This window comes from Amphiura filiformis, chromosome 4 (genome assembly GCF_039555335.1).
Source record: "Amphiura filiformis chromosome 4, Afil_fr2py, whole genome shotgun sequence".
NCBI classification, from domain to species: domain Eukaryota; kingdom Metazoa; phylum Echinodermata; class Ophiuroidea; order Amphilepidida; family Amphiuridae; genus Amphiura; species Amphiura filiformis.
In genome coordinates, this window is record NC_092631.1 from 54,718,284 (window position 1) to 54,790,372 (window position 72,089).

A 72,089-nucleotide genomic window follows, 5' to 3' on the forward strand; every position below is an offset into this window, starting at 1 on the left:
TGATCTATATTTTACATTTTTTTTCAAAAAGTTTCAGCCCCCCAATGTTGAAAATCTACCTAAGCCAATGACGTTCATATTTTACAACCGAAAAGTAAGAATCTGACTAGAAAGTTTTGACAGAACTTATGACAGAAAGGTAATGACATTTGAAACTTGACCATAAACAGTCCAGTCAAAGTACCGCTTTTGGAGCTGGTCCGGAACTGATACTCATGTACCTGATCTAACTATGTACCTAATTCCTTAATGCATTCTGATTATACTTTAAAATTCAAATTTCAAAACCTAATATAGACTAAATAGGAAAAATATCAAGATTTCCAAATTTTAAATAAAGTTACCAGGTGGTAAAATTCAAACAATTGACTTGAAAATGCTGTTCCAGATTCGGTACAGTTGGCGACGGTAGTAAAATCAAGGACATGTAAGCGCTGGTTCGACTTTGAAAGGTTCGGATTTTTTCTCTTCTTTATTATAGTGCCAGTTTGCCTGCGCTTCATTTCTTTCTTTAGCAAACAAAATATATATATAAATATCATTTTATTTCACTTATAGTTGCTGTTATTGTGCACCCTCAAAAACTTACAGATGGTCTCTTCTTGCTGCATCTCAGCATTCGTCCCAAGTCGCCTGATGACGACTGTAGAAGAGTCTACGTTGTCACCATCCGGGTCTTCTACCAAATTGTACACATCATTGGAGAAACTGAAGGTAGCTACATGAATAATATAAAGAGATGCTAGGTTGAATGTTCATGGGTGTGAGTTAAACCAGAGAAGATGTAAAGAAAGGAGATAGATCCAGCTATCCTCAAACAAAATATGTGTGTTGCCGCTCATTCAAAAGCAATCACGCTATTTAGGTTAATAACAATAAAATACGGCTTATTATATTCAGCGAAACGAAACGAAACGAAACGAAACGAAACGAAACGAAACGAAACGAAACGAAACGAAATGAAGTTCTCACGGCTATTGGACATTATGTAGATTGTCAAAGCTCATCTTGTGATACCAGTTGTTCCTCACGGGTGCAATGAGTCCGCATTGTTGATTAAGAAACACATTTCTCACGGCTATTTCTGAATGAATTATGAATTGATTTTGATTGCAAATTATGCAGATAGTCACAGCGGATGTTTTGATACTCATTTCAAAGTTGTCATTCATTCCTAGCAGGTGCAGTGAGCCCGTTTCGTTGATTATCACTTTTTGCCAAAAGTGATAATCAACGAAACGAAGTTCTCACGGCTACTTCTGAATGAATTATGAATTGATTTTGATTGCAAATTATGCAGATAGTCACAGCGGATGTTTTGATACCCAGTTCAAAGTTGTCATTCATTCCTAGCAGGTGCAGTGAGCCCGTTTCGTTGATTATCACTTTTTGCCAAAAGTGATAATCAACGAAACGAAGTTCTCATGGCTTTTTTAAGCCAATTATGGAATCTATTTAGAGTGGAAATTATGCAGATTGCCACAGCGCATCTTTTGATACCAATTTCAAGGTTGTCACTCACTCCCATCAGGTGCAATGAGCCCGGAATGTTGATTTAGAAAAACAGTTCTCACGGCTATTTATGAATGAATTATGAATTTTTTTTCGATTGCAAATTATGCAGATAGTCACAGCGGATGTTTTGATACTCATTTCAAAGTTGTCATTCATTCCTAGCAGGTGCAGTGAGCCCGTTTCGTTGATTATCACTTTTTGCCAAAAGTGATAATCAACGAAACGAAGTTCTCACGGCTACTTCTGAATGAATTATGAATTGATTTTGATTGCAAATTATGCAGATAGTCACAGCGGATGTTTTGATACTCATTTCAAAGTTGTCATTCATTCCTAGCAGGTGCAGTGAGCCCGTTTCGTTGATTATCACTTTTTGCCAAAAGTGATAATCAACGAAACGAAGTTCTCACGGCTACTTCTGAATGAATTATGAATTGATTTTGATTGCAAATTATGCAGATAGTCACAGCGGATGTTTTGATACCCATTTCAAAGTTGTCATTCATTCCTAGCAGGTGCAGTGAGCCCGTTTCGTTGATTATCACTTTTTTCCAAAAGTGATAATCAACGAAACGAAGTTCTCACGGCTACTTCTGAATGAATTATGAATTGATTTTGATTGCAAATTATGCAGATAGTCACAGCGGATGTTTTGATACCCATTTCAAAGTTGTCATTCATTCCTAGCAGGTGCAGTGAGCCCGTTTCGTTGATTATCACTTTTTGCCAAAAGTGATAATCAACGAAACGAAGTTCTCATGGCTTTTTTAAGCCAATTATGGAATCTATTTAGAGTGGAAATTATGCAGATTGCCACAGCGCATCTTTTGATACCAATTTCAAGGTTGTCACTCACTCCCATCAGGTGCAATGAGCCCGGAATGTTGATTTAGAAAAACAGTTCTCACGGCTATTTATGAATGAATTATGAATTTATTTCGATTGCAAATTATGCAGATAGTCACAGCGGATGTTTTGATACTCATTTCAAAGTTGTCATTCATTCCTAGCGGGTGCAGTGAGCCCGTTTCGTTGATTATCACTTTTTGCCAAAAGTGATAATCAACGAAACGAAGTTCTCACGGCTACTTCTGAATGAATTATGAATTGATTTTGATTGCAAATTATGCAGATAGTCACAGCGGATGTTTTGATACTCATTTCAAAGTTGTCATTCATTCCTAGCAGGTGCAGTGAGCCCGTTTCGTTGATTATCACTTTTTGCCAAAAGTGATAATCAACGAAACGAAGTTCTCACGGCTACTTCTGAATGAATTATGAATTGATTTTGATTGCAAATTATGCAGATAGTCACAGCGGATGTTTTGATACCCATTTCAAAGTTGTCATTCATTCCTAGCAGGTGCAGTGAGCCCGTTTCGTTGATTATCACTTTTTGCCAAAAGTGATAATCAACGAAACAAGTTCTCATGGCTTTTTAAAGCCAATTATGGAATCTATTTAGAGTGGAAATTATGCAGATTGCCACAGCGCATCTTTTGATACCAATTTCAAGGTTGTCACTCACTCCCATCAGGTGCAATGAGCCCGGAATGTTGATTTAGAAAAACAGTTCTCACGGCTATTTATGAATGAATTATGAATTTATTTCGATTGCAAATTATGCAGATAGTCACAGCGGATGTTTTGATACTCATTTCAAAGTTGTCATTCATTCCTAGCGGGTGCAGTGAGCCCGTTTCGTTGATTATCACTTTTTGCCAAAAGTGATAATCAACGAAACGAAGTTCTCACGGCTACTTCTGAATGAATTATGAATTGATTTTGATTGCAAATTATGCAGATAGTCACAGCGGATGTTTTGATACTCATTTCAAAGTTGTCATTCATTCCTAGCAGGTGCAGTGAGCCCGTTTCGTTGATTATCACTTTTTGCCAAAAGTGATAATCAACGAAACGAAGTTCTCACTGGCTACTTCTGAATGAATTATGAATTGATTTTGATTGCAAATTTTGCAGATAGTCACAGCGGATGTTTTGATACCCATTTCAAAGTTGTCATTCATTCCTAGCAGGTGCAGTGAGCCCGTTTCGTTGATTATCACTTTTTGCCAAAAGTGATAATCAACGGAACAAGTTCTCATGGCTTTTTAAAGCCAATTATGGAATCTATTTAGAGTGGAAATTATGCAGATTGCCACAGCGCATCTTTTGATACCAATTTCAAGGTTATCACTCACTCCCATCAGGTGCAATGAGCCCGGAATGTTGATTTAGAAACACAGTTCTCACGGCTATTTATGAATGAATTATGAATTTATTTCGATTGCAAATTATGCAGATAATCACAGCGGATGTTTTGATACCCATTTCAAAGTTGTCACTCACTCCTAGTAGTTGCAGTGAGCCCATTCCGTTGATTATCACTTTTTACCAAAAGTGATAATCAACGGAACGAAGTTCTCATGGCTTTTTAAGCAAATTATGGAATCTATTTAGAGTGGAAATTATGCAGATTGCCATAGCGCATCTTTTTGATACCCATTTCAAAGTTGTCATTCATTCCTAGCAGGTGCAGTGAGCCCGTTCCGTTGATTATCACTTTTTACCAAAAGTGATAATCAACGGAACGAAGTTCTCACGGCTATTTCTGAATGAATTATGAATTTATTTTGATTGCAAACTATGCATATTGTCACAGCGGATATTTTTATACCAATTTAAAAGTTGTCACTCACTCCTAGCAGGTGCAGTGAGCCCGTTCCGTTGATTATCACTTTTGCCAAAAGTGATAATCAACGGAACAATCTCACGGCAATTTCTGAATGAATTATGAATTTATATCGATTGCAAATTATGCAGATAATCACAGCGGATGTTTTGATACCCATTTCAAAGTTGTCACTCACTCCTAGCAGGTGCAGTGAGCCCGTTCCGTTGATTATCACTTTTTGCCAAAAGTGATAATCAACGGAACGAAGTTCTCAACTACTTCTGAATGAATTTTGAATTTATTTTGATTGCAAATTATGCATTTCAAAGTTGTCACTCACTCCTAGCAGGTGCAGTGAGCCCGTTCCGTTGATTATCACTTTTTGCCAAAAAAGTGATAAATTCTAGTTCAAAACAACTGCTTGTATCACAAGGGATTGATTTATACCCAAATCACGGATGGTTCTTCCATCTTAAGGTAGAAATGACCCCGTTTCGTCGAATATCAATTAGGGGGGTCCAATTGATATTCGACGAAACGAGTCAATTACACCTACTTGTGACTTCATTTCAAATTCAATGATACTTCAAAACAACAGCTTGTATCACCTATTCATTTCAAATTGAATAGGTTCAAAACAACTGCTTGATTTATACCAAAATCACGGATGGTTCTTTTATCTTAAGGTGTTAGGCACAATTACCTCAGGCCTTTCCTTTCAATAATGTCCACAATATCACGCTGTGCGCATTTTAATGATAACTTAAATATTATGGTCGTTTGTTTTTAATACTGAAATAAAATTGAATTGAATTGAAGGTGGAAATGACCTCGTTTCGTCGAAATCAAGGGGGTCCAAACTGATTTGTTTGAAGGATGATGGTAACTGCACATTCTTTGAGAGTTGTTCTTTTCAGGTTTTATCCTAACTGAAGCAGGTCCTTAAATATTGTACCAGAGAAAATCTTTTCTTATCTTCCCAGGGCATACTTTAAAGATGCTAATTAGACACTTCTGTTTGGTAATTAAATTCACTTCATTTCGGTATTAAAAAAAAAAAAAAAACCATTCAAACAAACAAACAAAAACACGCAAAACATACAAGCGAGTTATACTTTAAATCAGAATGAGTTTCATGCAAACTTTTATTCATAAAGTAACTAATAAAACAAGGACGTCTATAACAAAGTCACGTTTTTGCAATACCATACAAATATATATACATTGAAAACAACTGTTTCACAGCTTCAAATCTCAACCACTTTTTAGGTGTAGCGTCTTTTCATTTCATCAATGTGGGGGTATGCCCCAATCGAATCACCAATTTTTTACATTCGGTATTTTCCATAGAAAAAAATGGGGTATTGACATACTGCGGTTTATGGTCACTGAATATATTAACAAATTCGGTAATTGGGTTGTTTGATTTCTCGAGTACCTATTGTGTTTTATTTTGAACTCATATCAGCAGTGTCAACAAAATATACCTAAATTTTCAAGAATGTTAGGTTTTATTGACAATATTAAATGATAAATCACATCTCGGCATCCACCCATCCAAATCCCTGAAAGGAATTGTCCAAATCCCTGCAAATATTAATAACATACTCCTACTCCAGATGACAAGATCTGAGCAAGGCAAGATCCAGCAACTTGCAAGGTTTTAGTTGCCTGATTAGAAAGTTATTACCTCAACATGATTTTTGCTTCACATATCAATGCAATGACAACGATACAATCTAAAATCAATCAAGCTAGTTTCCAGTCACCCAGTCCCTGCGAGGGTCTAGTTGTCCAGACACCAATCAAGCAAAGCTCCAATTGTCCAGATCCCACCATGCCAATTCTATTCATCCAGATCCCTGCTACCAAGATTTTAGTCACCCAGATCCATGCAAGATCCTCTTATCCAGATGTAAGCAGGAAGGGTTTCAGACATCCAGATTCCGCTATGCGTGGTTTTAGCCATCCAAATCCCTAAAAAGAGATCTAGTTGTCCAAATTCCAGCAAACGAGATTCCAGATGACCAAATCCCTGCAAGCCATGTTCCAGTCAATCAGACCCATGCATGGGAGGTTCCACGTGTCCAAATTCAATCGAACAAGGTTCTAGTTGTCCAGATTCAGCAAGTAAGGTTCCAGTCATCCAGTTCTCTGCAAGATATGGATTAGTCATCTAGATTACCCAAATAAGGACTCTAGTGGTCTAGATCCCCAGCAAGAAACCAAGTTCCACACATAAGATCCCTGAAAGAAAAGCTCTTATCATGTTCACCTCAGCAAATAGTAGTTTAAATATAAAAGCAATATAAATTTCAAGCAATGCAAGGAATAGCTAGGTTCCAGTCCGCCCAGTCCCTGTGAGGGTCTAGTTGTCCAGACACCAATCAAACAAAGCTCCAATTGTCCAGATCCCACCATGCCAATTCTAATCATCCGGATTCCTGCTGCCAAGATTTTAGTGACCCAGATCCATGCAAGATCCTCTTGTCCAGATGTAAGCAGGAAGGATTCCAGACATCCAGATTCCGCTATGCGTGGTTTTAGCCATCCAAATCCCCTAAAAAGAGATCTAGTTGTCCAAATTCCAGCAAACGAGATTCCAGATGACCAGATCCCTGCAAGCCATGTTCCAGTCAATCGGACCCCTGCATGGGAGGTTCCAGGTATCCAAATTCAATCGAACAAGGTTCCAGTTGTCCAGATTTAGCAAGTAAGTTCCAGTCATCCAGTTCCCTGCAAGAAAGGGTCTAGTCATCCATATTCCTCAAGTAAGGACTCTAGTAGTCTAGATACCAGCATGAAACCGATTCCACACATAAAGATCCCTGAACGAAAAGCTCTAATCATGTACACCTCGGCAACTAGTAGTTTAAGTATCAAACCAAAAATGTGGACGGTTGTATTATCTGGATTAAAATAAGGATCTAATTTCCTTAATCCCAACAACTTAAGATCTAAGCTTTAAATATAACAGCACACTGAATTCCTTTTGTCCAGATCCCTAGTGTGATCAAACATGCAGGAAGAAAGAATCCTGTCAATTCAGTGCAATGGGTATCACAACCAGTATTTTCTATTTCATTCACATGTGGTGAAGTTATCCCTTATAAAAATGTTATAAGGCTAAGACAAAAAATATATTGTGTTGCCCTCCCAAGTGTAAAGTGCAGAGGGTCGGACGGTCGGCAAAAGGTTTTTTGTTTTTTTTTACAAATGCCAATTACATCTGTGTATGATATTATGTCAGTGTACACACACTGTGAAAGTACCAAGCTTATAGGCTTCTGATCTTTTCAGGCTTTTGCTTGAAATTCAGACACAAATTATTCATAAAAAAGCCGGTCCTTTTGGACCGGCACTTCTATCACTTCAAAATCATTCCACTGTACCAGCTTAACATTTTCATTAAATTGTCTTCCTTTCTTCATGGTCTTAGGTGTCAATCTGAATGCCATGTTGTAATCCTGGAAAAAAAAGGAAAAAAAGAAAGAAATCGTAGTATGAACTTTTAAAAATATATTTGCATATCACTCAGATTAACAGATTAAATCAGATTCAGATTACATCAGATTGAGATTAAATTTATTTCAAATTCGTGGCCCGTAGGCCAAATTACATGAAATATTACATTTGCATTGTTAACATTAAAAGACATAAAAACATATAAAACATACATGAAAACACCATAAAATTACACAAAAAAATTAATTGCACTTTGAGGCAAAATCTCACACTCACACATCTCACACACCCTACATCTCCACACACACCCCTTACATACACCCCACCCAAACTATCAGCCCTCCATATACACACCCCCACACACCACAGATGCACTAAAGAATTTAATTTAATAAAACAGTAAGTAATAAATAACATAACAAAGTATTGCACATAAATTGGACAAGCCAAATTATAAGGAACAAATTGAATACATCAAGATAAAAATGCTGTCATAAAATCACAGTTAAACACAATGTTGCTGTCATAAAATCACAGTTAAACACAATGTACAAAAACCATGGCAACCAGATTTCACTTTATAAATTCTAAGATATAAAAAAGTTCTAGGTAGAGTATGTCATATTTCAACAGATAGAGGACGCCAAATATGCTTTAAAAACCGCTCTTTTGTCGCTTAATTTGGGTCGATGCATTTTGTTTTTATTGGGTGCTTCCCCAACCTTCCAACTTCTTAGATTCACCTTAGGGGCTGTGCAATAATTATGAGCCCGGGGGGGGGGGGTAAAATTTCCCCTCTCGGCCCACCAAAATCGCTTGCCCCCCCCCTCTCTCGGCCTGCCAAAAGTCTTTGCCCCCCCCTTGCACATGCCAAATTCTTGGGATCCCAATTTCCAAATCTTAAATGGTCTATATACATGTTGCGAGCGCAGCGAGCAGGAAAATTTGCATATTTAAGCGTTTCCTAAGCGTTTCCTAAGCCTTTTTAGCGCGTTTTATTTAAAAGGCGCCCCATGAATGTGTGCCAAAAATCGCTTCCCCCCCCCTTCTCGGCTTGCCAAAAATTGCTCGCCCTCCCCCCCGCATTTTACCCTCCCCCAGGGCTCATAATTATTGCACAGCCCCTGTTATGTTGTCACAATCACACCACATGTTGTTGTGGTGTGCTGCCTTATAACATGTGATTGATCATTGTGAAGTAAAGTTAAGATCATCATCATTCATGATCATCCTCCACATTCCCTATATATTTAACTTGTAAACCTGAACTTGCAGTATTAATTCTTACCTGGATATATTCACAGCCATGCATGAGGCACTGACAATGTCACAAGCTACTCGGCTTTGAACGGCTGCACTCCCAAGCAACGGCGCAAAATAAATGATACAGCTCGTCGTACAACCAAGAGAGGGCGCACAGTACTAAATCATTTATTTATCTAGTATTAAACAAACACACGGCGCATGTGCGAGCCGGGAAGTTCAAGCGTGTGAAAACGAAGCTGAGAGATGTAAACATGACCGAGAGCAGAAACGACTCGGTGCAGAAAATCACGTCTTTTTATGAATCTAAACAAAATCACAGCAATCCTTTCACGGAATATAACGCCAAAGTCATATCTATCACATGTCAAAAAGAAGCTGAATTTATCAGATAAGCGAGAAAGGGTCGAAATTTCGGGTCAAAAATGTTTTAAAAAAAAAAATCATATTTTTGTACCCAATAAATGGCTATAAAAAATCCCATACACCAACAATCTGCATAATTCCCACTCTAAATTGATTTCATTATTTGCTTTAAAAAGCCATGAGAACTTCGTTTCGTTGATTATCACTTTCTGTAAAAAGTGATAATCAACGGCACCGGTTCACTGCACCTGCTAGGAGTGAGTGACAACTTTGAAATTGGTATCAAAACATCCGCTGTGTCTATTGGCATAATTTGCAATTAAATAAATTCATAATTCATTCAGAAATAGCCGTAAGAACTTTGTTTCTTAATCAACATTCCGGGCTCATTGCACCTGATGGGAGTGAGTGACAAACTTGACATTCGTATCAAAAGATGCTGCTGTAGCAATCTTGTTCCGTTGATTATCACTTTCGGCAAAAAGTGATAATCAACGGAACAAACTCACTCATGTACCACTGTACCTGCTAGGAGTGAGTGACAACATTGAAATTGGTATCAAAACATCCGCAGTGACTATCTGCATAATTTACAATCAAAATAAATTTATAATTCATTCAGAAACAGCCGTGAGAATTGTGTTTCTTACTCAACAATCCGGGCTCATTGCACCTGATGGGAGTAAGTGACAACCTTGAAATTGGTATCAAAAGATGCGCTGTGGCAATCTGCATAATTTCCACTCTAAATAGATTCCATAATTGGCTTTAAAAAAGCCATGAGAACTTCGTTTCGTTGATTATCACTTTTGGCAAAAGTGATAATCAACGAAACAAACTCACTGCACCTGCTAGGAATGAATGACAACTTTGAAATGGGTATCAAAACATCCGCTGTGACTATCTGCATAATTTGCAATCAAAATCAATTCATAATTCATTCAGAAGTAGCCGTGAGAACTTCGTTTCGTTGATTATCACTTTTGGCAAAAAGTGATAATCAACGAAACGGGCTCACTGCACCTGCTAGGAATGAATGACAACTTTGAAATGAGTATCAAAACATCCGCTGTGACTATCTGCATAATTTGCAATCAAAATCAATTCATAATTCATTCAGAAGTAGCCGTGAGAACTTCGTTTCGTTGATTATCACTTTTGGAAAAAGTGATAATCAACGAAACAAACTCACTGCACCTGCTAGGAATGAATGACAACTTTGAAATGGGTATCAAAACATCCGCTGTGACTATCTGCATAATTTGCAATCAAAATCAATTCATAATTCATTCAGAAGTAGCCGTGAGAACTTCGTTTCGTTGATTATCACTTTTGGAAAAAAGTGATAATCAACGAAACGGGCTCACTGCACCTGCTAGGAATGAATGACAACTTTGAAATGAGTATCAAAACATCCGCTGTGACTATCTGCATAATTTGCAATCGAAATAAATTCATAATTCATTCAGAAGTAGCCGTGAGAACTTCGTTTCGTTGATTATCACTTTTGGCAAAAGTGATAATCAACGAAACAAACTCACTACACCTGCTAGGAATGAATGACAACTTTGAAATGGGTATCAAAACATCCGCTGTGACTATCTGCATAATTTGCAATCAAAATCAATTCATAATTCATTCAGAAGTAGCCGTGAGAACTTCGTTTCGTTGATTATCACTTTTGGCAAAAAGTGATAATCAACGAAACGGGCTCACTGCACCTGCTAGGAATGAATGACAACTTTGAAATGAGTATCAAAACATCCGCTGTGACTATCTGCATAATTTGCAATCAAAATCAATTCATAATTCATTCAGAAATAGCCGTGAGAAATGTGTTTCTTAATCAACAATGCGGACTCATTGCACCCGTGAGGAACAACTGGTATCACAAGATGAGCTGTGACAATCTGCATAATGTCCAATAGCCGTGAGAACTTCATTTCGTTTCGTTTCGTTTCGTTTCGTTTCGTTTCGTTTCGTTTCGTTTCGTTTCGCTGAATATAATAAGCCTAAAATACAACAAAAGGGTTCGAACCCATGACGGGTGTGATACACAAGTTGCTGCTTACTAGTTTTAGGGAAAGGTCAGTGTCTGTATACCATCAATACTATGCATACCATGCATGCAGATCCTAACATCCAGTTTATTTCAAATAAAATATGACCGAAGTTCCATGGCAAATAATAATTTTTGCACGCTTGGTTACGCTTTCAACCTCTACGATTTATGATACAGACTATTTTCAATTTTCAAAATATCTTTATTAGGTTTGCAGGAAATGACAGGAAAATACATAAAACAATAAAATATAGATGATCAAAAGTCATCCCTTTTCTAACAAAATCCTAACCTAAAACACTCTCCTAAATAATTAATATATGTTCCAAAATGGGCGGATTTTTTTGGAATCTTTACAAAACTACATTTCTTTCTTATAGTATCCACGTGTGGTATCCCTTCAGAGCAACATCAGGTACTTAACACACACGTGTCATACTTTCAAGGGATTCTCTATAGAAACATTGGATATGGTTTCAATTCTGGAATGAAAATTAATCAACCGTAGTCGGTAACACACATCACATCAAAGGCTACTTTCAAGTAGATGTGTAACTACTTGAGAATAAAGGACTATGAATAGGTGCGACAGGATTACCTACGGGATTATCTCAAGGATATAATTCCGTTCTCCCTCCTTTCTTTACATCTTCTCTGGTTAAACTAATCATTTTGTGTCGCTAGAAGAGGTGTCACTAGAAGAATCAAGATTTCCTCTTGTGTGCGAAAAATAGGCCCTAATTCTTGTACAAACTCCAAGAAAGGATACTTTTTGGCTCTAAAGGCCCATTCAATGATGTGCTCATCCGGACGATCGTAAATATCATCAAAATTCAGATTTTGGTACCTTTGTCATTGCCAAAGATGTGCTAACATAGCCTGCTAGTGGTTCAGCAGAAAGCCATTAAGAAAAATAATAGATTATGAATGAATCTGTAATTTATATAATGGCAGCATATCAATTTTTTGCTAACTTTTTCATTTCAATAATACCAAATGACAATTTGAATGACTTATCCTTCACTTTTAAGCAATTTATAAACAATTTTATTGTTTTAAACTTGCGCTGGGATCACTGAATGGGTCTAAATTTCGATCAAAATATTTGAAAAGTTACCAATTGAATTTTTGTCAAAATATGACGTCACCATGGGATTCCTTGACTCATTTTCTTTCCAAAAAATTATAATTTTATATACTTTGGACATACAATTCAGAAATAATGATGCTTGAAAAGGTCAATGTTCTCTCCCATTACTAAGTAGAGTTAATTGCAGATTCGTGAAAAATTGCTGATTTGTCTGAAATGCACAGCTTTCGTCTTAACTAGCAGGCAATGTTTGCACATCTATGACACTAACAACGTTCCAAAATCTGGATGGGCAAATCACTGAATAGGCCTTCATTAGGTTATATACCACTAATAGGCCTGGGCGATACATGGAAATACGATTTGTTTGCATGGCATCTGAAAAGACTGCATTAAAATCGCCGAAATTGATCAAGTTATATAGTCAAAAAGTACTTTTTAAGGTTTGATGCTTCAAAATGGTATATTTTCTCTCATTATATAACATTTTTGTTGTAATAGTAACAAAATTCATTCGCGCGGCTTCGGTTTTTAGTAAATATTCGCCCTACCATATTGTAACTTTCAGCTTCAAGGGCGCACAGCCATTTCAAGGTGTGTACGGTTCAGTGCGTTAAAACAAGAAAAGTCTCAGGTCAACCTATGTTGAGTTTTTGATCATTTGGCATCTAAATCATATAGTTTCACCTGATATTAGTGGCATTTAACTGTGAGAGTTCTGAATATGAGAAAATTCCACCCGAAATTAGCCATTTTCCCATTGAAACCCGTGTAATACATAATTAGTGGAACCATTAGCTTATCATTATGCTCTTGTACTGTCAGCCAATGTCAAATGTCTTACTATAAATGGGGGTGATGTTTTACATGGGACTGATCTGCAACCCGAAATCTTCTGTGCGTAATGGTTTTCTGTTAGCTGGGCTTAGTGACACAATCTACTACAAAGTAATACAAGTAATAGAATTGGTATACATGCATATCCAGCAAACACAAACATGTTCGTAAACGCTATAAACGTGTTATAAATGTTCACGAAACGTGTTATGGCTTTTCCCTAGTGTCTCTAATGATGTTATACTTGTATGTGGTAGGGTCTATATTTAAGAAATAAAGGGTAATGCTTTATCCTTTACACCCAAATAATGTGTCCGAGGCAGTAAAAACCTAAATAATGGGTGAGGCGCAGCCGAACCCATTATTTAAACGTTTTTACTGCCGAGGACACATTATTTGCGTGTAAAGGATAATGCTGCACCCTTTATTTCTATTCTATTACCAGAAAATAGTGCGATTTAAAGAGAAAATGTCATTTTTGGCACAAATATTTTAAGTTGTTTACTTCAAGGTGGAGCGCGTACGCGTAAGTGACAGCGCATATCGCGGAAATATTGCTCGCGTAACCAAGCGTAATGCTGTGCGTAGAATGTGTTACGGCGCTTGACCCATTATTGCAGAATAATGGGCTCTCACGTGACGCGTTTCAATAAATCACAGTGCGCGATTTTGAATAATGGGTCGTGGAGGTAATAGAATATAATATAATAGTAATAGGAAAATGTAAACTTGTTTGGCCTCGAATCAACCTACATGTTGGGCCTATACGTATGTGGGAATGTGCTGTTTCCAGCCACCGGAAGTAAAATTGCGCGTTAAAAAAACCTCACCAAAGAAATTGTTCACGTATAGGTGGGCAAAATCTTTTCAAACATAAATATCATGCTGGTTGGAAAGGTTTGATATTACTCTAGTTTGCCATAGCTTTCAGTCGTGATTGTAAAAATTGAAAACATTATTTACTAAGGTATATCATATAAAGACATTTTAATATAGGCCTAATTTTTAAGATTTAAATTTAAGACAGGCGAAAGGTGAAAAAACGAGCGTTTTGGGGAAAAGTTGATAATATTTTATAACTCCATGGCGAGGTGAATGCTCTTTATATGGGCACATAATTGAAGACCGAATTAAAAAGACTAGTTTGCGTCTGACGTCCTGTCAATCAGACCAAAAATACAGTATTGCGCAAGTCAGCAACCAATCACACCGCGCCGTTGCTCGAACGTCAGACGCAAACTAGTCTTTTTAATTCGGTCTTCAATTATAATTGAAAGGTTTCCACGCTTTATTGAATGGCGAGGTCATAGGCTCCATAGTGACTGAACAAATAATATAAATGTATTGTATTATTTATTGCAAAGTTACGAGGGTCATTTAAAAAGTTCTACCTCCATCGTCATATCTCTGTTATCTTATATACGTGCCAGGAAGTTGATATTGCTCATGATTATACTCCTAAATATTGGCTACAAATAAAAGTTATTTGATGAAAATGTGATGTTTGATTGTTTAGATATGTTGGTTAAAGCGAATACAGATTTGGTACGTGAGAAACGGTTGAAAACTGAAGCCAAAAGTTTGAAGCATCATATTGTAGTTTGGATAATCTCCATACAAATGTTTTCAAGATGCGGCTGTGCAACTGCCTACTCGGAATAAATATTTTATGCCTATTTGAGCTCCCTGACATGACTTGGGACTTCAAAACAAAATAAATAAAACATGTTTTATATGAGAAAACATCGAAGGGTTCAACGGACACAAATGTCAGTGAAGTTTGCCAGCTTTCGACTAGACCACGTTTAAGGGTAACTCGTAATTACGTCCTTATTTTAAACAATGGATATAATGGATGCATCTTGACATGGAAATAAGAAAAAAATAAGCTTGTATATACTACTTACAAAATACAAAAAATGTGCATATGACTTGTTTGATTTTAACGTATGAACCAATTAATACGACTTGAACCAACAATTTGTCCTTTTTTGGATTTAGTTATATTGTTCCTAAAACTAATGACCGTGAAACAAGGACAAGACAGGGCAGGGAAGTGAATATGGACAAAAGTTTGCACCTTTCTGGTGGTCAATTTTTAAAACTTAATTAAAGATGGAAACCTAGATTAAATAGGCTAAGGTCAAGTCTATATTATTGGACGCAATGATAATATATCACTAGTCATTTCCAGTTATTGGGTATTGTTCCTTCTAATGACCGTAAAACAACAACTCCTAAAATTTGACCGTTAATTTCCTTTCTCACTTTAATATTCTACATAACAATCAATGGCTTTTGCAAGCAACATTCCGATGATCTTGCTCCCAACGATATTGATCCTCGGGTCCCATTTTATTTCAATTCAAGATCTACTAACATATTTAAATCTAAATTAAAATTAGATTTAATAAGTCACTATGAGTAAGGTACTAATTTTCACATCATTTTAGATACTTTTGGCATTTGTTAAGTTATGTGATTGTAATTTCAAATGTTTGGTGATGAATTGGCAATTGTATCCTATTCTGTTTATATAGCTAAAAATGAACACGCACATGGGAATTATTTTTGATTGCTTACCGGCAGATGAAGCATGTTTGTTTTGTTTTGTCTTCTCTTAGATTTTTTTTTTCAACTGAATATTTTTTCACTTATTTTATTTGTTTTTGTTGCCGCCGAAACCTTCTATTTTATTATTTTTATTTAATATTTTATATAATATCTTTATACAGAGTTGGGTGGGGGAATTTGGTATACTCATCAGTAGGCGAATGTGGTTATTCGGCTTAAAAAACTCCCATGGCCACTCCCTGGCAATCAAATGATGTGTCCTTCAGCTGAAAGCGTCTCTTACACACCTAAGCACCATTTATATATATATATTTGCAAATAATACAAATTAATGGGAACACGTTGATTATTGTAAATATTTTATTGGTGGTTATTTTGTTTTGTAAGAAAGGAATCATTTTGAGGAGGAAAAGCTTACAAATATATATATAATGAGCCATTCATTTATTTATTTATTTATTTACTTGATAAAGTACTTTTGTACGAAACGTCAGTATAATTTATGTCAATTAAAACATCGTAGAACACACCAATTTGTTCAATTACTTGTCATTCATCAGGCCGATGTAGAAACGTACACTCTAAATTTTGCAACGGATAATGTAGTTGTGAACAAATGATGAACCGTTGATGCTACGTACTTTGCATACATCTGTGTACATACAGTACCTATATGACATATAAATCCAATAAACAGCCATAGGTGTCAATTGTCTTTTGGAAAAGGGCTAGTAATTGGTAAAAGTAATTTCTTGGATATTTATATTAGAGTCACGCGGTAGCCGTGACCAGCAAGTTTTAAAAAAAAGATTGTTAAAGAAGACTAATAAACAGATGCTCCCGCGAGACTATATTTACACCTAACATTAAAACACTTGACTTCTATTGTTCTATGATATTTTTCGCTGGGTACAAAGTGTATCTAAAACCATGTTTAATGTTATTTAGAGTCCCAAATGTAATATCTTGACAACTCATTAATTCAAAAAGGGACACCAATCCTACAGTCAACCATTGTTTGATAATAAACAAACACTTTTGCTTCATTTCACGCGGTATTTCATAGCGAAAATTAGTGGAAAATAATGCTGATCCAGAATTTTTGGACAAGTCTACAGCACTAGCGGGCAATCACCTACACACTACTTTTTCAGATTTACTTCCTATTATACCCTAGCATTTTCTGATATACCCTACATACAAATTCTGAGCCCCATTCGCCAAAAAATCAAGTTTTTCACAATTCTTTTGTTCTTTCCGGACGATGCACCCATTCATATAATAAATACTGTACTTCGACACAGCAATTAACATCAGAGTCCCGTGGCTCAATGGTTTCGGCGTTCGACTCCGGATCCGGGGATCCGAGTTCGAAATCCGATGACCAACTGATTTTTTCAATATTTTATTAAACAATAATTTTATTGTCATTAATCAAGGATAACACAATTTTAATCATCCAGTGCTATTGTGATATTATTTTTTTTTATCAAAGCAAGATGTTTGATTCGCAGGTTTATTATTTATTATATTAAGGGCCTATTTAAAAAAAAACCCTATGTATAGTGCAGCCGCTAGCGGAACAACTTGGCACAGCCTATAGGAATGTGCAACAAGATTTCCACAGGGCTGCAAAGAACCCCAAGCCGCGAAATTTGGATAGCCAACAAGCTTAAGCTATTTAATTAACCCTCGAGAGCAGGGCTTGAAGAATGAGGGAAATTAAAACCACAAACCGCGAAAGACCGCCAACAACCGCCGCTCAATAGGAATGTCAAACTAGATTGCCCCACATGGTTACAAAGAACCACAAACCGCGAATGTTGGATATCCACCTAAATTGCCCCGCGGGGCTACAAAGAAGTATGGTTATCCAACAAGCTTAAGCTATAAATTACCCCCCCCTCCTAAAGATCAGGGCTTGAAGAATGAGGGAAATTAAAAACCACAAATCGCGAAAGACCGCCAACAACCGCCGCTCAATAGGGATATACAACCAGTTTAAAAGACAAATTAGCCACCGATAGAGGCCAGGGCCTGATAAATTAGAGAAATTAAAACCACAAACCGCGAAAGAACGCCAAAAACCACCGCTCACTCGGGATATCCAACTAGATTGTCCCGCAGGGCTACACAGAACCACAAACCGCTAAATTTGGATATCCAACAAATTAAAACCACAAACTGCGAAAGACCACCAACAACCGCCGCTCAATAGAGACATCCAGCTAGATTGCCCGCAGGGCTTCAAAAGCCACACAACGCGAAGTATAGTTATCCAACAAGCTTAAACTATAAATTAACCCCCCCCGATAGAGGGAAGGGCATGAAGAATGAGGGAAATTAAAACCCCAAACCGCGAAAGACCGCCAACAACCGCCGCTTAATAGGGAAATCCAACTAGATCTAAATCTAAATAACTATCAACCGCGAAATTTGGATATCCAACTAGATTGCCCCGCAGGGCTACAAAGAACCACACACCGCGAAGTATAGTTATCCAACAAGCTTAAACTATAAATTAACCCCGATAGAGGGTAGGGCATGAAGAATGAAGGAAATCAAAACCACAAACCGCGAAAGACCGCCAACAACCGCCGCTCAATAGGAATGTCAAACTAGATTGCCCCACATGGTTACAAAGAACCACAAACCGCGAATGTTGGATATCCACCTAAATTGCCCCGCGGGGCTACAAAGAAGTATGGTTATATTGTTCTATGATATTTTTCGCTGGGTACAAAGTGTATCTAAAACCATGTTTAATGTTATTTAGAGTCCCAAATGTAATATCTTGACAACTCATTAATTCAAAAAGGGACACCAATCCTACAGTCAACCATTGTTTGATAATAAACAAACACTTTTGCTTCATTTCACGCGGTATTTCATAGCGAAAATTAGTGGAAAATAATGCTGATCCAGAATTTTTGGACAAGTCTACAGCACTAGCGGGCAATCACCTACACACTACTTTTTCAGATTTACTTCCTATTATACCCTAGCATTTTCTGATATACCCTACATACAAATTCTGAGCCCCATTCGCCAAAAAATCAAGTTTTTCACAATTCTTTTGTTCTTTCCGGACGATGCACCCATTCATATAATAAATACTGTACTTCGACACAGCAATTTACATCAGAGTCCCGTGGCTCAATGGTTTCGGCGTTCGACTCCGGATCCGGGGATCCGAGTTCGAAATCCGATGACCAACTGATTTTTTCAATATTTTATTAAACAATAATTTTATTGTCATTAATCAAGGATAACACAATTTTAATCATCCAGTGCTATTGTGATATTATTTTTTTTATCAAAGCAAGATGTTTGATTCGCAGGTTTATTATTTATTATATTAAGGGCCTATTTAAAAAAAACCCTATGTATAGTGCAGCCGCTAGCGGAACAACTTGGCACAGCCTATAGGAATGTGCAACAAGATTTCCACAGGGCTGCAAAGAACCCCAAGCCGCGAAATTTGGATAGCCAACAAGCTTAAGCTATTTAATTAACCCTCGAGAGCAGGGCTTGAAGAATGAGGGAAATTAAAACCACAAACCGCGAAAGACCGCCAACAACCGCCGCTCAATAGGAATGTCAAACTAGATTGCCCCACATGGTTACAAAGAACCACAAACCGCGAATGTTGGATATCCACCTAAATTGCCCCGCGGGGCTACAAAGAAGTATGGTTATCCAACAAGCTTAAGCTATAAATTACCCCCCCCCTCCTAAAGATCAGGGCTTGAAGAATGAGGGAAATTAAAACCACAAATCGCGAAAGACCGCCAACAACCGCCGCTCAATAGGGATATCCAACCAGTTTAAAAGACAAATTAGCCACCGATAGAGGCCAGGGCCTGATAAATTAGAGAAATTAAAACCACAAACCGCGAAAGAACGCCAAAAACCACCGCTCACTCGGGATATCCAACTAGATTGTCCCGCAGGGCTACACAGAACCACAAACCGCTAAATTTGGATATCCAACAAATTAAAACCACAAACTGCGAAAGACCACCAACAACCGCCGCTCAATAGAGACATCCAGCTAGATTGCCCCGCAGGGCTTCAAAAGCCACACAACGCGAAGTATAGTTATCCAACAAGCTTAAACTATAAATTAACCCCCCCCCCCGATAGAGGGAAGGGCATGAAGAATGAGGGAAATTAAAACCCCAAACCGCGAAAGACCGCCAACAACCGCCGCTTAATAGGGAAATCCAACTAGATCTAAATCTAAATAACTATCAACCGCGAAATTTGGATATCCAACTAGATTGCCCCGCAGGGCTACAAAGAACCACACACCGCGAAGTATAGTTATCCAACAAGCTTAAACTATAAATTAACCCCCGATAGAGGGTAGGGCATGAACAATGAGGGAAATTAAAATCACAAACCGCGAAAGACCGCCAACAACCGCCGCTCAATAGGAATGTCAAACTAGATTGCCCCACATGGTTACAAAGAACCACAAACCGCGAATGTTGGATATCCACCTAAATTGCCCCCCGGGGCTACAAAGAAGTATGGTTATCCAACAAGCTTAAGCTATAAATTACCCCCCCTCCTAAAGATCAGGGCTTGAAGAATGAGGGAAATTAAAAACCACAAATCGCGAAAGACCGCCAACAACCGCCGCTCAATAGGGATATCCAACCAGTTTAAAAGACAAATTAGCCACCGATAGAGGCCAGGGCCTGATAAATTAGAGAAATTAAAACCACAAACCGCGAAAGAACGCCAAAACCACCGCTCACTCGGGATATCCAACTAGATTGTCCCGCAGGGCTACACAGAACCACAAACCGCTAAATTTGGATATCCAACAAATTAAAACCACAAACTGCGAAAGACCACCAACAACCGCCGCTCAATAGAGACATCCAGCTAGATTGCCCCGCAGGGCTTCAAAAGCCACACAACGCAAAGTATAGTTATCCAACAAGCTTAAACTATAAATTAACCCCCCGATAGAGGGAAGGGCATGAAGAATGAGGGAAATTAAAACCCCAAACCGCGAAAGACCGCCAACAACCGCCGCTTAATAGGAAATCCAACTAGATCTAAATCTAAATAACTATCAACCGCGAAATTTGGATATCCAACTAGATTGCCCCGCAGGGCTACAAAGAACCACACACCGCGAAGTATAGTTATCCAACAAGCTTAAACTATAAATTAACCCCCGATAGAGGGTAGGGTATGAAGAATGAGGGAAATTAAAATCACAAACCGCGAAAGACCGCCAACAACTGCCGCTTAATAGGGAAATCCAACTAAATTGCCCCGCAGGGCTACAAAGAACTATCAACCGCGAAATTTGGATATCCAACTAGATTGCCCCGCAGTACTACAAAAACCACAATCATTAAAACATAATCATCTTGCTAAGTCGTGGCACTTAGACGCTTCCGTAGTATAAGCCTTGCTACATAATTATACGCGTATTTCTCAGTAAATCGGACTGACTCTGTGTCTCGCTGGCATGTATGTGTTGTTCATATTTACATTTTCTTAGTTGCCTTTGAATAATAAAAGTATATTAAAATGTATATTGATCATATTATGTATCCCTATTAACATTACAGTCACGCGGTAGCTGTGACCAGCGAGTTTTAAAAATAAACGGCTGATAAAGTTTTGTTAAATTATTTTCGTTTTATTCGTTTTATGGAGTACTTCGTAACCCTATGACTTTCCAAGCTTGGAGCTGCTTGGCTACATTCATAAAAAGAAAGGAAATCCACCAAAATAACGTTGACAACGTAAAGAAAGCAGCAAGTTTAAAAAGCCCCCACCTCGGCTCACTTTTTGAAAGTTGGTCCCATTTTTAATATCAATAGCAAATTGGTGTTTTTAAAATAGCATCATTGTCATTAACATGCCTATTTGTTATTCGTTTAATTCAATCGATCATTCAATTGATCATGAACTTAATTTTATAAAACAAATTATATAGGATATTGGCCAAGAACAACATAATAACCTTTCTGATCGTTCCAGAATGCTAACAACTTAATATCGCATCGGCACATTAAAGATACATAACACTTTGTGTTTCAAGTTGATAATTATGACAAAGTTTAAATCCGTATCTTTTACAAATGGGACCAAGTTTCAAAAAGTGAGCCGAGGTGGGGGCTTTTTAAATTTGCTGCTTTCTTTACGTTGTCAACGTTTTTATGGTGGATTGCACTAACACATAATTGTCCCGAAAATACAAACGCATACTTTCGGGACATCTGTTAGTGCACTAACAGAAATTGGTTGTCCCAAAAATTCATGGTGTAATTAGTATAAAGAGCAAAGAAATTGTCTTCTAACAATTACGAACCCTTTACCAAAAGACTAATTTTGACACATATGGCCATTTAATGTTAATTATATAATATAAGCACTACATGTACACAGGTTTATCCAAATTACGTAGCTTCAAGAGAGTGCAACAAACGGTTCAATCATTTGTTCACAACTACTGTAACCGTTGCAAAATTAATAGTGTAATCCCGCCAAACGAAATTACTTTCGTTTATAGGACGTCATCGATCTTTTAGTTTGTTCCCTAAGAAAATACGTCTGGTAAATGGCGCATCGAAGTAATGTGTTATATATAATATTATTATTATTATTATTATTATTATTATTATTATTATTATTATTATTATTATTATTATTATTATTATTATTATTATGATTATTATTACTATAAATGGTTTACATACCTTGTGAAGTTATACATCGATGCGTTCCAGCTTGTACAAGCATAAAAACAAGAACAGCAAACACATCCATTATATGACATACGTCCAAGTATGTCGCATAAAAGTTTCCAGCAATGTGAACAAAATAAAAATAGTACTTCAAACGTTCAATATCCTAGTATTGTCGCTCTATCGGCTCTATTTAAGATTTTCGTGCAACAATTCATCTATTCAGTATGTGAATGAAGGTAACTAAAACTGCACACTAACACTTGCCAACAAAGTGTTATTCAACTATCTTATATTTTTGGTCAAGGCATTTCATGCACAGATGAAACCAACCGAACCGAACAAGGTCTTCTTGAGTGCTTACTTGATTTTTTTTTTTTGGTTTTTAATCATCTCAAATGGCGATAAATTTAGTTTTCAACTTTAATATCTCTATTTTGTGCTGTACATAACTGTTTTTTTATCGCCAACATTTGCTCCTGATCTATTATAGCAATCTCAAATCGCACGACGAACTATATAATGGCCTCGTTGAACTTAAAGAGGTGGTGCTATGATTGTTTCACACACATTTCTCGGAAATCATTTGATCTTATTCGTTATCAAATACAATATATTGCAACCCAAATGAGCGTTAACTACGGAGCCCACGAAGTGACATGTAGAGACAAAAATTATCTCGGGCCCCCAAGTCTTTACATGTCACTTCGCGGGTTCTGTACCCTAACATATTCAGCTGTGTTTTTTATAACCATAATCTAACCATATCTAGAACAGTAACTCTAACCCTATAACGCCTAAATCTTACTAAAGCCTTTTCCACCCTGATGTGGCAGTGACGTCAAAGCGTTGAGGCAGCTGTTTCGCGCGCGCATATATGCGGCGTCTTTAAGCGCGTGCGTGTGTACGCCAGCGCTTTGAGCGAACACTAGCGATTTGTAGCTGCGCCCAATAAAATGACTTTTGTAGAAGAAGCTACCGATCCGGACAGTGAGCTCCTTTCTACAACCGAGACACCGAAACTTCATCATCATCAGTCTTGACAACAACAATTTTATTTGGCTGCAGCATCCCTTCAGTATCTCCCAGGAGGTGCTGGACATACAGTAAGTACAGTGTGCGCGGCCGTCCCGGTTTCCTCTTCCCATATGGTGGAAGATAAAGGGCATATTCTTTCACAGGCTCGTCGTCTTCAAGACGCAGTATATGGCCGAGAAATTTGAGTTGATGAATCTTGACTCTGGCAACCAGTGGAGTGGTGTTGGTCAGATTGTAGATGGTTTCATTTGGGATCCGATCCACACGCTTGATGTTTACCATGACTCTGTAGCAAGATGTTGCGAAGGCATTGATCTTGTTTTCCATGTCCTCGGTGATTATCCATGACTCACACCCATACAGAAAGACAGTAACACAAGTTGTCTCAAACAGCTTGATTTTTGTTTCGATTGGCAGGGATGGGCTTCTCCAAGGGCGTTCCAGTTTCCAGAAAGCTGCCCAGGCTAGTGCTTTTCTTCTTTTTATGTCTCCAGCACTGGAGCCCATTTTGGAACCCAAGTACTTGAAGTCTGTGACATGGTTGATGGTACTACCATAGACCTCAAGTGCTGGTTTGGGCGTTGCAGTTTGCAGCCATTTATTCTGTCTGAGGTGCGCTGATGACAAGGCCTAGATCTGATGCTGCATTTGCAGTCCTAGTAAGCTGCGACTGGGCCAGGGATGTGGAAGATTCCAACAGGGCAATATAATCAGCAAAATCCAGGTCATTCAGCATCCTAGCAGGATACCTGCTTGACCGACGTGGGTAGGTAACAATTCCAGCGTCAATTCCAGAAGTCGATTTCTTCAGAAGGTAATCTACCAGGATAATGAACAGGAATGGTGCTAACACATCACCCTGAAGCACTCCAGTTGTTACTTGGAAAGGCTCTGAGATACTTCCATCTACCATAACGGCACCATTGGAGTCCTTGTATAGCACCTGGATGGTATTTACCACAACCTTTGGTATTCCATAATGCCGCAGCACTGAAAACATGACGGACCTGTTGATGGAGTTGAAGGCTTTTTTGAAGTCCACAAAAGTGACTGTCAAGGGAAGTTGGTACTCCTTGAAGTCTTCCATGATCCTCCTAAAAATGTGTATTTGCTGAGCACAGCTGCGACCTGACCAGTAATGGATCAATGTGAGGTCGGATCATGTTCAAAAGGATCTTGTTGTACACTTTTGCGGCAACGGAGTTTGTCATGAGAGAGATAGGTCGCCTTTCTTTGGTAGAGGAATGATTACATTTGTGACCCATTGACGTGGCGGTGTCAGCGTTGAGAATACTTCCATGCAGAATTCGAGAATCATATCAATCATGCTATCCCTCCTCCCTGAAGTGCTTCAGCAGTTATAGCACAGTCCAATGCTGCTGCCTTGTTGGTCTTCATGGCTGCTATTGCTTCGACTACTTCTTCACGAGTTGGGGGCTCAGTGATGATAGGAAGATCTTCAACAGCTGGTGCAGGAAGTTCTGAAGCTGCTTTGCCACTGCCATTAATCCCCCTGGTCTGCGTTTGCTCGGACTATGTATGCCCTCTACAATCGTTGCACCACAATCCAACATCAATTGTAAGTAATAAGCGGTCCTTAAACCATGCCTTGACTGCATCCAGACTTTGGATGATGGCCATCAATCCAAAAAGATCCATTATAAGAGGTATATATTCACTCAAACACCAATATAAAGCAAATTGACACCAAATTGGAAACTTTCAAACATTTTTAACAAATATTTTCAGTGTTTCCTATTTTTATCTTATAAAACATAAAATATGTACAATTAAAGTCTTGATAAAAATATATACCACTTTACAAATATCCTGCATTTTGAAATAAGGAAGATTTTACACAACAAATTTCCCTTTGGTTACTGAAAGAATATATACATGGTGATTTAAAAAGAACTGTACCCAACTTCACCATATTTTTTCATGTATTTGTGGAGCTTGTACATGAGAAAATTAACTATCATAGAAAGCAATGGTAAATGTCCTGCAATAGAAGTTTTGAGTTTTCGTAACAAGTGGTTTTAATCAGCAGATATCGCATTTTTGAAGTTATCATCCCATTTGTAGACCAATTACAATGTCAGGTTTGCTAAAATTACTGTATCATTTTATGTAATAGAATAAAATTGTAGTTTGAAATTTGAATTCAAATAGAAATGGTACTGGTGCAATATCCATACCTATGTAAAGACCTGTTTTTTCACAAATAATTAGATTGCTAACGCTGATATCCTATTACAGCTTGCAATAAGAAATGATTGAAATTTGCTTTATTTATTTATCAATTCGTATCATATAATTTCTGTTGAAATAAAAATGTTTGAGGCATCAGTTGAGTGTGCACACAATGATGTAGAATAGATAGTGTGAATGTGTGAATCCGTGTGCAAAATCGTTTTTGGTGTGTTTTCTAAGAATATAGTTTTCTTCTTTTGCTGTTAGAGTTAAGAAATTATTTTTTTTCACCAATAATAGGAAACATACTATCGTATTACAGCTTGCAAGAAGAAATGATTTCAATGTCAGTACAGCTCAACTGATCATACTTTTCCTACATTCGACCTTGCATGATTTTTGAGTTGACACAGTCATGAAAATAACTATAGATACTTGACAGACCATTAGTAGCCCAGTTCTGAACCTTTTCATTGATCATTGATCATGGATCAGTGAAGATAAGAAGGGATTATAATATATCCGTAACCTTGATATTATAGTACATCTCGAGGAAAAAGTGCAATGGACATGTTTTCATTTTATGTTTCAAATATCCCGCGCATGAAAATTGAGTATTTAACCCAAAATGGAAAATTTATTGGAAATCTGTTTAACAGATTTTTTTGACATCTTTTTCTGCACTGTATTATACCTAAATTAAGAAATTTGATAAATATTCAAAGAAAATATAGGTCATCCAACAAATTTGGATTTTTACACATTTTGGGGCAAAAAAGGAAAAATAATCAAAAATATCAAAATCTGTTTTAACAGCTTCATTCATCGAGTCATAACAAACGGCCTACATGCTTAATTTCTAATAAAATATTGAAATTGTGAAAAATATAGGTATTTATTGATTTTCATGTTTTTCTTGCAAATATGCTAATAATATGCAAATTATGAAATTGCAAAATAAAGTTTCTACATAGCATACATCTTTCAAGTGTGATGTTCAAAATGACAGACATCAAAAAGAGATTCGATGAAATGTAAAGGTGTAGTAACAATTTTGGCATGGACTGTCTGGTTAGGAAAAGTACGGTAAATTGAGCTGTAAGTATTTTATTTTTATTTTTGAATTTGGGTACAGTTCATTTTGAATCACCCTATAGTAACAAAGAGCTTGTAGATCCACCCGTAAAATGTCATTATGTTCTGCGTAAATTTTGCTGATAACTAATTACGACTATACATGTATATTGAAAATTTTGATAAAAATATACACCAACTTTACAAATATCCTTCATTTTGAAATAAGGACAGATTTTACACAACATCCATCGGATATTGAAATAATATATAATACATGTAGTAATATTGAGCTTGTAGTCCATCCTTAAAACGTCATTATTTTTTTGGTAAATATTGTTGATATCTAATTACGACTATTATTAAAAACCTGCATTTTAAAGAATATTTCATTACTTGTGGCAAAATGCTCGCAACTCTAAATTTATATTGACGTAGGCATTCTATAATACGATCACGCATCTTTTAAAATAGGGTCAAATTTAGAATGCTATTAGTTGACTTAACTATTAGAAATCTTTCGCCAACAGAAAGTTTTGCAATAAAGAGATTCCACTGAGTCTATAACTTTATAGCCGATTCCCTTTTTTGTTTGTTAGGTAAATGCTATATTTTATAGAGAAATGGTTGGGAACTTTCAAAGAAGTTATACTTAAATTATCAAATAGGATATGAAGTATGAAATTTTATGAAGAAATACATAGTATGCAAATCATACTATATCTGTAAACAATACATAATACATCGAAATCAAAATCTAACTTTAATGCTGAACTCTATGCAAAAAATATCAGCTGCTTGCAGTGGACTTTCTTCAAGGAAAGGCAGATGATTGTTGCGTTTGGTACCAGTCGTTCTGAAAGGAGATGGAAAAGAAAAACACATGAGGAGATTGTGAAGCCGTTGCTGTTGACCAAACTGAACAGGGTTATATATATCTGTTGATTCAATGCACATCCGACTCAACGATAATCTTTAGGAAGCTTTGCTTGTCGATAAATAATCTGCAAACAGATGTTGACGATAAACAAAAGAAGACGCTCATTAATGTTGATGTTGGTGAGTAACTATAACAATCGTAAAACACCACACTAAATAAGTCGCAATTTTCGAATTGCAAGTCGCACCAGGAGGTTGAGAGTCCATAAGCGCAATGTCAGGTCAATGATAAAATGAAAGTTTAGGGTTGGGATGAATACGGCAGACATTGCTAGCTTCTACCGGCAACCTGTCTTTTATTGATATTTTGATCATTAGATCATAGTTGTCGATTTACTATTGACTAGTTCGTACGATGTATTTAGAAATTGATTAGTAATGGAAAACACGTTAACATAAATTTATTAAATATTTGTACCTAGGTATTTACAACACGTGACTTAACCTGTTAACATAGAGCGTGTTTATAGTGAGCCAGATTATCCGGCATTTAGCGTATAATAAACAGACAGGGTGCCGTGATACCGTTATTCAAGGAAGTGGAGCAGGGTTATAATATCTCCCCGAGCTCCTATTTGTCACTGTAATTACACATCACCTACAAAGTTTATTCGGTACTCTAGCAATAATGTTAAAAATGAGGCCGGTATCGTTTCAATGGCAAACTATTTGAAACTGGCACCATATATGTGTCTCCCATATTGCTTTGCGGTGGCCTCGAACACGCTGAGCTCAACCACCTGTGTCTGAATCGGATTCAGAATAGTGCTATTGGTTGCCACTATAAACAGCTGAGATCAGTGGCGTAGCCAGGATTTTCGAACCGAGGGGGCACAACTTGCAAATGTACCGACGGAAATATTTTTTGCCGACGGAAGTTGTGATTTGTTGACCCAAAATTTTTTTGCATGGTTTGGAAAAGTGAAGAGCAAAAAAAAAAAAAAAGGATTATAGGCGGTACCAACATAAAAAATTCAATTTCATTAACAATCTTTCATTTTTTAAAAATATAATTCTACCCTTTTTTCTGTCAACCAGGGTAAAAAATAGTATTTTGTTTTGCACAAACGCCTTCCGTCTACCGACAGTCTTACATGTACCGGCCCCCCTCCCCCCACTGGCTGATATAACGGATAAGTTATATTCCAGCCTAATCCCATATGCGCGCATATAAGGATACCGTATAAATACCGTACATCACATAGTGACTTATTAACGGTAATAAGTGACTTAAGTCCATGAAGGCCGACCGTGTGAACACGACTACAAGCGTATAAGTACTGCGAATCAATTGTTATTGCAGTATAATTTTTTCCGTATACAGCCACTATAAACACGCTCATTGTTCTATGCATTCACTAACTCATGCAATGACGCCTATTGTCTAGAGTTAATACTGATAATCCATCTTCCTTGGTCACACATCCCCGTTCTAAAGTTGCCTCACTGGTGTCTTGACGGACTTAAATTCATACTTTTTAAATATGTAACATATTTATATCAAAACTTGATAGAATCGTCTATGCCATAGAGTAGTAAATAAGACCGGGAAATACAATTTCTTATTAATACTGACTTATAGACTTACGTAAAGTGTCAAAGCACCAGACGGAGTTCGAAACTAAAGTTGTCGTTGAAGTTATCCGTTGGGTTATAGAGGACCGGAAGTTGTGACGATGTTTGCACAATGCTGCTCTTCTGCGGCTGAGCGCGTCGCAACATACGACGTCTGAAAAGTAGACACGTCACTGCAATGGTAGCTAAAATGGCTGTACAAACGACGGTTACAATAATAGTAGCCGCTATTTCCGTGGCACTCAGTCCTATTTTAACAAAAAAGATAATTATTATTATTTTATTATTTATTATTATTAATCAACACTTATATGGCGCTCTAAACAATGAGCACAGCGCCTTACAAAATATACAGACAAAAATGAAGCAAGAAAAAAAATAAAACCAACATTAATACTTGAAAGCAGGCACAGACACCGCCTCCCTCAACTGGAGAGACAACTCATTCCAAAGCCGTGGAGAGGCAACAGCAAACGAATGATCACCAGCTCTCTTATTTGATCGTGGAACCAAGAGCCTTGTTGTATCTGAAGAGGATCGGAATCTGGGCCTATTTTCGTGCGTTACCGTGTCGCTTAGCAAGGTAAGCAGGTCACATAAATATGGTGGAGCGACATTCATCAAACACTTATAGACATACAACAATATTTTAAACTGTATTCTGTCCTTCACTTGAAGCCAATGCAAGGAGTTCAGGAGATCCGCAGAGCACCTGTCCCATCCACAAGCAAAAACTAGCCTGGCCGCCTTATTCTGGACACGTTGTAGACGTTTGAGGTCGGCTTCACGAGCACCAAACAAAAGAGAATTAGCATAGTCTGTAAGCCAAATATATCTCTTTAAGACCATTTGTGTGTGTGTGTGTGTGTGGGGGGGGGTGCATGTGGGGGGCACCTTTGTTTCCAATGGACATGTTATTGAGAAATTTCATTGTACAAGGAATACATTTAAAAAATCCGACATAGCCCCCGCATGAAAAGTATTTAATTATCTTTGTAATCACTCAAAAAGCATTTTGTGTGTTTTTACATCCGAACTAGGTGCTATTAAATTTTTCATGAGCCTTTTTATTTTACATGTAAAGTCTATGGGGGTGACGATTAGAAATGGACGGCAATATTGAAAAACCCTTTTGGGCCATTTTAGACACTATAATGCCCGTAAAAAAGAATAGCGCTTAGTTCGGATGTAACACACAATGCTACCTGAGTGAGTACAAACAAAATTAAATACATTTCATTCGGGGGCTATAGCAAAAACAAAAAATGTCCTATACCTTAATGGTTATGGAACAAAGGTGGGTGGGTGGGGGGGGGGGGGTAACCCACATACTTATTTTTTGAATTCTGGTGCTATAATTGTGTCGGTAGGAATGATATGAATGCATACACCACAATTCGGTGTATGCACTTATCATGACACGAATGATGTTATCGCAGTGTGCAAAGGTGGATGAAGTGGCTCGTAGACATTTGGCATAAACTTTTGCAGAAGTGGGAGCAACCCTTTCAAAAATCTGGATCCGCCCTTGACAGCGTCTTCTATTGATCACGAATAATAATCAGTTGATAATAGAAATTGTTGTTGGTGACCCTGAATTGCTCACTCCAGTGAGCATGATATTCTCAGCGTGCTTTAACGTACCTATTGAAGACTAAATCCACCGACAATAGTGGTTGACGTACCAATTAATTATTGGATCCATTCCGGTTCAGTGATTATTTGTGCTTTCAATCATACGAAAGTTTTCTCGGATGAGTACAGGATGGCAATGACATTTTGACCGTCCATCCTCATGGTAAGGGTTTCAAATCATTCTATATGATGTAAAGCCTTCCGAATTTAATAGTAGACTTGTTAAGAGGTGAAAATAGGGTGAACGCTGCATTTTTTAGTACAAAGGTCCCACTTGGTATGGATGCTCCTTGGGGCAAGAGGAAAAGATTTATCCAAAGAGACACTCTGTCTCTATGCATAAAACCCCCTAATTAGCATAAATTATGCTAATTAGTACCCAAAATATGTTTTTTTCTACCTTTTGGACCATTTCGCCAACAAACATGTGTAAACATTTGAAATTGGCTTAATTTAGGATAAGAAATTAATTTTTGGGATTATTTTGGGAATCCGTGGCCATTTTGACCCTCAAAATCCAAGATGGCCGCTGACCGCGATCTTTAAAATTGGCGTTTTTACAACTTGTGAACCGTTTGAGCTACAAACTTAAGTGACATATCAATTTCGACTAATTTTGGCTGGGAAACTCATTTCTGGCCTTGTTTATGTGATAAGAGGTAATTTGAAAAATGTATAAAGGTTTTTAAATGTGAATTCCATGGTGCCTGGCTATATTGTAGAAGGATGAACATCAAAACTATGTGTTAATATACCTTAATTTTTGGCACCATTGGGGACGCACCTTATAATGCATGTTTTTTCAGTCCACTCTATTGATAGCAGCAAGCGTTATTTGATTTAAAATGATCAGTGTGGATACACATGACTGGAATTTGGTTTAATTTGCAGTCGAATTACGAATCCAGTATCATCTGTAAAATTATGAGGGCAAATGAAAAAAATAGAAGCTTGTTACACAGAACTGTTGAACAATACGTCGGATATCTGCGGGTATGACGATTTGCCCAGCTTTAGCAGTAGATGATATTCCTGGTTGTGGCGGTGGTGCGATCGAGCAGTGCAGCAGTAGATAGAGTATGACATAAAAAATCTGCAGAAGCGCTGTCAACCAGCAGAAGGTGAATCGGGACAGCTAGGAGAAAGGCCGAGAGAACTATATACCAAAACAGCAAAGGTGAATGAGCTCCCTTTATTATATAATGCCCTAATCCAATCAACAGAAAGGACATGAAAGGTCGAGAGCAAGACATTGAACTCCATTAGAGTAGATGGAGATGTGTGTTGTACACATCGAAATATTGAGGTAAATATCTCAATATATTTGTGTTTAATGACAGTTTAAATCTACTTTGCTTGTTTATCTACCAACCAAATGAGCATACAGAGTGATATCAGGCGAATGAGTTCTGGCATGGTTTGTGAATCCCAAGGGACAGCAACTGCAAATAAAATCTCTTCTGAAACAAAGTACTTCTTTTGTTGGGAGTCTGAAGACAATCTTTCATACATATGCTGTTAGATGCAACTTGCATCGATGTCGCTATACGTCCTGCTTCTTCACAGAAGATTGTGTTATCGCTACCTGTGTATGCAAAAAAAAAGCGAATCCCAGAGTGTGCCACGTCATCTGCGTCAGGGAGGCTCCATTATCTCTTATAGTGGCTATGAATGTGCAAATGAAATCGGGTAAGGAGAATCTTATTGACATGCTGGCAGAATGAAGACTTTTTCAAGGGTTGAATAGCGGCAGCAACTGGCAAGGCAGGAGCAAGGCCAGTAGCAGTAGTTTGCCTCAACTCAATATATTGAGTTTTCTTCATCAAAATGAACAGCTGTGCCTGATACTTGGTGCACTTGTCTAGTCCTGCAGATGCGAGATGCACTAATGAAAGAATGTGCTCTCCTATTGTTTACTAGCTGTGGTCCACCCACTGTACTGCACTCCAACATGTCACCTAAAACTGACCACAACATCTTTTAAGAATGCATGGCCCCAAGTAAGACAAGGTACTTAACTTCAGTAATGTCTGTATCTGAAAAGTTAGCTACTGTACAGTAGCTGATCAGCTACCACGACGGGTGTCTGTCCTGGATTGAAGTATTCAATGGCGTGTTTGATTGTCATCAATCATCAGACAGTGAAGCATATTGTAGTAGGCGGGAGCATGTAGGGCTTTGAAATGAATGAAGGAGGACATGGATGAACACTGTGCGTGGTAGGCAGCCCAGGAAATCCAGTCGTCACTAGTCCGCAGCGTTTCCAAGTGATCATCTACATAATTCAACCACTGATAGCCATCTTGGAGGACCTGCTGCAGTGATCTGGATGTAGGTATTGGATGGCTGTTAATGTCATGCAGTGATGGAACATGAACAATTTCATCCTTAGGCAAAGATACATCCACTGGGAGTGGTCGCACATGCTGATGCCAGTTCAATGCAAAACAGACTGCGATTACGCAGTTGTTGATGAGGGATTATAATCAATGCTGTCACTTCCTCCAGTCGTGAAGACTCCTTTGGTGGCTACAAGAACTACAACACCTTCCCATTCCCGATAGGTAATGAGTTGGCAATATCAATGCTCAGCCTCGTTCTGCTGGCATGCCAATAAGACTCTCCTTTATACCCGTCATCATAATGTACCTTTATTGCCATCATGAGAGATAATGTGGTCTCTATTTCACGCAGATAATGTGGCACACTCTGAGGATTTGCTGATATTTTGTATACACAGTTGAACATGGTGGTCTGAGCCAGTGATAACACACGCTTTGAGAAGAAGGATGTATATTGACATCGATGCAAGAGCTTCACAGCATAATAGAAAAGATCTCAATGTTGAAACAAGAGAGTCTGCTTCTGAGGTATTTGAGAAGAGTCTGAAAACATTTGCTTTTTATCCAGCATATCCTTCACAGAATCTTGACTGCTTGTGCCATAATCCTCCTGTTAGATGAGAGGTGAGATGCTATCCTTCATCTCCTGACCACTTGACTGAGATCTTTATTAAATACCAGATCCCAACAACCAGATGACCTTTGTACTTCTTGGATGTCAGGGTTCAAATTGACCATATCCTGGGGAAGAGGAAAACCAAGAGATACAAGACGCTTATCGTAGAGTGTTGTTAATTTAGCCGTGGTCAAAGTCGGCAGTGCCAGATGCTCGATGGTCTTCAATGTATACATCCTTGAAACCTTGTGCTTTTATAATTTTGGCAGTGTGGCTTTCACGAACAATATATCCGCCTTTCAGCCTTTCTATAAAGACTGCTAAAGGCATGCAATGTGGGATTCATAAACCATGCCACAACTCATTCACCTTGTTTTCACCGGGCTGTTTTGGTGTGTACTTCTCTCAGCCTTTATCAGCCTTGCCTGATCCACCTTCTGTTGGTTAACAGAGCTTCTCCAATAGCTCTACTACTGCACTGCTCGCACCTCCGCCACACCCAGAGATACCATCTACTACTATAAAGCTTGGCAAATCGATCGCCATACTCACTGAAATCTAAGATATTTTTCAGCCGTTTTGTATAGCAAGCTTCTATTTTCTTTAGGTTGTCCACATAATTTTACCGATGCGGGATGTAATTGTTTCATCTCTGACCAACGAATAAAACGCAAATTTCAGTCATAATCATGTATCCATCCATACTGGTCATTCTAAATCAAATAACGCTGGTAGCTATTAATAGAATGACCTGAAAATAAGAGTTAAACTGTGTAAAAACATGCATTATCAAGTGTGTCCTCAATGGTGCTTAAAATTAAGGTATACATATTCATAAGTAAGTTTGATGTATGTTCATCCTTCTACCATCATGTATAGCAAATGCCATTGTACCTCGGAATTCATATTCAAAAACCCTGGTACGGTGGTACCCTTTTCAAATTGCCACGTATCACATAAACAGTGCCAGAAATGAGTTTTCCAACCCCAAATTAGTACAAATTGTGACCGTCCACGGCGAATGAGCCGTAAATTCCTCCCCGGTCAATTTTGTTTTATTTCGTGTTTAAAAATAAACATCATAAACTTAAAAATGGTATATCATTTGACTTCAAACGATATCCAGAAGCGGGGTTAGGGTTTGTTAAACTTTGCTCCTTCAAACAAAATTATAGCTTTTTACGTTTTTACATGTGTCTCTTTTTCCACATTGTTGGCAATAAATATCAAACAGTCATAATTGGCGGTCATTTCAAATCATCCCCAAGTCAACGAGGTTTAAGAAAGCACTCTCATTGTTAATTGTTGGTTATGCATACCTGTACAAAATAAAATGCCGGCCTGGTAACCCACCACTTGAACAGGACTTAGCAATATAAGCAAACAAAGACCAGAGCTATTAAAAGTTCTATAGCCATCTAAGGTAGAAGCTTATTATCCACTTCAACAATAGGATTATTGATTAGTTTTTGACTATCGAAATGAGACGGATGTCGGGCCAGATTAAGTTACCGATGAATATGACCTTCGTACACATTTTACACCGTAACTCAGAATACAATTTAGGGAATTTACGGCTCATTTGTGCTGCCGGGTCACAATTGATATGTCACACAAATGTGAGATCAAATGGTTCAAAAGTTGTAAAAATGACTATTTTAAAGATGGCGGCCAGCGGCCATCTTGAATTGGAGGGTCAAAATAGAAGCGGTACCCAAAACAACCCCAAAAATGAATTCCTTACCCTAAAATTAGCCAAAGTCGATTATTTATAGTTTGTTTTAGGTAAAACGGTCCAAAAGTTAGAAAATATCATATTTGTGGTACTAATTAGCATAATTTATGCTAATTAGGGGTTTTATGCATAGAGACAGAGTGTCTCTTTAGATGAATCTTTTTCTCTTGCCCCAAGGAACATCCATGCCAAGTGGGACCTTTGTACTAAAAATGCAGCGTTCAACCCCTTAGCAAGTCTACTATAAATGGAAACCGCGATTAAATGTAGCTGAGTAGGAGTTAAGGAACGTAAGAGGATTTTATTGATGACAATGATATCTGTACATAAGAAATTATTTTATAGAAAATTTATTTTCCATACCCGTTCTAGGCTCGCTAATACTCTCAACATCATCGTCAACAATCACAACGGCTGCAACAACATCAGATGAGGTGGTAGAGACTGAAGGGCTAATGGGAGATAGTGATAGCGTAAAGGTCTCATCCCCTTCGACGATTTCGTCATCTTTAATCATTATTGGGAAATCATAAGTAGACTCCGCTGCAGGTATGGTTACCATCATGTTAATAGGTTCAAAATCACTGCTATTAGCAGTGCCAGGTTTGGAGGTTACGCCTGGAATTATGACAGACACATATTATATTTGCGTAATAATATATTCCTCACAAATTGGCTTTATCAATATTAATAAACCTATATAAAGATTACTAATGAACATGGAATCAAAATGCTCAATGTAAGGAACATCATTGAAAATTATTGAGCACACAAGCTACCTCTGTATCATTGTGTATTTGTGTTCTATTGGCTATTCCAAAGCCTTTGACTGCCCCGTTGAAAATTGCCCTCTGATTCGCACCTGTCCAAAATTGCTCAATTTGTTGCGTGATTTGAATTAGCACTAATATGATAAATGAAAGCAATGGAGAGTAGAAACACTTCAGACTTACGAATGATAACATCAGCGCCTCCAATCTTAACAACCTGTACCATAGGTGTGTCGTCAGACTCGGAAAAGACATAGTTTTGAGTTCCCCATTGCACTCTGTCTGAATTATTCAAAGCATGTAATTTATTAAACATGTGGTTACTAACAACAGATGAATAGTTGTGATGAAATGATAAAATACATAGGCCAAATTGCAAAGCTTTTTAAAGCTGTTAGTTTAAAAGTGTCAGTGATTTAAATATCATAGCTATCAAATAAATGTAAAAATGCTTCGACAAGAAATATATAAGAAAATGAAACTCCTAATAATAATAATTTAATGATGATGCTGATAATAATGCTGGTAATAATAATGCTGATAATAATAATGCTGATAATAATAATAATAATGCTGATAATAATAATAATAATGCTGATAATAATAATATTAATAATAATAATAATAATAATAATAATAATAATAATAATAATAATAATAATAATAATAATAATAATAATAATAAAAATAACGATACTACTACCCCCACCACTAATACTACCACCACCACTAATACTGCTGCTGCTGCTACTACTACTACTACTACTACTACTACTACTACTACTACTACTACTACTACTACTACTACTACTACTACTACTACTACTACTACTGCTACTACTAATGATAATAATAACTATTATACAATTAAGATTATGGTGTAATAGGTCAATAGAGGTCATAAGATTAAAAGAAAACAAATCCTAGGCTATATTGTTCTTTGTAAGACAAAATAAAATAAGGAGCAACTTACTGTCGTCATCTTGAATTGTTATGGTCACCGTGTTTGTATCTCCAATCTGCAAAGGTTGTGACTCACTGATGACTAAAGCAAAGGTCTCATCTCCTTCAGGTTCATCATCATCGACAATAGTAATTGGTACACATTGTTCAGTGGTTCCACGAAAGGTAAACGCAGTCAAAGGTCGGAAATCATATTGGGCTTTGGCCGTGTAGGTTGTCGTACTAGCAAGAACATTAAGATCTGTAGCGTAGCGGAACAATAGCGAAAATAATAAGCAACTGCTAAGCACTATTATTGCAGTGTCGTAGAGCAGGCTAAAAACAATTTCAGTTGGGCAGAAAAAATTTACATGGACAAAAATCATTTGGAAGCTGCCGTGTCTTGACGCTTCATTTAGTATACATGATGTTAGTGAAGCAGGAGATTTGGGAAAAAAGCACATATTCTTACGATTTCGGTCCAAATGCCTGCATATTATGCGTATATTGAACCTGAATCCCCGGCCTGGTGTATATTTGCTATTGGTATGGATAGTTCCATAACATATTCTATAACACATATGACTATAATTATAAGAATTAACGAGTGTCACGAATGAAGCCATTTGAAGAAGCCATCGTTCAAGATGGGGAAGTCACATCATAATTTACTATGACAAGATTCGGATAAATTGACAAGGTTAAAGTATAAAATCCTACTTAAATAAGTCTTCCTTAAATTGAAAGAAAGTCAGTAAAAGATTGAATATAGCAGAATAACACAAAACCACGACCAGCTAATCAAGAAAGTCATGTATCTAAAAGAATCTTAGCTGTACATGGCACAATACTGTGTGAGAGCAAACATCTTCATTTCACAGTTTCATATGGGGATCTACAATCCTCAACATGCTCGATGCACTGTTTCATCAGGTCCGATGAACTTGTCGTATGTTTAAAATAAATAAAAAGTACACATCATCATATCGAGTAATATACTTACCGACAACTTTAGTAGTAGTTGTGTTGCCTGCTCTGATCATGCACAAGTTGATTGTCCCCACACCTTCAGGAACAGTGTAATTTGCAACAGCCCACTCGTATTCAGCTGAGAAAAAAGAAAGAAAAACTCAAACGAAATAATGATAATGAATATTCGATTTGTCTAAACTAATTTCATAACAGTATAAAACCAACATAATAGCGTAATGAGCTTTCCACATTCAACGAAGCAGTAAACAGGATGAACATTTAATACAAACTGACAACTCAGGCGGTGGTGGATGCGATATCGTCATTATTGACGTCGCCATTGGATTAACACATAATCATGAAATCTTCAAAAACAATTCTAAATTTGTTATGTGGTGTCAAAAACAAAATTATCTTATTCTAAAACCGTTGGGTACGACAATGTACCACACTGTAAGTATGTTGTTTTTCAATTTATAACTGCTAACCGTGTATTTTGAATGGGGCTGTCAGCCTTGTATTTTCGCCAGCCTCGAACGTCACGTGTCCTATGCCGCCTGTGACAACTCGTAGTGGTTGAGGATTTAATGCATGGGATTGTGTGAATATGTGGCATGTATTGTCTTTGAGACTATAACGGTCTGGTCAAAACAATGCAAATACTTAAAGGTATGCATGAGCAAACGTGTAGTATGAGCAGTGGCGTACGCAGCACATTGAAAGTGGGAGGGGGGGGGTAGGTTGTTCAGTTCCCCCGAATGGAGTCTGATTAGGAGTGTATACGAGCGGAATGACTGATTTCCCCCGAATTTCCCCCGATTTCCTCCGAATTACTAACAAAAGTGGGGGGCATGTGCCCCCTTTGCGCACGACACTGAGTATGAGGAGCACAGTATTTCAGATATTAGGTGAACTTGAATATTTACGAGTAGAAATAATAATCCTGAGCTGTGCTTAAGGATGCAGTATAATCTCATGTTTGGGAGAATAAATGATTCTTAACTGCGCGTGCATGCATCCCACATGATGTGATGACGGAATCACCCTTATACATAAGCACGCTTTCGTAGACCAGGCCATCGAAAGACCCGTGGCTATCGGTTGCCGACCTAGTGCTTGGCATGCGAGGGGTCTCAGGTTCAATCCTGACTGGAGCAAACAACTTCTTTGTTTGTTTTCTCTTTATTCCTCACTTCTTTCCCTTCCAGTGGACAAAAAGCCCTTGGGCATTAGAGTTAAGCCAAATTAATGGTTGACTTGTAGCCACTGTCCAATGCTATGGACTGTTCTACAATTACATTGAAAGGTACGGCCAAGTTTATTTCGCTTTAAGATGAAGAATCAAATATTTGGAGATTATTTTACCGTCATTATCCGTGATTACAACCAACAGGCGATACGGATCAGGTCTCCTATCTCCAACTGCATTCGAATCTTGTAACGTCAAGCTAAAAACCTCCGGAGCTTCTACAATGGGATCGTCAACCACATTCACTGTCACAATCTCCGTGTTCGACTGAGCGGTAAATGAGCGGCTTGCGGAAGAGAGATGCGCATCTTCATTTTCTTCAGCAGTTATTCCAGTAAATGTGACAACTGGTGTATATTAATAAAGATTAAGAGAAAGTGGAAATTGGAACATGTGTGAAACATACTGATACTGTCAAAGCAACAGTTACTAGGTGTATGAAAATCTGTCAAAGATATTCTTTGGTTCACATCAATTTCGGTAGTGACGTTAATGCTTTTTCGCGGTCAGCACCTGTAAGTGTGCCAACCATGTGCCTTTGTATGCATGTCCCGAATATAAAGCAGTCAATATTTGTTTATTTTCCGAATGGATGTAAGTTGCGATTGCGCATGCGTAGACGCACTCCGGTCAGTAGTTCGTTTCCATGACCGGGCATAGTTCATTTTGAGGGTATAGCTAATTCAATGACCGCACTTTTAACCAATCAGGTGACAGGAATATATATATGAGGTATATAATAGTAGCTACAATTACCATAATAAGTATAAAGTAAAAAGTGGCCACAATGTGCGCAAGGACGTTTTCTTTAATTTGAGATATAAGTGATGGCAAATCAGCGAGTTATGAAATGAAAAGCGATGGAAATTGCAGATTCAAAAGTGTAATTTTATTTACCTGTCAACGTTTCCGTAGACCCCATTGATTTTTACACAATTATATGCATACATCGGGCCCACAATAATACTAGTACGACATACTCAAAAAGTTCATATGCATGGACCATGCAGCATGGTACCAGCATGGACAATGGGGCCTGCTGTGGACAAACGCTGATTTTTGCATAATTTGCCGTCACTGATATCATCACTCGTCATAAAGTCTTCACAAAAAGTAACGCAGCTGTTGCAAATACCTTCAGAATGATTCATTGTATTCACAATAATTGAACATAGAAAGAACGATGGTTTGTTTACGTACATTTTGATACCCAATTTGTCCAATGTCGTTAAATACTAGCAACACAGTAGTGTGCTTTTAAAGCAGAATACCCAAATCTTAAAGTTGCATTTTATCCCGGGCATTTAATACAGCGATCAATGGTTATTACGTAAGAATTGTGGTATGTAAAACTCGCCATTAACTTCGAGCTGAATTCAAATCAATACAATTTACTGCAACCTTTAAATTCGATTAATTTTCCTTTAAAAACACCATTGTGTTGCTAATATTGAACGACGTATCGGGTATCAAAATGTGCGTAAATAAACCATCGTTCATCGACGATGGGTAGATACAAAGTTGACAGTGTCGTAAGTAGCACAAGGAGAGGAACGTTGTATTTTTCCATTACTTACTAAGCTGACGCGGAATTACGAATCCGTTATAGCTGACCTCAAATTCCAATAATGTCCTATCTTCTGGAATCTCTATGATCTCATCGACAGTGTTCCACCTAAACAGGCCTGTGGAGAATTAACGATACATGGCTTTCTATGATCGTGATCTTTTTGTGTGTTTTTGTGCACTCAAAAACACACTTGGTTCAGCTGGTTCATGGGTGAGATATATGGTTGGTTACTGCATAAAATTTTCACAGTAAACAATTGTAAAAGTTTATTATCTAGGTTTAAACATATTATATACAACTTATGTTACATTTGACCTTTTTCAGCAAGAACAAACCATGGCATATCTTTTATACACACGTGCGTCAGGAAAGAGTAATACTATTATTCTTTAATGTGCAAATAACTAACTTAACATTATTGATTCGTGTATCTATCAGTATTGAAATATCCCTTTGTAATGCTATTGTAGTCTTCCTAAATTTACGTGATGAAGGTCGTGGTCTACATACATCTTTTTTTGTTTATCCATTTATATCTCACCGTCATTATCTTCGATTATGAATGTTAAAATGTACGGATGTGCTCTGTTCCCACTGGGATAAAGGGGATCTTCCAAGGTTAAGGTAAAGATCTCATCATCCTCTTCCAGACTGTCTTCCAATAGTTGGACGGTAATGCTTTCTTTATACTCATCGACACGAAACTGCTTCGATTCGTCAGATATTCTGAAGTCAGTTCCAATTGTTGCAGTGACCTCTCCAACAAGTATATCTGTGAGAAAGAAAAAAAAAATGTTATTTTGTGTGATGCTCTTTGTATGAAGTATACCGAAAGAGAAATGAATCTGCATAAAATTTGCGAACAAACGGTTTGCGAATTAATGCATATTATATACATTATATACCTCCCTGCACACCCCACACATTCCTGCACACAATGTTTGTTTGTTTGTTTACCCAGGTTGGTCCGTGAGGGACACGTGCTAATCCATGAGAAATCCATGGACCGTTCCAAGCTCATACAATAAAAATGCACATGTGAACACACTCCACCTACCACCATTCTCACACCTATACATCCTCACCCTTTTCGGTTGTTTTTTTCATACAAAAGTGAAAACGCGCCTGCTGGCAATTCTACCTGCGATGCATGTTTTGGTTCCATTAATTTTGTTCAGATACCAGGGGAATACTTACTCACTTTACGGGGTTGGGCAAACCCTTCACGTAAAATGCCAACAGAGTAGGTATTATGGCCTTCTGAAACTCTGATGACGTTTTCCTCTCGATCGACTTCCCATCGAAACCGTGCTGTAAGTTAAAAAAAATATCCCGGCTCTAAGTGTCTTTACGAGGTCAAGAATACGATCGTAAATTGTTTTTCTTCAAAGAACCCGAAGTTCTTCTGCAACTGCCGATTCAGTTCTCATAATCTCTTTTCTTGCTGACGTACTCCTGATACTTTTGCACGCTAAAAGATGAATATTTAAGGAGCCGGATAACAACGTTTGGACAGTATTTTTGTGGGACATGAGAGCACATCAGACACACCAAATTGCATTCTGAATACGAAGAATGTCTTTCTGATATCAAATAATTTTGATTTTTTTTTTTAAATTCCCGATGTAACACAAATTTTATGGCAAATTATTAAAAACTTGATATATTTTATATCTTTGCTTTTTAACAGTCCTCGAAATAATCTTTATAAATATACATGTACTTAAAGTATATGAAGGTCTTTTGGGAAAAAATGTATATCTTCAATACGAAAGGCCAAAATTGTCAAATGATGGATGGCCTTTCCTCCCAGCTACAAACACTTCAAGTACATATCATTAGATTTATAAACTGTTAAAATAATGTTAAATATATAAATATTTGATAATTTGCAATAAAATTTGTATTAATGTACTTCGTGAATTTAACAAAAATCAAAATTATTTAATATCAGAAGGAAATTCCTCGTATTCAGAATATAAATACTGTGCAACGGTGCTATCCGATTCCTTAAATCACCACACTTTAGTCATCATCGTTGTGCTTGGAATAATGATATAAGGTAAAAATTTCAATTTATTTCAAACAAAATAGAAAAGTGTTTCAAATACAAACAAGAATAGTCTTTCAAAAAGACAAACATCGCTGAGGCAGTTGTAATGTGAAGTGGAGTAGGAGGTCACATAGGTTTATACAAGAAAGGATGTTGGAATTAAAAAGGATGGTTTAGTAAAATCACCTTTGGGCTAAATTGGAATGTTATTTAAATGCATTGTTCAAGTGAGTGGAAATTGCAATTTGGAATGAGTAGAAATTGTGAAATACATTATGTAGGCTTATATGAAGTTTATTATGCACAGTTGTCTGTTAATATGTATTTTTCATGTTCGCACGGCCACATTTTCTAATGGGTGGTCAGAGGTCGGCAATATAACTTACCCGGATGTGGACTATAAGTTAGTTAATGTCGCTTGAACAAGTTTGTAAGTTGGAATATTATCTTGTAAAATTTGTTATAAACAAGGATATTATCATTGAGTGCTAACAACGTAAATAGATGTTTATGTTTTGTATTATTTTACATATTTGTAACATGTTGTTAAAAACACCCCTTTTTCCTTGTTTTTTTTTGGTCACGCATGCGTACAGACCTTTATGTGAGCCCCCCCCCCCGGGGTGCTTTTATTTTATATATATATTGGTTTTGTTGGCGGCATCTTTTACGTGTAGCACATTAATATAAACTATGTGAACAGGCAGTTTGTGTGGCTTCGCTTTTCCTTCCGTCGTTGTTCTTTCTTGACGGCTTCAGCATATTGTGATTTCGATCAGCTCAATCATGGTAAGAAAATCAACATTTCATTTAGCTAGTAATTAATAAGCTTAACATCGTAGAAGTAATATTATGATTTCAGCAAACAAAAATAAACAAACAAATATCGTAAATTCACAGTCCAAGTGCACAAGTCGATAGTAGAAATTAATGTAGTGCACGACTTGAAACAAACAAATATCGTCGAATATCATAGTGCACAAGTTGAAACAAACCAAAATCATTAGATCATGAAGTGCTCGGATAACATAAAGTCAAGAGTGAATTTCAAATACACATTGAATCATGTGATATTGTCGCTAAAAACACGCACTGCGGCACCGTTTAATAAAATCCAAAATAAAAACGCATGAACGAAATTCTTCACTACATCAGTAGGCCTACATGAGTAGGAAAGCGATCTGCACCATGCAAAGTAGAGTGATTTTCAAATACAACAGAAATTCGAAGTCAAGAGTGAATTTTCATATACACATTCTCTCTAAAAAATACGCACTACTGCGGCACGGTTTAATATAATCCAAGAAACGAAATTTTTCACTCAATCAGTATACTCAGTAGGCAAGCGACCTGCACCATGCAAAGTCAAGAGTGATTTTCAAATACACTTTTTCGCTAAAAATACGCACTGTTACAGGTCCATGGATTACTAGGCCTATGCCGAAATCATAATATTACTTCTACGATAGTAAGCTTATTAATTACTAGCTTAGTATAAATGAAATGTTGATTTTCTTACAATGATTGAGAGCTGATCGAAATCCCAACTGCTGATGCCGAAGCCGTCACGCAAAAGAAAGAACAATGGGATGAACATGATGAAAGCGAGCCCACGCTAATTGCCTGTTCACATAGTTTCTATTTAATGCGCTACACGTAAAAGATGCGGCAAAGTACTTATGAAATTAACAACATGTTACTACGCCAAAGGAAATTAATCACACAAGTTTTAAATATGTAAAATAATACAAAACATGAACAAATATTTACGTTTTTAGCACTCAATGATAATATCCTTGTTTATAACAAATTTCAGAACATAATATTTCAACTTACAAACTTGTTCAAGCGACATTTACTAAAAATAGTTCACATCCGGGTAAGTTATATTGCCAACCTCTGACCATCCATTAAAAAATCCGGCCATGTGAACATGAAAATACATTTAATTCGACATATTAACAACTATGCATAGTAATTCAAAATTCATAATAACTTTAAACTTTTAATGGAAAATGTATGTTTCAAGAAGAAATAATTTCATTAACTCATAACAAATCGACCAATCGCAGTAGTCGATAGTTACTGCTTCGGCATTCAGCGTAGAGACTTGTTATCCGCCTCAACGTGAAGTCTAAGCACACTGTCACACACCACAAATCATTGCTAATCTTTGGAAATAATGACAGTAATCTGGCGATGAAAAACAACATTTTATTTTATATCTCAAAATCAATAAATAACAACCAAACCTTATAAAATAATGTAAGTTATTCTGCAGAAAAAAGCTACTGATATATTGACTGCTAGCAAAGTGTCCGCCCGCTGTATTACAGGTTCGCTATGTCGAAGGCTCGCTATGTCGAGAAAGGCTCGCTCTGGCGAATATAAACAGGTCCTCTATGTCGCATATGAATTAGAAATCACTATCTCGAATATGAAATAAGGTACGATATGTTGCATATGAGATAAGGTTAGCTAGTGTTATGATTAGGGATAGATTTAAGATTAGGACTAAGGTAAGGGTAAGGATTGGGGTTTGGATTAGGTTATGGTTAAATTGACATTACGATCCTTATTTCATATTCGAACGTTATTATTGAAATAGCGAAACGGATGAAACACTTACAATCGTTGTCAATCACGACGACTGTTGCTGATGAACGTGTGCCGGGAAAACTGCACATGGACGGCTGAATGGTTTCAAACAGGATCTGAAATGTCTCGGCTTCCTCGTATATGTAATCTTCCTTTATTTGAATGGTGCCGTTGGCCTTTGTATTTTCAGCTGAAAATACAAGGTTGATCTTATCATGGGCGTAGTCCAGCGATGTTGCCGTAATATCAAGAACTTCCAGAACTGCAAATAGAAACTCGAAACGATTAATTTACTATTTTTAGCTTACCCGATTAAACAGACAAGTCAGGTTGGAATATTTGGTTAAAAATCAAATAATTGGCTGCAAATTACATACGAATTGATTTTGTAACCAAAATAGTTTGTATGTCCTTTGTAAGATAAGTCGAACCTGTTTCATGGACGAGAACATTATTTGATAGAAATTGAGCGACTCATTGTTTTTGTTCAGTGAGGTAGGTGATGCTTTGCTGTTTCGTGTGACAATCTGGTCACTGCTTGATTGCGTCACATATGAAGAAAATTGTATATTTTTTTTGGAGTCCACATAAGAATCACAAGATCATTAAACTATATGATTCAAAATTTGAACTCGTAGTCGTAGTTATTCAAATCGTTATTCAGGATTACTGACACATCCTGCAAAGGTGATGATAAGGTCAAGGGTTGATTTCAAGGGTTGAGTTTTGCTTCAGCCAAATTTGCTTTTGCTCCCACCAAGTTTCATAGTGTTTTTATGTTTCCAAATCATTATCTTTGGGACTCTTGATTCATGTCCGTTGACACCTGTGATAAAATGAACACAATAGAAGATTTTTCAAAGTCGATTTGCACTTGGTTAAACGCATTCAAAATTCTTTAAAAAGCCTACCAGCCATTGCTTCTTGCTTGGTTCCTTGTCCGGAGCGTACCGCGTTGAATGATAACAATTCACTCTCTTTAACTTCATATTCCTCCTTTTCAAACTCGAAATAAGCACCTGTATAAGAGATATTAAATTAATTATGATGTAATTCTATGCAATGAACCCTCGATGGGTAATATCGGCTTTTTGTCCAAAACAACGATTTTGAACATGATTCCTGATGCATTTTGGGTAACTCAGTAGTTAATGGTTACAATGATCCGCACTTTCTGCGTTGGCAACTGAGAAAAATGTGCTAAAACTGTTAAACAGTGTTGATTTGCAGTTGCAGTTGTGAACAAATCAACCGTTTGACTACCTTTTTTTTGAACACGTATTTTAGGACACGCTATGGCGCACGACAAAGTCTCGCGAGAATATTTTCATGAGTCTGGTAAGTTGTTTAGTCGTCATTACAAGCGTAACACAAATACATGCGCAGTGTAGACAATGAATAATTTAATGTATTTCCTACGGTATCTGTAGGAGTGAGCTTACAGAACTGCGGACATTCTCGAAGTGAATGCGCGTACTCCGGGATTCTAGTCCTGATGGACACGTATTCCAGCACACACACTACGTTTTACAAAACAGATTTAAATGTCTGGTTAAAGAGTTTTAATAACATTCATAAAAAATATTGAATCCGCGATGCAAAACATTCTAAGAGAATGTTATTTAAATGTTTACAAAACATTTTGCAAAAATGTTTAATCAAAGTATTTTACAATAACGTTTTGAGAATATATTCATGAATATATATAACCTGGTATTTAAATGTAATTAAAACGTTTAAATAAACGGCTTTTAAGACCATTTTTGTGTTTTTCTGGGTAATGAGCCTTATGGAAACACCGGGATGAGCCTTATTGAAACATCGGATAGTTTCCTCTTAGCGTTTTTCCTTCCCCCCTTTCCCCGGCCCTGTTGTTCTTTTTTTCCCTCTTTTCCAATTCCCCCTTTTCTTTCCTATGCCTTCCCAATTTTCTCTTTCTTTTTTGTCAGGGGTCATTTTTGTTTTCATTTGTTGTCAGGGGGCACTCTTCCCCCTGCCCCTGGCTACGCAACTGCCTAAATGTATTCTTTTTAAAAAAATTACTTACTATCATTATCAATTTCAAATTATTTAAGCCCATTATCGGTGTGAATTGTGCACAGAAGATGCACCTGCCAACTTTGGGGAGCTTCCTCCTTCCTCCTTTTCTTTCCTATGCTTTCCCAATTTTTCTCTTTTATTTTTTGCGAGGGGCCTTTTTTCAAGTTGCTTTAATTTTTGTCAGGAGGTACTCTTCCCTCTGCCCTACACCACTGCCTAAATGTATTCTTTAAAAAAATTACTTACTATCATTATCAATAATATGAACAGTGGTACAAAACTGTTCTCCAATATCACCGCCCACTACATTGGTTAGATAGACCCTAAACGTCTCAGTTGGTTCACAAACGTCATCATCATTTATTGTAAGGAACACCGTCTCACTCATTAGACCAGTGGGAAACGAAACTTGGCCAGGTTCAAAGGACGGTACAATCTCAAAATCCGTCGTACTGTCCGGATCAGCAAAATTTCCAAATACTGGAAGTGTAGCTGCATCGGTGTAGTATTCTGTTGATAATTTATGTTAAAAAAATTATAGCTGAAAATCATATGTCACATTAAAATACATTGATAAAAAAAAGAAGAAAACAACCGCATTTTGCAAAATCTCTATTATCAGAGAGAGACACTTCGCTTCCTTGGATCTGCACTTCAAACAGGACAAGTGATGTTAAAGCCCGCTCTAGTCTAAAAAAATCCTTACATATAATCAAGTCCGCAACGTGACTCTGTTTCATCCCGTGACTGAGTCGTGTGATTTACTATACTGATTTAGACCCGTGGAAGTAGTTCGAAACATCAAGTATTTAAGGTAATACACTATTTTAAAGTGTTGCGATTTGGTAGTTCACAACATCTTGCGAATGGTAGTGAGCTTTGGCAAAAATTGCATTGCTCATTTCCCTGCGAGCGTGTAGAAGAATTCAAATATCACAGAAATATTTTGTAGGTCCTGTGGTTCTTGAGTTATGTTGTAAAGAGGGCTGAAACAATAACACTTTTGTAAAATGTACATAACTTATTAACAACAATAAATTAAGCAAGTTTTCAAAGTATATGATTTGTATAATGAACTTTTGCAAAACATCAAAGTGTTATTTTTCAATAATATATTGATTTAGACAATAAAAATCGACCAACAAATCCGCATGTACCCTTAATGTCAATATTTTGTTGAGAAATCTGGTTAGAATTTCCAATATAGACAAGTGAACCGGATTGGATCACATATCATTACCACATATCCGGATAAAATATTTGAAACACATGGGTGACACTCGTCCAAATATTTTCTCGACCAATGAAACAATGAAATACAGTGTTAACTATTATACTATGGCAGCATGCTGGAGGGTTGAATTTCTCTTACCAGCAGTAGTACATGTGCCATCTGTTCCCTGTCGACTGATAATCAAAGACGTCGTACCCACATCTTCATTCACCTCATACATTGCTTCGTTGAAGGACAATGTGGTTTCATCACCAATATTTACTATAGAAATAGAAATGATCATTTATCGTTATAGTCTTACTCCGACTTTACTAGATGCACAAGTTTGACTTCTTCTTGTGTTGACGCGAAAGTTAAACTCTTTAGGTGCACGACGTACGTTCTATTGTACCTTTGTGCTTGCGGTTAAATTGGATTGATAAACAAGTGTGATTGGCAGTGTGTGTTAGGGACAAAGTCACCGATTAATGTCCTTTTCAATATCCAAAGTACATAGTCGGATTTTACTCGGGCTTTCGCGAAACTGGTAGATTCTAAAATCAGAATATTGTTCAATATTGAAGTGAGCCATTATAATTATGCTATTAAGATATGTTGCATTCAATAATAATAACTTTTTATAACCATTTACTAGTATTTTGATGTAATAAACATCAGTATAATTTCGAGTTCAATGCGTTCATCATGATAAATAACATATCTTTTATTTATCAAAAATCGACTATGGCATAGTCTAGGTGCCATTAAGACCTGTTTCGACACGAAAAACCCGTTTATCAAACAGCTCAAAATTTACTGTGACGGGTGTCATACAAAACATTTGCTGAAGCTCGAACCCACGCGTTCCTTATATATGTCAGCTTCTTCGTTGTTATCGTTGGATATGGGCCATAGACGCTTTTAAAAAGATGTTTTGTTCAATAAGATAATAAGTATTGTTCACCTTCATATCCATAAGCCTTGAATTCACAAAGAGCGAACTCTGTAGCGGTAGCTTCATTTTGAATAAGGTAAACATATCGTCCAGTAGGCAATGGCTTAGCACATTCAAATGTCGTAGGGTTTCCTCGATTGTCATCAGTGTACATAATTGTTCCAAGATCAGCAACACATACTTGATTACTGCGTGGATCGGGACAAGATCCAACATAAATCATAGCGTTGTTCAAATGACTGCCTAAAAAGATAAACGATTTAATATTTAATCACACGTCAAAATTAAACACATGTTGTCATAATCCTGTCGCAATGGTAAAGTCAACTTCCATACGCTTTTTTTGACGCGACTATATAGGCCTAATCTTATTTCTCAATCATTTCTTCTTGGTTTTGTGGACCGACACAGACAACGGACAATAATGATTTTGTAAATAGCTAGTCTTTTCAATTTTGGCCAAAACGTTTCGAAATAATCTTTGTTTATTAATGGTCACACAATTTAAACGTTGTGACACCCTTCCTTATCTTAATTCTTCAATTACCTCGAACTTCTGCGGGATTGTCAGTTTCATCTAAAACCATGTGAATTTGAACGATGTCAATCACGAACTCTCTGCCCAAGTCTAGCCTCATCCATGGGTCCCCAGAACCACCGTCTAGTAAAAAGAAAGAGACATAAATAAGAACAGGCGGGGTTAGGTGGCCAAGATATCATACTCTTTTACCCCACCTAATAACCAATTCAGTAACCAAGTGGTGTAGCATATAAGACATGGGACCAAAAAGAGAGGCACTATCGAGAGCTGACGAGGAACTAGACGCAAATATTCAATGATTATCATTCTATTTCTGTTGTTGGATTTCTCACTCGGTGTTGCTTTTCAATTACTTATATTCATGGTGACTATTTGTCAGCAGTTCCTGCTCGGCATGATGATATCTTATGTGCTTTAACTATTAAAAAATGTGCCGCAAATGGAAGTTGAATGTTGAAAATTTTCCCATGAGGCATCTTATGCCTCATGGTCACTCTCGGTTTTTCAATTGTAAAGACAGATTTGTATCAAAAACATTCCAGGATGTTGAAAGTTGTTCATTTTTACACCTCTCCGCCATTCTCAGGCTTCTACTGCAGATACCCACATGCACAACTCTTGGCTATTACTTACTAGTTGTAAGAGTGCACCTTGCTGCGCCGAATCGGTTCCCGGCATTCTGATCAATAGCCCTCCTTGCTAGAGCAAACAACCCAGTAGCAGAATGGGTAGCTTCTTCAGCCTGTATCTTTCTAGGAACTGCTCATAGGAATAGAAGTACTGTATTATATATTATAAGTCACACGCAATACATGAAAATGGTAAACTCTGATGAATTGCGATGTCTAACATTAGTAGTATGAAATCAACACAAACAGTCTCCAATATTTAAAGTCGTCTGACCCGATCGAGGGCTTCATCCCCAATTGGTCTTCATCAAAAGAGAGATTTTGGTTTCAGAAGAAAGCTCAAATTTGTCTTATTATCCCAGTCATATTTAACGCCCGAGATGTGTTGTTATTGGTGTGACCAAAAATGTGGTGAATTGTGGTAACCATAACCGGAACTATGTATATCCTACGGGCAATTGTTATACACGGTTTTTTTCCTATATAAAAACTGCTGGAGCAATACAACTCAAAATTTGGAAATGTATTAGTAGATTTCAATGTAAGATAGAAAACAGAACATGACAAAATCGGAACACGGCTCTTTAAATAACAATATGTAGTCTCAACAAAATAAAGATATTTATCAAGGATAACTCGACATTTTTGCACCAAATAAGTATTCTCCTTTGATATGGGTGGGTTGGCTTCTGATCGGCCCTCTGTATGCTGAAGGCCATAGATACATTATATGCATGAGTCTGGGAAACAATGCCTCCCAATTTTAGGGGTTAATTAATACGCTAAAAAGTTTTGTAGGGTATTACGGTAGGTAGATATGACATTCAAATGCACTTTTAAAAGTTATTCTCGTCAAGTTCTTATCATTAAAAGTACAGTGAATAACCATTGTATCGTTAAAATGACTGGGATAAGTTTCTGTAAAAGCGGTGTTAAATGTTACACACTCTTAATAACATTTTACTCAACTTGAGTAAAAAGGTCACAACTCAACAAAATGAGTAGAGAATTACTCAAATTCAGGAAATATTACCCTACATTGAGGTCATACTGATAAATATTACTCAACATTGAAGGCATTTTGTATTAATATGACTTCAATGTTGGGTATTATTTACTCAATTTGAGTAATTCTTTACTCATTTTGTTGAGTTGTGACCTTTTTACTCAAGCTGAGTTAAATGTTTTTAAGAGTGTACCCGCATGGATACTATGAACAGTAATACTTGCCTAGGCCACACACCCTCATTGATGCAAATTCTTGCAAGTTCGAATCACCCATGTTGGCTACAAATACATGTCTGATGTCAACCTGAGACCCCGATGTATCTTGATACATATACAGCGTTGTGGCACGATCACTCGTTTCTCCTATCTCGAGCAAGCCGGTCGCGAATGTATATCTTATCCACAGATGAACCGGAGATCCATCATCAGGAAGAATATTCCCTGCTGAAGCTAATGTAGTCAAGAAGCCATTTTCAGCATTCTTAACCAGGATTGAGTCACCGTCTGCGACGCCACCGTGATTGGTTAATGCTGTAGTATCGTCCAAATCTAAAATTATCAAAATGAAATTGTCGCATTCGTCATTCGGGAAAAAGTAAAAGTGAAGTTTAATATTAAATATGATTTAACCATCGATGATTTAACATTAAAAATCATATTTTATTAAGACCAGTCGGAACCTTCAGGTTAAGTTTTTCCAGTTTTAGGTATTTTGCTTAAATAATACAATTTATTTCTGGAGAGCAATATACCGATATTCTAGGAAATGAGTCTTAAGTCTTGAGTTTTAAAAGACAAATAATAGGTCGAAATGAAAGTTTCCGTACAAATCATGCACAGGGGAAAAATAAGACCCAATTACACTCTAAATTTCAAGGATTTAAAATAAATTCTAAGGGATTGTGATTAGGGACCAATCAAGTATAAGATTTAAAATTAAATTTTACAGATTAATTTGAAATCGAAAATTGATTGGTCATTAATTACAACCAAAAGAATTTATTTTAAATCCTTGTAATTTAGAGTGGGACCTCACGTATTACCCATCCCTTTCCTTATGAATGTTGGCTTTATTCGTGTACAAAGCGATGACGTCAGCGAAGACCAGAAGTATGTTATTTGGGAAGTTATCGTGAACGGTGGTGATGTGGTTGATGAAATCGGTTTTGTCTTGGTTGCCCAGCAAACACAAAAACGTTTTTAAAACGTTTTAAATAAGTTATATTTTGGCTTTTGGTTTAGGTAAAAACGTTTTAATAACATTAAAATGTCGGGTTATATAAAGGTCATGAAAACGTTTTAAAATGTTTTGTATGTAAACACACTACAACAATATTGTTAAAATGTTTTCAAAATTTTATTGTAAACTATTTTTGCAAACATTTTTTGCCAAATATTTTGTCAACACTTAAATAACAAATATTTGCACGCAGCAAACACAGAAATGTTCTTAAAATGTTTTTTCAAAACGTTTTAATAACATTTAAATGTCGGGTTGTATAAAGATCATGAAAACGTTTTTAAAACGTTATAGCAAATATTTTGGGCAAACATTTTTCGCAAAATATTTTTTCAACCCCAAAATAACATCCTGTTTAGAATGTTTTGTATCAAGTTTTTAAAAATGTTTTTGGAATGTTAAAAAACGTTTCTATACCATTTATATAACCCGACATTTAAACGTTTTCTGTAAAACATTTTGTGTTTGCTGAGCAGTAGATTATCAACAAATGTTTTTTAATGTTATGAAAACGTTTTATACCCTTAATATACCCTTTATATAACCCGACATTTAAATGTTTTCTGACAACCTTTTTTAACCTTTTGCGAATGATGTCGAAAGCCTTTTGTGTTTGCTGGGTGTATGACGGTAAAGGCTCAACCAGAGGACGGAGGTGAAAGTCCGCAAAGCGTGTTGTAGGACAAGAACATCCGTTTACGATAGGACGATCCGGGTTCTGTTTCTTGGTGGCCTATATTATTTTACGGTATGCAATTATATAAACATATAAACCAAAGAAGGAAATGGACCGTGTTCCTTCAGTTGCCACATACAAAACATCTGCCAAATTAGTAGAGTATAAGCCTTTTGTTCAAAATAGTAGAGAAGTAGTAGTGTTCTTTCCTGCTTAGTGTAAACTTGCTTAGGACAAACTTTGTTGTTTAAAGTTAACAACTTGGACTCAATGGGCAGTTACGCCTTTTTGCTATGCTAGTAATGAAACATCCTAGGTAGTGCAAACCTTTTTTTTCTGAATTATTTTAGAAACAACACAAACATTTTGTGACCATTTCATCAAAATTAGATCAAGTTACTGTGCATTAGGAAATGAATTTGGAGAAAACCTTCTGTTAATAAAATACTATGCTGAGCCACCAGCCTGGGTGGCTCACGCTCCAGTAATTTCAGATGATTGAGCTCAGTAATATATCAAAGAATGTTTTCCAATTCATGAAAACAAATAGATAATCAGCTTATCGGATTAAAAGCTTAGAGGGAAGGTCTTGCTGCTCAGCGAGTGTTTGTAATTATCAGAAGGTTTTCTCCAAATTCATTCTCTAATGGTTTAACCCCCGAGGAGCAGAAATTGCAACCTTTACCCTTTTCGCTAATAACTCCACAGAGTAGTCAAACTATACAGGTGATGAATCCTTGAGACCTGAGGAATATTTTTGAATATGTTATAACCAAATTGGAACAATTTTGAGTTTTGACCCCTGTGTGAACTTTGACCCCGAATTTAACGGAATGCTCAAGGGCACCCGTAATTTTCTTATTTTATATAACTGGGCACCCGTAATTTTCTTATTTTATATAATAAGATGTCCATATTAAAGCAAAACAAACCTTTACACTCACAAGGAAATTCTATCCAACTAAATCGTTTCTGGTCATTATTTTAAACACTTAAGTTTCCAATGACAGGTTGAAACAATATTTTCCTGCTTTAGCTTTTCGTCGTCCCCTTATTTTTTTGGATCTTGTACAGTCATAGCTAAATTACGCACCTTAGTCAACAACCCCGGTAGCACCAAATGCACTACCAATAGCGCACCCCAGCAAATACAGAACGATTTTAAAACGTTTTAAACAGGTTATATATTGGATTTTGGTTTTGGTTAGAACGTTTCAACTAAATTAAATGTCGGGTTTTATACTACATTTAATCGAATTCACCCAATGTGGATTACGAGGAGGTTTTCTGACCTTTGCGCAGGCGATGACGTCATCTAAATCACATTCGTTTAAGATATTTTGGACACTATTTAAGAATTTGTAACGCAGCTTGTTAGGCCTTTTAATTTCTGATTCAGTATGTATTATTGATGATGATGTTTTAATTCATCCTCTGATGTGTATGAAAGATTATGGGTAAAAGTATGTTTTGATAAGGATAAACCAATGTACATAGCTGTAGCTTATTTTCCTGTTGAGGGTGTTGACGCAGACACGACCGATGAATTATAATTATGGTCAACTACTTTCAGAGGTAATGCGTATTGAAGATAAAGAAGACCATCCAGGTGTATTAATTATGGGCGATTTGAACGCCAGAATTGGTCCGGAAATTCCTTTTGGTGACCCAGTACTAAATAGCAATGGTAAAAGACTTATCAATTTTCGTGATGACTCAAATTTAGAAATTTTAAATTGCTCCAAGAAATGCCATGGTAAAATAACTTGGTTTAGAGGTAATCTTAAGAGTACTATTGATTATATGCTATGTTCTGATAATTTCGAGGAAAGAGTTTGTAAAATGATTGTTGCGTTGATGAAGACCGTAATTATGGTTTAGGTAGTGATCATAATGTTCTTTTGCTGACATTAAACATTAAAAAGGGTAATAATAAAAGGTGTAATAATGACAACAAAATTATCTGGAATATCCAAAAAGACACAGACTATACAGCTTATCAAAACAATTTGCGGTTGAATTTCTGTGAATGGGATATTGATTCCTTAGACGATCCTGATGTCATATGGGATTCATGGAAAACCAAAGTTTTGGCGGCTGCGTCTGAGGGATTAGGGACTAAAGAGATTAAAGGAAATGCAATTCATGGTTTGATAATGACATTGATTCGGCTATAAAAGATCGTAGAAACGCAGCAAGGGAGCACAGGAAGTGGGTAAAAAGTGATCAACATGATCAATGTAACAATAGGGAAGAAGGTAATAATTTATGGAAATCCTATCAAGACAAACGTCTCCATGTTAAAAATCTTGTAAAGAGTAAAATCACCCAAATGCGTGTCAATAGGTCTGTCGATATTGCAAAGAAAGGTGGACCTGCTTGTAAAGACTTTTGGAAGATTCTTAAGAGTAATGATAACAGCAAAAATAAGTCTGCTGTTCACTGTATAAAAGCGCCTCAATCGGGTGAAATAATTTATGATAAATTAAAAATGAATCAAACTATTCTCCAATATTGGCGCACTTTAGGCAAGATGTACATGAATATTAATGAAGATGGAAACAAAGAGAGTATAAAATAGAGTAAATATGGTAAATACAATGGTTAATTCCATTAGGTGTAATTCAAATGTTAATGTAAATGATGATACTTGCTTGCACGATGTTGATATTAATATGAATATTGTTTTAGAGGCACTGAGCATTGCAAAGAATAACAAATCGCCAGGTTTAGATGGAATTACAAATGAACTTCTTAAAAATGGTGCAGATTATATGCATAGAAGTATATTAGTAATGTTTAAGAAGTTTATCGATCTTGAAAAAACTCCTAAAGAATGGAATCGCGGGATAATCGTTCCTATTTTCAAGAAGGGTGATCGTAAAGATTTAAATAATTATAGGGGTATTTCACTCACTTCGTGCGTTTCAAAAGTTTTCAATAGGATTATTGCGATGAGCATTTCAAAATTTTTAGAAAATTCAAATGCGCTTTCGGAAGTTCAAGGAGGATTCCGCCCTGACCATAGATGTGATGATCACATATTCGCACTTAAAAGCATTGCCGCATGTCGTTCGGCGGAGGGGAAGAAAACATTCATGGCATTTTTAGATTTCCGTAAAGCATTTGATACGGTGTGGAGGGAGGGTCTTCTTTTGGCAGCCTGGAACTCGGGGTTAAGGGGACGCATGTGGAGATTAATTGATGCGCTTTATGACAATGTTCAAGCTCAAGTTAAATTTGGTAATATAAAACTGACTTTTTCGAAGTCGCTGAAGGTGTTAAACAAGGCTGTGTATTGTCACCTGTATTATTCTGTATTTTCATACATGAATTTACTAAATTGCTTAAAAAGCATGAAATTGGTGTAAGGATTTATAACGTATGTGTCGGTAGCCTTTTTGGGGCCGACGATGTAGTGTTATTAGCCGACAATGAACACGAGTTGAACAGAATGTTAAGTTTAGCAGCAGCATTTGCCGATGAATGGAAACTAAGCTTTAATTATGACAAATCTAATGTATTAATAATAGGCCAACGTACTGATGCAAATAAATTGTGGAAATTAGGCGATAAATTCATATCGGAAGTGGACTCTTATAAGTATCTAGGTGTTACCATATCTCGCAATCTCTCAGATCATGGTCACGTTCAAGAGGTAACAAAAAAAGGTAATAGAATTATTGCATATATCAAGTCTGTAATAGATAATTTCGACAATTTTAATCGTGTTTATTATGGTGATATATTATGGAGAACAATAGCGCTTCCATCAATTAATTATGCTAGTGCAGTGTGGATTCCCAGTAGTCAATCCGATATTGATAAGATTGAAAATCTTCAGCTCCAGATGGCGCGTCACATTCTCAAAGCCCCCCGCAATACACCACGTGCAGCGCTCTATGGTGATTTGGGATGGGTCCCTATTTCCACGATTCAGAATTCTTTCAAAGTAAAATATTTTGCTCGTGTTATTGATTTGGAATCTCATCGATGGCCAAAATTGCTTTTGAACACGATGATGAGCTTAAACACCGAGCCTAACAAGCTGCGTTACAAATTCTTAAATAGTGTCCAAAATATCTTAAACGAATGTGATTTAGATGACGTCATCGCCTGCGCAAAGGTCGGAAAACCTCCTCGTAATCCACATTGGGTGAATTCGATTAAATGTAGTATTTATAATATCTTTAATAACAAATGGAAAGAGGACGCTCAAACTAAATCTTCACTCGTTGATTACTTAACAATTAAAGACGCTCCATATATGGAGACATATCTTTTAGATGCAACTGACTTTCATGGCGCTTCGTTGAAATTCAAAATTCGCTCTAACACTCTCCCGTTAGACAGTAAAATTTGTAAATGGACACCAGACAATGATGGTATTTGTAAATTATGTAATATTGATCGCGAGGATGTAAAACACTTCCTTTTCACATGTCACTCACTTAACACAATCAGGGCTGATGAATACAGTAAACTTGAGAAAGAGCTAATCAATTTAAATGGTATAGATATTTGGGAATTATTCATCTCTGGTAACTTAGACGTAAAGTATAATATGACCCTTGGAAGTGTAAAATTGTTTGATAATATAAGTAAGGCAGAAGATTTCTATCACACCTTTGATAAATTCTGCAAATCTTTCGTAAAAAGAGCATGGAAGGCAAGATCCGAATTGAGTTTGAACGGTACTGATATTTAATGCATTTATTTGTATGTGATGAATTCTGCGTTGCTAGCTAAACTGTATAATTGTGTATCTTTATATTTTGTTTATTTTCCTGTTTACAACCCATTTCAAGTCAACTTGGGTTGAGACAGGCAATTTCTTTTGCTTTTGTTTTTATAATTTTGCATGTATATTTAATTATGTTTAAATTTGTTTCTATATATATATTGTTTTTGAACGCACCGCTGGTTAGGCGTGTGCCACTGATATAAAAGTGTATGTTCCAATAAATAAATAAATAAATAAATAAATAAAGATCATGAAACGTTTGAAAACGTCTTGTATTACAAAATTAATAAACGTTTTAAGAACATTTTTGTGTATGCTGGGATATGAGTCTACCAAATACAGCTCTTCAACCGGCACCTTTATACTCGGTTCACCAACACTAAATCAAACATGAATTTGTTTCAACCTGGGCGTTAAATTTTCTTTTTGTTTACCTAGTCATGTTAATTTGGGTTCGTTTTAGTAGTGTTCCATCAAATCATTAGTCCGTTTCCCTTTTTTTATATTTTAGTTTTGCATTGATGAAGACCGTTAAGGTGAAAAGCCTGGGTAATAAAGTGCTATCCTTTATTCCACCCTTTTGCATTATACGGTATATGCAAACTTACAAAGAATTTATCGCGTCTGACGTCATCTGTCAATCAAATTCGAGCACGAAAGTGTCGTGATAATGACTTGCTGAACACGGCGGTATAACCGGGCGCCTTATTGTTAATTTTGCAACGTTAAATATGCAAATCATCTCAAAAGTTAGGTCTTTATAGTAGGAAACTGGCTTTGGCGAAGGCACCATGTCAACAATGCCTAGAAAAGCTGCTTTTTGCCTTGTAAAAGTACGTACTTTTTCGCCATTTGCTGCTATTGCTTTTCTCCGATCAGCACCAGATAGATCGGTCTTCCTTTACGCGCTATTAACCTGTGTAAACCAATCAAGGATCGTAATTGACAGTGACATCAGATGCGATAAATTCTTTTTATCTCTGTCTTTAATTGTTCAGACAAATCAGTACCGGCTACTTCTGTATTAAACGTGATCTCGATGTGCACCCCATCAACGGTAGGAAAGCGAAAATTATCGGAATGGTACATAGGACTGATATGAGTCGGATTAGCATAAGGCTAGCTGCGAAATACTCAACTTACATATGCCATAGTAGTTAGTGCCTGCATCGGCTGTATCAGAACTATCAGCAAGGTATATGTTCACGTTCTCGCCAGGTCCTTCTGCACCAGTAGTACTACTAGGCGGTATTATACTGATGTCAAATGTATCAGATACGTCAGGACGCCACGGTCCGATGTCACACGGGCTGTTTGGGGTTCAGTAATATCGTATATTCGTCTGGTGGCTTCAATGCGAACACGACAATCTGGATGAAGGGTGTTAAAATCAAAAATGAATTAATTCAAACTGAAAACTCATTCAAATATATAGAGTATATTATTTGCAAAGGTTTGGAATATCAAAAACAAATTATATGCGCAGGTGTGTGTGTGGGGGTGTGCTTGTTACGACCTAGCTGCATACGTGGACCTTGATCTGACTATTTACCACCAAAAACGGGGAAGCAACTCCATTCGAGGACGTCCATGGTTGCCGGAATCAACCCAACATGCAAAGCGTGTAATACGTTGTTTAAGGGGGCTGTTAGCTAAGAAAATGACTAAAATGAGCATATGTGTAATTTGAGTTTTGCTACTTATTAAATTCAGCAGAGTTTTAGCTTTAAAATACTTTTTACCCCATTAAAATCGCATGTTGCATTGCAAAGTTGCGGCTATTTGAAGTGAACAAGGTGTCGAGAAATATGGTAACATTCGTTCGTTTCCTATTCTTATGCATGCATTTGAATTTTAATGTATTTTATTGTTTTTCAAGGTGCGATATGTAAAAGAATTACTAACAAAAATATTTTCCTGGCAATTACAATCATAATTTAGCAGTTAGTTACTTTATTATTATTTATATATACTTTATTATTATTTTTGCTTCAACAAATTTATACTCTAGTATATTAATACTATATTTCATAATTCCTCACCTGGCTATTATTAGTCATTTTTAAAATGCGTTTATTTCAAAATGGTAATTTTATCAGTAATTCAAGTTTTTCTCAGCCATTATAAGTCCAAATGACTTGAAACTTGGCAGAAAGGTGTATTTTAAGTAGATCTAGAGAAGTACAGAGCCATTTTTTACACAACCCCTCCAAATTTGAAATATGGTGATTTTCCCCCAAAAATGGCCAAATTTTGAACTTTTCGCATAAACACAATCTTAAAACGTCTCAAAAACAAAAACGGAGCAAATTTTGTGAAAAAGGGCTCTGTACTTCTCTTTATTATGCTTCAAACAGTTAAATATTGGTGGTTTTAGATTCATTGTTGTTTTAACTTTTCTGAAAAACTTGAATAACTAAGTGTATAAAAATCCAATATGGCCGTCGTTACCATGGCAACGGTGGATGCGGCGACGAAAAAAATAGATTTTTGAGTTGAGAATTGTTATAGGTATACACCAGTGATGATTGTTTATCCAAAAAGTCCAAAATAGCCAAAAATGCCTTCTTAGCTAACAGCCGGCCCCCTTAAGCCAATGTCCACGTTTGTTAGGAGGGTATAACCTTGTAAGTTCGGATGTGCTCGTTGGGTGTCCAAAGATTGGTTGTTAATTTCTTCGTGGGATTTCTTCGAGTTGGATATTTTCTGGTAAAAAGAAATCCAAAAAGGTTGCAGGTCTTAACAAGTAGGGGTGTGCTCAAGGCATACCAGGCGCATGATATATTAATTATTCCAAACGTTTTTCTCGACCAAGAGGTCCAGCCTACAAGACTAATGCCACTTACTTAGGTGTACTTCCTCAATCCCCAAGCGCGGATAAAAATGTGGAGGACTGTCCAAAATTGTTAGCTTCTCTTCATTCCCCAAATTGGTCAACCTATATTTGTTCATAGAAGCCATTCTGGGAAAGCCCGATTCCCCCCAACTCGGTGTCGGAAAATTTAGCAAACGTGGTGTCAAAAGAAAGCTCATATTTTTCTCATTACCCCAGTGAAATTTAACACCCGAGATATGTTTCGTTTAAATGGTGCAAACAAAAACGTAGTAATTTGTGGTTACCACATCGGAAGTGTATACTATCCTATGGATCATTGTTATAAATTATACATTTCTGCTTCTCATAACAAAACCGCTGCAGCAGTGCAACTCAGAATTTGGAAACGTATTGTTTTAATGGTAGGTCTCAATCTAAGATAGAAAACAAAACATTTTTTAAAACCCACCTGTAGGAATAAAGGTTGGAGAAAATAATTCTAAATTTGTTCCATGCATCAGATATCGTTATGAATTCGGCAGACGAGCGAGTCCGGATTCGGCTTTTGGCAAATTCATGTTACGCGTGCATTAGTTCTGCATAAGAGAACTTTTTATTAGGCAATTTTCATCTGAAACACTGGGACATGTGATCCAAGAATTATCACTTTTATGAAAGATGGTTCATCATATCGTTATGAATTCAATGCTTAACCTACATAGGGCAGCATATCAATTTTTTTACGGGTATCGTCATCGACCTGCTACACCGTTAGATAACACTGTATGCCGCCCTCTTTTGATTACTTTTGATTATGATATTATCATCTGATCTCCGTTAGAAAAATTGATATGCTGCCCTCTATTATATACAGCATTGATCACACCTCTGTTCTCTAATTTAAAAATAATGCACACGTAACCCGAATTCACCAAAAGCCGAATCCAAATTCGACTGTCTGCCGAATTCATAAGGATATGGTGAACCATCATAAAAGTGATAATTCTTGGATCACAATCATGTCCCAGTGTTTTCAGATGAAAATTACCTAATTTGGCCGATTTTGGCATTTTTGGTATGAAACCAAAACCACGTATTTGTTGAAAACCTATAACCAGGGCCCTGACACTCAGTTCAGAAGTATGTTACTGCGTGGAAGCGGCCATTGACCCTGTAATCGCGTATCCAGGAACTACCGGCCGCGTAGGCGCACTTGAATGCGCCCTTTACGCGTTTTTGATCGCGTAGGACGATTGTGCTGGCGACGCGTTCGTTAGCACCCCAGCGACCCCCGCGTTGCCGTTAGCCCCCGTTAGCACCCTATGTCAGCGCCCAAACGTGTGTCAATTTGTGGTTCGCGGGATGTTTTTTTCAGCGATTTTTACAGTGGGAGACCTGCTATAATTCCATACTATTCTGCTCATGATACTTACACGTCTTCATTATCTTAAGATTCATCTAGGGTATTTAACTACCATAGATGCAATTATAGACGTCTAAGAATTTCGCGGTAGATATATATAAATTACTGGGGATTTCTTTTAGAATACCCTACACTGTAGATTTTCAATGGGGGTCTTTTATGAACGACCCATACACATACACTGTGAATGTAAAAAATGGAAGGGTTAGGAAGAACACCACTAAATGACATCCCATTGTAGAAAAAATACAAGAAAGACCCCCCATTGAAAATCTACAGTGGTAGGGTATTCTAAAAGAAATCCAAAATACAAGAAAGTAAGTTAGTTTTTCTACCCGATGTGAGAATGTTGGAAATGTTTTGACTAGGTTTCCCTGAAGTATAAAGTACAAAACGTGGATTTTTGATACATATCTAACTTTTGAGCGGCTGTGCAATAATTATGAGCCGCGGGCGTAAAATTTCCGAATGGCGTGCCAGAATGGTTGCCCCCATGGTGGCCAAAAATGCTTGTCCCCTGTACATACCCGACTGTTTAAATTCCAATTAACAAATCGATGTAGCAATGACATCAGAGGATGATTTAAGCACTTCCCAGCAAGTCTTGCGGTTAGCACAGCTGTGTGAGTGAACATGACACCACTGCCCGCCCACTGCATACACACGTGCATGGTTAAATTTGAATTTGGACAGATATATTTACAATAAAACACCTTCAAAAGGTTGGTCGATTTCACATTTTATGTTATCTACAGAAGGTGTGAATTATCCTTCATGCATACATCACTTTAGATCTGAAATCGACCAAGTAATAAGGACACACGGGCAATTCTAAAACAACATCTTTTGCACAGAGTACAATGGGATTTGAAAAGTAAAGTGGCAGTTGAAACTCTAGTGATAACACTTTTACAGTGCATGATGGGGCTTCCTTAAATCATCCTCTGCAATGACATCTACAACGTACATATTTATACTTACTATCATTTCCTGGTATGTATATCCTGGCATGGTTGTTAGTGGAAGCAGGCGATGTCAGGATATTCAAGCAAAAATATTCCCTGAATTCGTTAAACTCATCGTCAAGAATGGTGATCTGTATGGTTTCTTCGTTAGATCCACTTGGAAAAGTCACCTCAGTCGGGGACGTGAAATCCGCCGAGGATGCAGTTGATTTGTAGCCTTTGGGGCACTCATGATTTATATCTACAAAATTGAAAATAGATTTGTCAGCAACTTCTCTTTGAAGGCGCTAGATGGATAGATAACATGACAATAATTGTGGAAGCATTAAAATGGGGGGGGCATTGGTTCCAGTTTTACTTGGTTATTTAAAAGTGCCTCTGGTAGATATTACTTATTTAATACACGAAATATTATGCCGGTGCGATTTTTATTGGTAATTTGAAAGAAAAATGCGATTGTATAATTTCATTGTGTTACAACCTGTATTTCTACGAGTCTCGCGGCAGCACAAAATTCGCCAAAGGGCCGTATGTAGCCTATGTTAATTATAACTGGGAAATAGGTCAACATAATTAAGGGTTGGCCATTTACTACCATTACTGGGAAATACTGGGATATAGTTGTAATAATTTAAACACAGGGCATATAAATTATCCGTGAATAATGCGCGTGTAACATGATGTAAGATGTTGCAAAGAAAGGTTCAAAATATTATTTCACAGAATAAAAATATTGCCATGTCGTTATGAATTCGACAGACCGCTGAATCCGGATTCGGCTTTAGTAAACTCATGTTACTCATGCATTATTATTGAATTAGAAAATAAGGGCAGCATATCAATGTTATAACGGTTATCATCGTCTACTCTACTGCTAGTTAACATCTTTCTTTGGGCCTGATACAAACAAAATTTTACATATTTACCCATTTTAGCATAAAAATTGCAGATTTGTGAGCGCATTTGCCCCGGTAATGTCATTCTGGGAGTTGTAGCTTCTGGGAGATTTTGGCCCGAAATTATGCTCCAGGAGCATATAACAAATATAATCCTGGAGCAGTGTGCATTCAAAACATGCTCCTGGAGCATGTTGGACTTAAAATATTATTCCAGATTATTCATGCTCCAGGAGCATAATTTCGCGCCAAAATCTCACAGAAGCGGAGTGGTAAGCCATTTTAACTTTTTTCACTTTCCCTGAGATCACTAAATAAGCCATTAAGATCGTATACAAAATGTAAAAATCATTCTATTTCAATATTAAAAAGAATGGATTGTGCTCCCAAAAAAACTTACAGACGGTCTGCTGTTGCTGTATCTCAGCATTTGTCCCAAATCGCCTCATGACGACTGTAGAAGAGTCTACGTTGGGGCCATCCGGGTCTTCATACAAGTTGTCGTACACCTCATCGGAGAAACTGAAGGTAGCTACATGAAAAGTACAAACAGATGATAGGTGTGCTATCAGTGAGAAATTTAATACTAATTTGTTCAAATTCCAAGAAAGGACATTTTTCGGCTTTAAATTTCGATCAAAATGATAGTTTTTTTCTATCCTTTTCAACAAAAACTCTAACTAGACATAGCGGTGGTCTAAGACCGCTAACACAGCCGTGGTGTGTCTCCTTAATGACATTTAACCCCAAATATCTTTAACCCCAAATACAAATTCTATGGCAAATTATTAACACTTGATATTTTTGGTCTTTTAATATGAAAAGTCAAAATGTTCAGATGATGGGCTTTTCATCCCAGCTACATATACTTAAAGTACATAGCATTAGACTTATTAAGTTTACTTCGGGGACTGTTGAATGTCAAAAATGTCAATTTTCAATAATTTGTCATAAGGGGGAAATTCGAAAAGGGGGAACTATATGAAAAGGGGGAAATTCGAAAAGGGGAACTATATGAAAAGGGGGAAATTCGAAAAGGGGGAAACTATATGAAAAGGGGGAAATTCGAAAATGGGGAAACTATATGAAAAGGGGGAAATTGGGAACTATTTGAAAAGGGGAAAGTCGAAAAGGGGAACTATTTGAAAAGGGGAAAGTCGAAAAGGGGAACTATTTGAAAAGGGGGAAAGTTAAAAGGGGAAATATTTGAAAAAGGGGAAAGCAGTTTCGCAAAAAGGGGGAAAACTGAAAATTTGGGGAGATGAATTATAAAAGGGGGAGTTTGGCGGAGATCAGACACCGTACATGTGGAAATTAAAATCACCCAACATGATAAGTTTACCAGTCAACAAAGAGACCTCCTGGAGGAAATCCTCAAACTCCTCCAAGAACCAATTGAGAGTAAAACCATTTGTTTTGGTTGGGTGGGGACGGTATATGATAATATAGTGAACACCATTGTTTGGATCTAAAATACTTAGCATTAAGCGGGTGTAAACAAAACGCAAGTTGAGCCTTACTAAGAACTCCAATACCACCATGATTACTGGTAGGCCTACCACGTGGGATGTTCAAAAAGGTATACCCATTTGGCTTCAATTCGCCAATGACAACTGGGTCATCGGTTGTTAACCATGTTTCAACTAAGAAGATAGCACATCGTGTTCACTGATGTAGTCGTTACATGTTGTTGTTTTATTTCGAATTGATCTCGAATTCCAAAGTCTTATGTTCATTAATGGTTCACGATTTATATGGGGTGTAATGAGGGTACGGTTGGGTCTATCAGTACGAACGGGTTTTATGTGCAGATCATGTTTCCTTTCTGAAGAGATGACGTGAACAGGTATACTGTGGTTTACCGAATCATCCATTTGGGAATTAATTGAGATCAGCCATGGTTTTCGTCGGCCACCTCTTTTTCCCCGTGGTTTTGCATTGAATGAGTTATTAATTCCAAGGGAGGTAATTGTTCTCCAAACCTCTGTGGGTAACCGGGGTAATGATTGGTTGGTTGAGTTGTTGTAGGTGTTCAATGTAGTTAGCTGTTCAGAACTGTAAACTAATTTAGGTTTGACTTGTTCATACTTATCATCTTCAGTCTGCTTAGGGCAGATATTGAGTATTGAAGATATTGAGTCCATATTTTCAATATGAAAGGTCAAAATTTTTCAATTGAACGGCTTTTCCTCCAAGCTACAATACACTTTAAGAATATATGTCATTAGATTTATAAAATTTACTTCGAGGACTGTTATATATCAAAAATATGAAAAATGTCAAATTTTAATAATTTGTCATAAAATTTGTAGGCCTATTAGATTGTGATTTTCAAAAAATGAAAATTATTTGATATCAGAAAGACATTCTTCGTATTAGGAATGCAATTCCATATGTCTGATGTGCTCTCATGTCCCACGAAAAATACTATCGAATCGCCCATTCCAGATCCCTTAAGTACTCTCTCTAATTTACTCAAGGTTGTGTTTGTATAAATGAATTCAGTTATATAAACACAGCCTTGTGAAAAGGTCATGTTGACATAAATTAATTGACTGTGTGGTTAAACATGTTAAAGTATCGTTAACAGATTCTATACGCTAGATAGCAGAACAACAAGCACATACAGGCATGTATTTTGTCAGTATCAATAAAACTATAATGAGGCTATTAATGTAGCCCAACTGTACGTACAATCTGGCAATACCGCTAAATCTTAAAGAAATGAAAAATATCTGTTGCAATTTTCGGATTTGCATAAAAGTAATTCTATATAGTTCATCCAAGTTGTAAAAGAATTATTTCTTTTAATACAAACACATTCCTTGGTAAGACAACTTTATAGCACTGTTTGAATATCAACATGAAGTAGTAATGACAAATTTAAATGTACACTATCGCCTCTGTAGTTTCCTGATTACATAGATAGCACGAATATTTTATTTTTATTCTGCAACGCTGTGAGGAAATAAGTATGCCAAAACCCATTGCAATAAGGACGAAAAATGCTTTGCATTTTTCGCCCAAAAAGGTGAAATCAAAACGGAAATTCTGATCAAACTATAGACCCACACGATGTGCCTTACAGAGGTGGGAAATATCTGTCTTCAGCAAACTATTTTAGTTTGAAACGCTGACGAACTTAAGGCCTATAAAATTCAAAAATATCACACTAAAAGACACTTCCATGCCTAATTTTAACACCAGGATTTAAAAAAATGTATATCCATGCACTATGTTTTTAACTGACATTTCTGAAGTAAAAATTGCTTTATATTTGACCGAGGATATTAATTTCATAGCAAGAAGGTGTATATCTGAATTGTGCTGATTTTAACACGTATCGATCGACTTTCAACGCGACTATACATAACAAAAGAACTGGTGACCACCGTTCTGACTGGATAAGAGTGCAGTAAAGGTCAACATCAAAATTAATTTCCCATAAAATAGTGAAAAGCAATATTTATCTGCATTCCAAAATATTTAAATATGGCTATCCATCATTCTGTGTCACAACAATCCTGTCTTGCAATTACAATAGAACTGTTTGGTGCCATTTGTTGATTCTTCTGGAACAATAAATGGTGATCTAATACAGGCATCACCATTAAAATTGTGAAATTGTGAAAAGGTAATGAATAATATGACGCCGGGCTGTAAAGACAAAGGTAATTCATGCAGTAAATAACTTTGAAAAATCTTTACAGTTCATATGTAGCGTTGATGCTGCTATCAATCGCTTGGAAACATGTATTGATGAGGTAAATTTTGTGGATGTCCCATAACTACTTGAAACTGAATGATGACAAAACAGAGTTCATGGTTATTGGTTCAAAATATCAGACTGCAAAAGTGCATGTTGCACATATCAGGGTAGGAAATGCTAATGTTATCCCATCATCAGAGGTTCGAAACCTGGGTGTTATTTTTGACTCATCCCTTTCTATGGAATACCATATTACAACAGTGTGTAGAGCAGCATATGCGTCCATTAGAAACATAGGTCGTATTCGTAGACATGTAAACAGGAGACTGCCGAAATGATGGTACATGCCTTCATAACATCCAAGATAGACATTGGCAACTCTCTGTTGCATGGCATCACAAAGACCCAACTGCACAGACTACAGAGAATTCAAAACATTGCTGCCAGACTTATAACATACACAAAACCACGTGAGCACATTACACCTGTTTTACATGACTTGCATAAAGAATCACAGTTAAAATAGCCTTGTTTGTCTACAAGATCTTGTATATATCAGCTCCAGCATATTTAAATGAACTTGTAGAAATGTATTCACCAACTCGTAACCTCCGTTCTACTACAAAAGGACTTCTTCAAGAAACAGTTGCCAGAAACCAGTGGGGCAGCAGATCATTTCATGTTTCAGCTGCAAACATTTGGAACAATCTGCCATTTTCGGTTCGCTCTGCCAAGAGCTTGTGTAGTTTCAAAACAAATTTGAAAACACATTTGTTCCAAAGTGCTTTTAATTGACTCTTTGCACATCATGAACTATACAACACTGATGAACTGTTTTTTGTTATTAATTGTTATAGTATGTTTGTATCATTGTACATTGGTTGTTTTTTGCAAAGCGCCATGAGCGTCTCTCGACGGATACCGGCGCTTTATTAAGTGTACATTATTATTATTATTATTATATACTATGGAAGTGGGTAATAAAGTAAGAATTTGTGTAATTTTCTGTCAGTAAATAAAGGTATAGTGTTAAAATGGCCGAATATCGGTTCTTTTTTCAAAAATTCCATGTCCCAAGTGATATATTAGAGCTCCTGTCTTGTGTTGAAATTTAGTAAAGATTTGTTGCTATATATAAAGTTTATCATAGTTTTAGACGCTGCAAGTGCCAGTTGTTATGATAGAGGCTCATTTACAACACAAACGCAATCACAATGTATAGACGAATCCAATTTCACGCATTGGTAGGGATTTTAAACTGTTTCCATCACCCGTGTTACACGTAGACAAAAGAATGACGAAAGTTTACACAATACATCTGTGCCATACTGCAATGATCGTGTAGACTATTGACGAATCCAATTTCATGCATTCCTACACATCAATGACAACCATTAGCTGGGTCCCCGTCGGCTCCATTTCACCTAAAATGTGAAATGATGCGGCCTTGGAGGGTATTTTAAACTGCACTCTATCACCTGTGTTACACGTCAGACAAAAGAAAGATGACAGTTTACAACACAAAAGAATCTAATATCGATTTTCAAGCGGCTTTAATCCACCCAATTGGGCAGTCACAACACCAGTTAGGTGCTGCGGGGACCTAAAATGGCCGACTAAATCCTGACCATGACTTGGCTCGTTGGATTTGTCTATAGTGTTGACTATGCGTGGATTTTTTGACAACAAACGAGTAAAAAATTACTCAATGTTGAGTAAATTTTTACTCATTTGTTGAGTTGTGACCTATATGTGCTCAATGTTGAGTAATTTTTACTCAACTGTTGAGTTGTGACCTTTTTACTCAATGTTGAGTAAAATACTTTTTGCAGTGTACTAGTCTGACCTACAATGTTTTCCACACATAGGTGTTCAAAATTGTCTCACACATCATTGGGAAGGTTTGTCATTAAGTGTATGTACCAGTCGTGACTATACAAATCGAAATTTAATAAAGATATAAATCATAATATCATTTTTATAAGTTTTAATAAATATCATTTTTAAAGTTTAGATTTAAAACGTGATAAAGTGCACTTTTTTCTATTTGTCTGATATTTTCAAGTCTGTAGCTTACTTTTCAGAGGGCAAAAACGAATGTTTCGTGGAAACGTTGATACATTTTGTGTTGGGTTCTTTGCTGAGTGAACGATTTTACCGGCTCACGAAGGGTCTCTACACTTTATTCAATGACAAGATCACTGCTAGCGTAAAACCTGCTATGCCTTTGATTTTGTACTCTCTTTTGACACAAAAGTAATACTGAAATCGTTTACCTTGCACTCCGAACACCCACTGGCTATTGTTATTCTAAGGCCCACTCAGTCATTGCAGTACACTGGTAGCGTTGAAATAACCAAAAGTTTTAATTACACCTTTCTCATCCAAATAAAAACAAATAAAAATAATAATGTTCATTTCTTTATGTCAGACAAAAGCCACAATGCTTGATACTGTATATTTTTTTCCAAATCTTGGAGTTAAACTTAGGCGTAAAATTTACTCTTCTAGTTTAAGATTTTCGATTTTAACAGACTTCTATTTTTTTTTTAAATCAACGTTTTAGCTTGTCAAAGTAATATAGTTCGCGAATGAAGGGTTTCCCAACTCTTAACACACCATCGGGGCTATATATCATAGTTTTGTAAGAATTTCCGTTTTGATTTCACCATTTTTCACTTGAGATTGAGTTTTTTAATTAAAATCAACCCGTAAATATACCCATAGATGAATGATTCTGCAAGTCACAATAGAAATATTATTTCTGTTGGTTGCTTTGGAAATACAAGTACGACATTTCAGCAGTCTGAATTGAAAAAGGGTGAAATCAAAACGAAAATTTTGACAAAACTAAAATATACAGATTCATCTTTCTTTAACTATATTAATTTCAAACGCTATAAAGTGAACACCATAAAAGATACAATTTCATATCTAATTTTAGCACCAGGATTTTTTTAGAAAAAAGGTATAGCAAAGCACTATGGGTTTATCTGACATTGATGAAAAATACAATTATTGCTTTTTATTTGACCGAAATATACTATTTATTTTTAGAAACCTACAGATAAATTGTTGAGCAAGACCCCAAGGTAAAACTTTTTTTCAACACATAGGCCTACATTGGCCATTATATTGTACGCACTGATCAGGGAGGTGGGGGTGTTCTTGTACATGGGTGCTAAAAGTAGTAGACTTCAGAATGTTGATCATATCTGTACCTGCGCAGTACAAAAACAAAAACAACAACAAAAACCCGATAACTTACCTCGCTTGCATGAGTTAACTAACCCATCTCTATACCATTTTTAATGAAATGGTGACACATGATTATACCTGTTTTTAGGTCCATCTCAATAAGGGGTCATT

General features: G+C 36.8%; 1 protein-coding gene and 1 long non-coding RNA gene across 2 annotated transcripts; both read right to left on the reverse strand.

Moving 5' to 3' along the window:
* Window positions 1-27,126: 27,126 nt before the first annotated feature.
* LOC140150266 (sodium/calcium exchanger 1-like) lies at window positions 27,127-40,567 on the reverse strand. The gene is made up of 8 exons (XM_072172271.1): window positions 40,543-40,567; window positions 39,762-39,992; window positions 38,428-38,532; window positions 37,456-37,686; window positions 36,666-36,764; window positions 36,076-36,330; window positions 29,398-29,632; window positions 27,127-27,726 (listed from the first exon to the last, which is right to left on the reverse strand). Exons 1-7 carry the CDS (start codon window positions 40,565-40,567, stop codon window positions 29,406-29,408), a joined length of 1,173 nt encoding a protein of 390 aa, XP_072028372.1. The 3' UTR covers window positions 27,127-27,726; window positions 29,398-29,405.
* A 661-nt stretch (window positions 40,568-41,228) lies between these two features.
* On the reverse strand, window positions 41,229-42,518 carry LOC140149878 (uncharacterized). The gene is made up of 3 exons (XR_011858760.1): window positions 42,413-42,518; window positions 41,757-41,987; window positions 41,229-41,330 (listed from the first exon to the last, which is right to left on the reverse strand). It is a non-coding gene; the product is annotated as an uncharacterized lncRNA (long non-coding RNA).
* Between the last annotated feature and the right edge of the window lie 29,571 nt (window positions 42,519-72,089).

Bases quoted from the DNA above. Each gene is read 5' to 3' on its own strand.
- LOC140150266 (XM_072172271.1), bottom strand. From the start codon at position 40,567: ATGGGGTCTACGGAAACGTTGACAG. The intron at 39,993-40,542 runs GTAAATAAAATT...AATATACACCAG, and splicing joins GTCTACGGAAACGTTGACAG to TTGTCACATTTACTGGAATA. The intron at 36,331-36,665 runs GTAAGTCTGAAG...TCATAATTCCAG, and splicing joins AGGCGCTGATGTTATCATTC to GCGTAACCTCCAAACCTGGC.